We start from the raw sequence: 68994 nt of genomic DNA on the forward strand, positions 1-68994 counted from the left end.
GCTATATGAAAGCTAGGTATTATTATTAAGCAGATGCCATGTTCTATTTAACAGACTGTTGTGAGTGATTTGAAAAGTGCTTTGGCATCCTTCTGGTTGAGAGGCGGGGTATAAAAATACATACACACAACACCTTTCATCCCAAACCCTTTACAAGGTATCCCTATGGGTCCTGCCTTCCACCCCATGGAAATGCAGCTGCCTCTAGGATGGAACGTGGCAGCTGTTTAACAGCACTCTGCAACATTACTCATCGGTTTAGGACAGGAAGTGAAGAAAGATCCCAAATCCACTTGGAACTGCAAGGAGAATGGCAGGAGGTAGGCTATAACGATTCAATTTGGCCAGGACATTGGGGTCAACGCCCTCTGCTGCTGGGAAAAGTGCCCTGGGATCCTTAATGGCAACATGGGGTCAAGAGCTTGGTTTTACATCTCAGCCAGAACCCAAACCTAATGAAAGAGTTACCCAAAGCACCACTACGTCTTCCAGTAGTGCTACTGTAGGAGTGCAGTGGTTTGGGCAGAATACTGGAGTATTATTTTTAGCAGGACTGCTGGGGCATTGGAATCAATATGGATTCAAGAGGGTACAGCGCCCCCTAGTGACTCATCATCATGCCCTATAACACCATGGCTTTTCCATGAGGGTCTCCCATACAAGTACTGGTCTGGCCCACCCCTGGTAAGTGTGGGAGAGATGGAAACATCCCAGCTTAAAGCAGCATTGCTGTAGGCTGCCTAGATTGCTAGTAGGACTCCTCTGAGAGACTGAAAAAAGCAGCGTTCTCACTGGTAACCACTGGGCGTGGTATGGAACAGCTGTTCCCTGCAGCCGTGGGTGTGTCTGAGAACTGGATGCAATGCTGGGGTAACAGCTTAGAGTCAGGTTAGCACGTCGCATAGCCCCAGCCAGTGCCGAATCATACCAGTCCCTCACCAATGTATAAGGAAATCATCATTAAAAAAGCCATGTGAGAGAAATGCCAGCTTCAATTCCCGGGAGACTGTTCAGTTCATGGCTCAGAGCCCACGAGACAGCCTGTTAGAGGAGCCAGGCCATTTGGTTCGAGCCTCGTGTTGAATAAAATGCCCTGGGTACAGTTTAACTTTCTTTGCTCAATTTCTTTCTTCTTATTGTTTGCCTGTCTTAAATGGGGAACTGCAGGCGTTTTGATAAATGGACTGATAGGTTCCTGAGGTTTCAAGGTAGCTTCTATAAATACCTCTGTAACCTCCACTGGAACACGGCAGAAGTGCCATTTCGACGGCTTGATTGAAGATCTGCAGGTAGAATGAGGATGGATTGAGATTTCATATCACAGTGGGCCCTCTCTCTCCCCTCCGACTCCTTATTTCAGCACATTATAAGCCACGTGAGTAGAGCTGGTTGGAAAAACGCAGAACCATTTTCCACCGGCCAGTGCAGTTGGGATTAAATCAAAATGTTTAGGATTAAAATTTCATCTAGGAGGAAAACTGGGGGGGTGGAGAATGTTCCGACAATGTTGAAATGTCCCGTTTTGAAGTGTTGGAATGAAACCTTTAGATTTTTCATTTTGAAACGACTTTTCATTTTGATCGTTTTTCATTCTGTGTTCTAGTATGTAGGATAGTAGAACACTGACCAAAATCAAAATCACCATGAAATGTTTCAATTGATCCAAAACACATTTTAAAAAAACCACAATTTATTTTGTGGAGACCTTTGAAATGTTTGGGGTTTGTTCTGATTGGGAGTGAAGCCAGATTTTGAAATCTCAAAATCCAGTCAGACCTACTCCATCTAGCCCAGGGTCCTGTCTTCCAGTGCTTCAGTGGGAATGAACAGAACAGGACAATTTATCGAGTGATCTATCTCGCTGTTGTCCCGTCCCAGCTTCTAGCAGTCAGAGGCTTAGGGACACCCAGGGTTGTGTCTCTGACTATCTTGACTTATCCTCTGTAAATTTACCTAATTCTTCTTTGAACCCAGTTAGACTTTTGGCCTCCACAACATAACCTGTGGAACTCCTTGCAAGGTGGACTGTGCGTTGTGTGAAGAAATACTTTCTTTTATTTGTTTGAAACCTGCTGCCTGTTAATTTCATTGGGTGACCCCTGGTTCTTGTGTTACGGGAAGGGGTAAATAACTCTTTTTCTCCACACCATTCCTGATTTTATAGACCTCTCTCATGTCCCCTTCGGTCATCTCTTTTCCAAGCTGAGCTGTCCCAGTCTTTTTAATCTCTCCTCATATGGAAGCTGTTCTATCCCCCTAATCATTCTGGTTGCCCTTCTCTGCACCTTTTCCAATTCTAATATATCTTTTCTGTGTGAAATGGAACGTCCGTCCTGTGTTGGCTTTGCACGTGAGCATGACTTTGGGCGGGGCTCACAGACCTGCCTTACATGGGGTTCCCTTTTCAGCACCCATAATTTCGCCGTCCTTTCAGACTTGATTGGCAGGCACAGTCGGGTTTTTAGACGCGGAGGGCCAGATCTTTGGCTGGTGTAGATGGTCAGAGGAGCCGTGCTGATTTGCACCAGCTGACGAGCAGGCTCATACAGTCTGCTCTCATAGAAAGGTGGGTACAGAGCCGCCACCGACCGTTCTCTGCATGGGCAGGTTGAAGGTGCAAAGAGAGGCAGGGCTCGGAAACCTGCCCAGGCGCCAGTGGGATGGGAGATGGCTAATGTGTCTGTCCTGTCTCCGCAGGGGACCCCGCAGGGATCATCCGGCACAATGAGGAAGTTCCGGGCAAGGTTCTGACACCATGAAGGGCTATCATGGGGAGCGCAGCCAATCACAGAGCTCCACAGGGCACCCGTGTCACTGCATCCCAGAGGACTGTGACCAGCCCCTGGACTACATCCGCCACAGCCAGGAATCCAGGCAGTCGTACCTCCTCAGCCCCAGTGAGCCTTGTTCTTTGGATCACCGCTACTGCCCCTCTCGGAGCCCCGGGATCCCCGCTGAGTGCCCAGGCGGGCCAATGAGCCTGACCGAACCGCTCTCCGCCAGCAGCAGCAGCACCTTCCCCAGGATGCACCATACGCAGCAGCAGTACGACTCCTGCGACGAGTGCATGGCGGCCACCCACCCCTCCAGCAAGATCAACCGCCTGCCCCCCACCCTGCTGGACCAGTTTGAGAAGCAGCTGCCACTGCACCATGATGGCTTCCACACGCTGCAGTACCAGCGGGCCAGCACCACGGAGCAGCGCAGCGAAAGCCCCAGCCGCATCCGCCACCTGGTCCACTCCGTCCAGAAGCTCTTCGCCAAGTCCCACTCCCTGGAGGCCCCGGCCAAGCGGGAGTACAACGGCACCAAGATGGAGGGCCGGGGGGATGGGTACCACCATCACCACCAGCACCACCAGTCCCGGCACAGCAAGCGGAGCAAGAGCAAAGACCGCAAGCTGGACTCCCGGCACCGGCCCAAGATGATGGGCTGGTGGAGCTCTGACGACAACCTGGACAGCGACAGCAGCTACCTGGTGTCCGGCCGGCACGCCGTGGACCAGGGCACCCAGTACTGTGTGGATGCTCCTGAAAGTGCCTTCAGAGACTTGACCTTGAAGAGTCTAAAAAGCGGGGGGGAGGGCAAGTGCCTGGCCTGCGCTGGCATGTCCATGTCGCTGGACGGCCAGACGCTGAAGAGGAGTGCCTGGCACACCATGACGGTCAGCCAAGCCCGGGAGGCATATCCCAGCTCGGGAGGCAGCCAGGAGAAAGCCTTGGTACTGCAGGAGGCAAAAGCCAAAGACAGAGGCTACCATTACCTTCAGGTGAGGTGTGCACTGGGGGGGCGGGCTGGCTTGGCTGGGGGGCGGGGGGGACACGCCTGCAGGTGTCAATCGTTGGTTCCCGTCCTGCCTGGTTGCAGTGTCTGGAAGTCACTCCGCCCCAGCGCAGAGGGCGGTCATCATCAGCGCTGCGTCTCCCAGCCCTGCAGAGAGCTAGCCAGACGCAGCACCAAGAGCAGGTGCCCCTTCTACACTAGGGCTTGCAGCAATGGGAAGGCCTGGTAAAAATACCCCAGCGCAGACAAGTCTCTGGATACTCCTTGACCTTTGTCAGGGGCCTTCCCCCTCTGCTGAGCCAACCCACGGGCTCTTCTTTATGGGCTGGAGATCTGGGGATGAACTTCTTACAAATCCAGTTCCTTTGGCCTGGACGCCCCACCGCACACGTCTCTCCGCGCACACAACCCCCGTGCACTCTGGCAGCTTTCGGCAATGGTGAATTGCAACCTCCGCTGCAGCCATGGCCTTAACCCAGGCGTTGTCTCTGAAGCGCCGTGCACAGAAGCACGATGCCCCCGGGCCATGGTCAGTGGCTGCTCTGATGGGATTCCCAGGGGCGGTGGGGCAGCCGGGGAGCTGTGCGGCGGGGCGTGCGGACAGGGCTGGACTCACTGCGCTGGGCTGCGGGCGCCGTAGGGAAGGCAAGTGAACCGTGGAAAGCCAGAGAATGTCCCTGTGTGGCTGAGACCGGGACTCGGGGATCCTGGAGCCGCAGGGCCAGTGGGCTGCTGCCACCTATGGGCACGAGTCGGTCGTAGCACATAGAGCCCGGGAGCGAATGGGGCGGGAGGCGGGGATGGGATGCAGAGAAGCTTGGGGTTGTCGGTCCAAAGGGGATGGTCCTGGCCTCCAGCTCCCTCCTGGGCTGGAACAAGGAAGCCCCAGCTGAGGGTCACCGGCTTCCCAACGACATAACCAGTGAGACTGGAGCCAGGTCCTGAGCCAAACGCTGAACAATGGCCTGAACTATCCGCCCCCCATCCCTATGCCGGGCTGGACCCAACCCCACCCAACCCCACTCCCACTGTGCTCCACACCCCCATATTCCACCCTTGCCAACCCCCTGCCCTGCACACACCCAGTGCCCCCCCCCCACTTTGGAAGACTTTGCTCTGGGTGCCAATCCTGCCGCTCAGTCTTGGTTTCGTTGTGGCCCCACCAACAGCCATGTGGGCAGTGGGCAGTCTCTTTCCTGCCCGCTCTCCAGAATCCAGACCGCCCATGCCCTGCTGTGACCCGCTTGGCTGGGGCTTTGGTTTGCCAAGGGGGGTGTGTGGCTTTGTCAGGGAAAGGCCCACACCCAGCCAGCGCCAGCTTTCTCTGCTTCTCCTCACTCAGCCTCCTGGGCCTGCAGGGCTCTCAGTGGTGGGGTGATGCAAAGGGCAAACATTCCTGACCTGGCACTGACTTAGGGGCATCAGTCCTGGCTCCTCCCAGTTTCAGTAGGGGGATCTCCCTGTTCTAGACCGTAGGGTATTCAAGGGGCCTGAGATGACTGGGTCCCTCCAGGTATCATGTGGTGATGAGATGAGTGCGAGGTCACTGCAAGGTGATGCCATGTGCAAATCCTGGCATTGTTTCATCCCAGGATGCCAGAGGACCATGCGAATCCTCACACCTGGTGTGCTTTGGTAGGTGCTGCTGGACCCTGGGAAACTGAGGCACAGAGCGGGACAGGGACTTGTCCAAGGTCACTCAGAGAGACCTGAGGAAGAGCTGTGTGTAGCTCAAAAGCTTCTCTCTCTCACCCACAGAAGCTGGTCCAAGGAAAGACATTACCTCACCCACCTTGTCTCTCTCATATCTGGGACCAGCTCGGCTACAACAATGCGGCATACAGAGAGCCAGCGGCAGGAACAGAACCCAGGAGTCCTGACTCCTGTTCTCCTGGTCTGAAGACCAGGCTTCTCTGCTTCCGCTGCAAAGCATGCGCTTGTCCAACGCCGTTCCCCGGTGAAATGGGTCTGACTTTGGGAAGGTCACTGCCAAGCAGGCATGTGCCACCAGCACTCCCGTGGCTTGTCACACCAGGCCCTGCGGGGGGACACTTCCAGATGTGTCTTGCCTGCCTTTCCCGCTAACTGCAAGCACAGCTCGCTTCTGCCCTCCCCCCCGGCTGAATTATTATTATTGATTGATCTGGACTGGGCCTGTGGTGAGCTCCAGAGCACTTAGCAGATTCCCAGCCTCTTGTCTGTGTCCCCGGCTCCTTCCCGGGCTGTCCCTGCAGCTGCAGCTCTCGGGGTAGCAGGTGGCTGGGGGAGGTGGGGGATGGGCGTGTGCTTCAGGTCTTGAGCTGGGGTCAGAAAATGGGAGTTCAACTCCCTCCTCTGCCCTAGGCCTCCAATGTGACCGTGGTCATGTTGCTTAGCCGCTCTCTGCCTCAGTTCCCCTGGTGTGAAAGGGGGGTGATATTGCCTCCACTCTCCCACTCGTGGTCTATTCAGATTGTAGGGCAGGGGCTGTCTCTCACTATGGGTCTGTACAGCACCTGGCACGCTGAGGCCCTGAGCTTGGTTGCAGCCTCTAAGTAGGGTTGCCAACTTTCTAGTCGCACAAAACTGAACACCCTACCCCTGCCCCTTCCCTGAGGCCCCGCCCCTTCCCTAAGGCCCCGCCCCCCCACTCAATACATTCCCCCTCCCTCGGTAGCTCACTCTACCCCACCCTCACTCACTTTCACAGGGCTGGGGTAGGGGGTTGGGGTGCGGGAAGGGGTGAGGGCTCTAACTGGGTGTGCAGGCTCCGGTGTGGGGCCAGAAATGAGGGGTTCAGGGTGCGGGAGAGGGCTCTGGCTGGGGGTGCGGACACTGGGGTGGGGCTCGGGATGAGGGATTTGGGGTGCAGGAAGGTGCTCTGGGTTGGGGGGGGCTCAGGGTTGGGGCAGGGGGTTGGGGCTTGGGGTTGAGGAGCGGGCTTACCTCGGATGCTCCTGGTCAGCGGCACAGTGGGGCGGGCTAAGGCAGGCTGCTTGCCTGTCCTTGCACTGTGCTGCGCAGGTCCGGGTCCTAGGCAGGGATGGTGGGGGCAGGAGGCTCCACACGCCGCTCTCACGTGCAGGCATCGCACCCCAGCTCCCATTGGCCGGTTCCTGGCCAATGGGAGTGTGAAGCGGGTGCTCGGGGCAGGGGCAGCGCACAGAGCCCCGTGGCACCCCCGCCTAGGAGCTGGACCTGCCGGCCGCTTCTGGGGTACAGCGCGGAGCCAGCCAGGACAGATAGGGACTAGCCTGCCTTCGCACCACAGCACCATCAACCAGACTTTTAACAGCCTGATCAGCAGTGCTGACCGGAGCTGCCAGGGTCCCTTTTAACAGCCTGATCAGCAGTGCTGACCGGAGCTGCCAGGGTCCCTTTTCGACCAGGTGTTCCGGTCAAAAACCAGACACCTGGTCACCCTTCCTCGAAGTAGTACTGCGTACCGATAGCACCTAGCAATGTCACTGCCGTTGGAGTGTAGGGCAGGAAGCGAGGAATATGGTATCCCACTGAAGCCAGCAGGGATGATTTTAGGAAGTGAAAGGGGATTGCATGGGACGGCCCCGCACTAGGGGGAAAAGGGTGATGGGGCCGACCCTCAGTGACCACAAGTGGCCAGCGGCACAGCGCCCCTTAGTGCCGGGGGGGCTCCCAGAGACCAGGTGGGAGGCAGAGAGGGCAGGGGCAGGGGGCGATTGAATGAGCTGGCCGAGAAGGGCACAGAGGTTCTCCGCCCTTATTCTGAGCGGTGGGATCAACGCTCAGCTTCACCCACGCACTCTGACAGCTGGCCGGCGTTGGCTGCTTTTAATGAGCGCTCGCCTTTCCAAGGAAAGCTCCCCTCCTCCTAACGTGTCCTCCCGAGAGCTTGTCTCTGCCAAACCACCTCTCCCTTCGGCTTTGGCAGCTGGAGCGGGAGGTCCGGATTGGGTCCTGCTGCTTTGAAAGGACTCCTTTGCTACGGCTGCTTCAGAGAGTCACCCCGCCCGGCTTCCTTTAAATGTGAGCCTAGACCCAGGGCAGAGCCGTGGCAGATACAGCATGTGGATAGGCATGTGTCTGCCCACAGAAGGGCGGTTGGTCTGTCTCTCTAGCTAGCTAGAGCTCTACAGGGGGCAGGGGGGTAGATGGCTTGGTGATGAGCCAGGGCTGGCCCTCACCCCGCCTGTGTGATGGGCATGTAGCTCCATGGCTGTCTACCGTGCCCTGGGACTGAGCTCCACCCCTCTGGGTTTGGGGTGCGTGAGATGGGATCCAGGACCTGGCCTGGTTCCCAGCTTCCTGCTCCTCCTAGCCTGCCCCCCGTTTCCCTCTCCCTGGTGGCCGAATCGGGTCCAGTGTGCGACAGATGTGTCTAGGCTCCTGTCCCAGCTCCGCTCTTCGGTGCTTCTGCCTCGTGCTCCTCTGAGTGATCCCCCGGCCCGACCCAGTTCCTGAGAGCTGCTCAGCGGCGAGGCACAGAGGGGCAGAGCTGGAGCTGCTTGCTCTGTTCTGTGCTATGGGAGCCCCAAGACCAGGGTGATGGGCTGGGACCTTTCAGCGGCTACGCGGAGTTACTAGTGACAGCTGGGGGACAGGGCCACGCCTGGCGCCATGTGTTTGAAAGGCCCAGATGGCTGGTCTGGTAGGGCCCTGGGAGGATTACAGGTTCAGTCCCTGCACACGGCCTTGTGCTCCCATGGGTCTCCCCGGAGCAGGGTCTGGGCGTGCCCCTTTCAGCCCCTGCTGGGGGAAGGAGATGCTCAGCATTGTGTCCCCTCCCCTAGTCGATTGGAGGAGGAGGGCATAGAGAAGGGGACTTGAGGGCATCGCCAGACGATGCCCTTGGGGATGGGTGTTAAATACCGAGGACAGAAGTTCAAGCCCTGGGTTTCCTATGACCTGCTGATGGCGCTATGGCGGGTGGCATAACGCCTCCGAGTGCCGCGCTGGGGAGCTGGCTCCGTGCTGCGGCAGAGGGAAGCCCCCGCTCTTGCTGAACCATCGGCAACTCTTCCTGCATCTGCCTGTGTCTTCCCTGCAGCAGGGGCTCAGAGATGAGCTATCAGTCGCTGGCTGGGTGCTGTGGGGAGTAGCTGTCTGCTTCCCTGCTCACCTGAATCACCCAGCCTGCTCTCCTGCTTCAGCAGGGTTCTAGCTGGCACCATCCACCCATGGATTAACTAACGGGAGGGGTGGTGCTGGGGGTCGCTGTGCTTCTGGGAACAGGACTGGCTCTTTGATGGCAGCTCCCCTGTGGCCGTGGAAGGGCGAGCACTGAGCTTTGTAGGCCCTTGAGGGTATGTCTACCCTGCACACTGAGTCCCAGCTCTGACTCAGGTTTGAGCCGCAGCCCCCCTTCCGTCCACACACAAATCAGTCTGACTCGGGTCAGCCAGCACTCGGGACCCGGGTCCGAGGATCCTGCTGGGGGGTGAGTCTGAGTCCGAGGCCCACTGAGACTTGGTCCAACTGTCATTTTGCAGTGTGGACACAGCTCAAGCCGCAGCCTAGTCAGAAGATCTGGGCAGTGCAGTATGGGTGCGTTAGCAGGTCTGTGAGACCCGGGTCTTGCAATTGTAAAACCAGGTTCACAATGCAGTGTGGATGCTCCGAGTCCCCAGGCCGGGCCCCACAGACCCCGGTTCGCAACGCAGTGTGGACGCTCCGAGTCCCCAGGCCGGGCCCCACAGACCCCAGTTCACAATACAGCAGGTATGCACCAAATCCCCAGGCCGGGCCCCACAGACCCCGGTTTGCAATGCAGTGTGGACGCTCCGAGTCCCCAGGCCGGGCTCCACAGACCCCAGTTCACAATACAGCAGGTATGCATCAAGTCCCCAGGCCGGCCCCCACAGACCCCGGTTCGCAATGCAGTGTGGACGCTCCGAGTCCCCAGGCCGGGCCCCACAGACCCCGGTTCGCAATGCAGTGTGGACGCTCCGAGTCCCCAGGCCGGGCCCCACAGACCCCGGTTCCCAATGCAGTGTGGACGCTCCGAGTCCCCAGGCCGGGCCCCACAGACCCCGGTTCGCAATGCAGTGTGGACGCTCCGAGTCCCCAGGCCGGGCCCCACAGACCCCGGTTCCCAATGCAGTGTGGACGCTCCGAGTCCCCAGGCCGGGCCCCACAGACCCCGGTTCCCAATGCAGTGTGGACGCTCCGAGTCCCCAGGCCGGGCCCCACAGACCCCGGTTCCCAATGCAGTGTGGACGCTCCGAGTCCCCAGGCCGGGCCCCACAGACCCCGGTTCCCAATGCAGTGTGGACGCACTCTGAGGGGGCCCTTGTCGGGCACGAGGACTCAGCCGAGAGCGAGCCCAGCTGGAGGCTGCATGTTACTCGTCTCTGGACCAGCGTGAGGCTGAAGTGGCTCTTTCCTGCAGCTTTGTTCCCCGTTGGCTTTGCTCTCCCCAGTCTTCCCACAATGCCTGGCGGTCCAGCGCCTTGATGTTTGCGATTAGAGGAGAGTCGGGCTATAATAGCCTTGTCCTCCAAAGGCACAAAGCAAAAAGGCTTTTATTTAAAAAAGGGAAGAGATTCTGCCAGCGGCTACAGCCGGCTCCCGAGGCGCCGGGGCCCCCAGCTCTGCACATCCCAGCCCTGGTGCTCCTGCTAATCACAGGCTAACAAACAATGAGAAGGAGCTGTGGTCCTTGGCTCTCAGAGGTAGACCAAGCCCCAAAGGCCCGATCAATGAGCTCCCAGCTCTAACGAGGAGAAAACAGAGCAACGGGGGCGGCCAGGAGAGAGGCGGTTTGTGAAAATGCATCTTAATCCTTCTTCACAGCGTCCTTTGCTGGATCGCTCTGTCTCCATATAGGGCCCGGCACCTCACCCACGTTCATGGGCCCCGTGGCGGGAGGGGAGGGTCCCCATTCTCCCCCTATGGAACTGGGGTGCAGAGAGACTCACCCAAGGGCATACACAAAGCTTGTGGTGTCCCAATCTCCTGCTTCCCAGTTTGGAGCTTTAGCCACAAAGCCATGCTTCTTCCGAGAGCCCCGGAGAATGTGCTCACGCACAGAGGGACCTATACATCTAAGGCCTAGGTAGCAGCAGCTCAAGATTTCCACCTGACATCCCACCTCTCCCTGTTAATGTCCTGCAGCCCCTGACTAGAGAGTGCCCAAACTGGGGACAGATTCTGCTCTCCTACTGGTGTAAATCTGGAGTAACTACAATGGAGTGGCACCAGGGCAAGGGGAGGATCGGGCCCCCATGGACCATTGAAACCCTGCTGCTGTTGGTACCAGGAGCTGGGCTCAGACCCATCTAACCTGCTTTGCAGATACACAGTTTCTGAAGAGGCTCCAGACCTGGTTCCCCGCTCTGTCCCAACCACGCCAGCCTATGTGGGACTCAGTGGCGTTGCCTGGCATGAGACCAGGATGACTCTGTACAGAATCAGGCCCTGGGTTTCTTTATTTAGAAATAGGTGTTTACCGCATGTATGTACAGCGCCCAGCACAATGGAGCTCTAATCTCCACTGGGCTCCTGGGCTCTACGACAGTGGTTCTCAAACTTATTTGATCAGGCTCCTCTTCTTTGTGTCTGTAGTCGTTTAGGCCCCCACCTATAAGTACATATACCGCCACCCAGCTCTGAGGGCAGAGGGGAGAACGGCGGCCGCTGGCCATGGCGCCCGGCTCTGAGGGAAGAGGGGAGGGCGGCCACTGGCCAGGGCGCCCGGCTCTGAGGGAAGAGGGGAGGGTGGCGGCGGCGGCCGCTGGCCGGGGCACCGGCTCTGAGGCAGAGGGGAGGGTGGCGGCGGCGGCCGCTGGCCGGGGCACCGGCTCTGAGGCAGAGGGGAGGGTGGCGGCCGCTGGCCGGGGCACCCAGCTCTGAGGGAAGAGGGGAGGGTGGCGGCGGCCGCCGCTGGCCGGGGTGCCGGCTCTGAGGGCAGAGGGGAGGGCGGCGGTGGCTGCTGGCCGGGGCGCCCGGCTCTGAGGGCAGAGGGGAGGGCGGCGGCGGCGGCTGCTGGCTGGGGCGCCCGGCTCTGAGGGAAGAGGGGAGGGTGGCGGCGGCAGCCGCTGGCCGGGGTGCCGGCTCTGAGGGCAGAGGGGAGAGCGGCGGCGGCTGCTGGCCGGGGTGCCCGGCTCTGAGGGCAGAGGGGAGAGCGGCGGCGGCTGCTGGCCGGGGCGCCCGGCTCTGAGGGCAGAGGGGAGGGCGGCGGCGGCTGCTGGCCGGGGCGCCCGGCTCTGAGGACAGAGGGGAGGGCGGCTGCGGCTGCACAGAAGTAAGGGATGCAATATTAAAAGGGATATTTGTCAATATCACTTTTCACAGCAGACAGCACCCCATTGCCGTCCTTCTGTGCTACTGCTGCCACCCTGGGGCTGACGGCTGGAGCCCCGCCCCATCCAGGTGAGGGGTTGAGGGAGGGGGAAGGAGAGCCTGACCCTGGTGGGCGGGGCTCTGGCTGTGAGCCCCGGCACAGTGGGGCTCCGGCTGTCCCCTTAATCCCCGCTTCCCAGGTGTGCACGGCCCTTCAGCGCGAGCCCAGCCACCCGGGGCTGAAAGCCAGAGCTCTTCAGAAAAACCACATGCTTGGGCCTCCCTTGACACATTCCCCCGCCTCCCTGGGGCGGCCCGCCCCCTAGTTTGAGAACTGCTGCTCTACGGTAATACCAGTAATAATCAGGGCCACTGAAAACCATCCTCTCAGTAACTAAACGTTGTTCCCATCTGAGGGCAGCTGGGCAAAGGGAGGTTGTGGTCTCACTCCAGTGACCCTGTTCTGTGGGTGACTAGGTGGACCCCAGGCTGCCTGGCAGCGGAGAAATAGCAGGGAGAGCGCAGAGCGGAGTGGAGATAGTCTCCACCACTGAAACCCCACTGCTGTAGCTGCAGGGCCATGAAGGAGGCAGCCGGCCTGTGGGAGCATTTACACTGGTAACAGCTTCCTCCCCAGGTAGGGTGACCAGATGTCCCAATTTTATAGGGATAGTCCCGATTTTGGGGTCTTTTTCTTATTAGGCTTCTATTACCCCCTAACCCCTGTCCTGCTTTTTCACATTTGCTGTCTGGTCACCCTATCCCCAGGATCTCGGAGTGGCTGGGCATGGAGGGGATTTGCCAGTCGGGGTTCTCCATGGAATGGGCTGGATTTCACTGGGTGGTTTTCCCATGTTGGGATCCATGGGGAGCTGGCAGGGCAGGCAGACCCCCTCCCTTCCGCTCCATGTGGGCTCAGCCTGTTTTCTTCCTCACCGTGCTGATGTTTCTGGGTGGGTTGGGCGGGTGGCAGATGGAACTGGCTAGTAACCTAGCATGCCATGGGCAGGGATTGAGTGTTGGCTTCCTGCAGGCAGCCGTGCCAGCCTTCCCCATAATACTGGCCTGCCGTGTGTCCTGCCACTCCAGCGCCAGGGCCCCACATTGTCCATTGTCCAGCTGTGCCGAGGACCGGGCTAGAGAGGAGGTGGCGGATAAGAACTGAGGGGCATCGGCAGAGCTGTGTGGAAGCCTGGGGCTGTGGGTCAGGATTGAGATGCAGCGGCAGAGCTGAAGGGAAACCTGCCTCGTGCTGGCCCATGCTCTCCCTGGCTCTATCAATCGCTCGCTGTCAGGCTTCCAGGCTGCTCTGAGGCTGTGGCTCCTGTCCCATCCCGTGTGCAGAGAGCACATGGGGAGTGAGCTGGCTCTGCTCCCAGGCCCCAGCGGTGTGCTGCAGGAGTGCAGCTTAACAGGGCAGGGGCTCTCCGAACCCCAAAGCACCCACCTCACCTGTGCACCCCACCTTGCCAGGGCCTGCAGCTGGTGACATGACCTATCCAGCGCTTACAGCTCCGTCCAGGCCCTGGGCTAGCCCACCAGGAGTCCTCCCCAGCCTGCTCTGTAGCGTGCACCTCACAGGCCCTCGCAGAGCTCCCTGGCTCCCGAAGGGCAACCCCCAGGGCCTGCGTGCCCCAGCTCCAACCCTGCCACCGCACCCCCTCCGCCGGCCCCCTCCCCTGCACACACGTGCCTCTTGGACAGCCAGCGTTGCTGTCCCAGAGGCAGCGCAGAAGCCACCCCCGGCTGAGGCCTTCCAGGCTGAAGGGGAAACCGAGACTCTGCCCTCTGGCTCTTGGGCCAGATCCAGGAGTCTTCACCTGAGCTGCTGTCTGAGGAGCATGATTGAAAAATCAGGCCTGCGGGGGGCCAGGCTTCCCGGCTCTTCGCTGAGCAATGCTGCTGTTTGTTTCGCACCACTTAGCACAGATTGGAAAAATGTAAATGATCTGCCTGCCTAACGAGCCCATCAGCGCCGGGCCTTCCCCTCCTGCCGTTGGCCCAGCTCCAGCCTCTCCATGGTAGAGGTGCCTGGCCCGCGCTGCGAACGGGGGCGGGGGGGAGTGGGCCTGTGTGTGTTGGCACCTGCGTGTGAGATCTCTGGGGCCAGATCCTGTCCGCGTGCTGGTCCCTTTCTGCTGCCCTGGGTCTGAGAGAGGCCTGGCAGGAGCCAGCCCAGCGCTCTGGGGGATCCCAGCAGGGTTGCCCCAACCTGGTGTCATTCCAAGGGACAGGAGATACTTTGGGCCAAATCTTGCCCCCAGTTACGCTGGCGTAAATCCACAGCAATGCCACTGGCTTTAGCAGAGCTACTCTGGATTTACACCTGTGAGTCAGTCTTTGCGCATCACTCCATGCTGCGGTGTGGGAAACGGACGCCCTGGCTGATCTGTGGGGCCAGGAAGGGCCACATTCGGCGCTCGTGCTGCTGTAAATCTGGGGCGTCGCCACTCAGCTTCAGGGGGGTCACTCCAGGTTTGCGTAGGAGGGAGCAGAACTGCTGTCCCAAGATGCAATGGGGCAGTGGGTCTCACTCTTCTAGGCCCCAGCCCCAGTGGCTCCCCTGCCACTTAGACATCTGGGCAGAGCAGGAGGTTGTTTGCTGTTTGGCAGCGCCTGGCAGCCTTGGGGATGAGAGGTACCAAGCAACCCCAGAGGTTGTGCTCAGCTCGGGTTCATTGACGGTGTGTTTTGCCCGCGGGCACATATGTGACTGGGGTGGTCAGGGCACGAAAGTTTCCACCTTCTCGTTGGGGCATGGCTCTGTCACAACCAGTATCGATGGCTTCTGGCAGCTGGAGCTGCCCCCTCTTCCCGTGGTGGTGGCTAGCTGGGTTTCAGGCAGGGGAGATAGCAGAGAGGTTTGTGGGAAAACGAAATTCCCATGAGCCTCCTTGGCCCTGCCTCAGGTTCGATCTCATTGGGCTGAGCCGCTCCAGGTGAGAAGGCTCCGGCCGGGGATTCCCCTCGCTCTGCTGCGGCCCCCAGGAACGGGGAGTCGAATGGCCAGCGCTGGAGCCTACGCAGGGCTGCTGGCCAGATTCCAGGCTGGTTAGCTCAGCTGTCACTCCCTATCTCCGGCCCATCTGCCCGACGCCGGGCCCAAATCACCGCAGCTCACTCGTTGGCTGGAACGAGAGGAATGAAGGGATTCTCCAACATTGGCTCATCAGCTCTCCCCTGGCACAGCCTTGAGCTACTGATTGCTGCCTGTCTCAACTGGCGGATGCACCCCTTGTGCTGTCTGCTCCCAAAACCCTGTCTGGGCACCTGACCGGAGCAGCCCTCTCCTGAACTGCTCTGCCCTGCGGAAGAAGCCCCCTCCCCAGGAGCACTGGAGGCTCCGAGGTTTTGGCTAAGAAGCCCCAGCAGCATGAGGCAGAATTATGCTTCTTGGAAACAAACAAAGCCAACAGCAGGGCCAGTCGCCCCAGGACAGCCCCAGAGCCGTCCTCTGCTCGTCTCCTCCCAGAAGGTCTCTGTGGATGCACTGACACCCCTCCCCCCCCGAAATGTCCATATTCCCATGTATCCCCAGAGCCCAGACCGTCCCAACACAAAGAAATCTCCAGCGCCGGAAACAGCCCCACAATGAAACGGCTCCTGTGCAGTCGGACATCCCAAACAGCGCCAGGCTTCCCCACTGCTCCACACTCAGCACGTGTACACACACACTTGTGCTCAGGCAAACACACACACACACACACACACGTGCAGATACACTCACGCTCAGATACACACGCTCAGGTACACCCAGGTTCACACTCAGATACACACATACACACACACTTGGGTACATTCACACTCACCCATACTTGCCTATGCACGGTCTCACCCACCCACAGAAGAATTAACTAAGCAGAGATGGGCCAAACCGAGCCCCATTTATCCAAAGTCCCCCCACCCCCAGTTGTCGGGCTCTGGTCACTACGGCACCAGGCTCCAGGCCAGCCCAGTCTGGAGGTTTGCACCACTCCCAGCCTCACCCGTCTCCCATCGTCCCCCCTGGATTTTAGGTCAAACCACCTGCCAGCCCCGATTCCAGCTCCTCGGCCTGTGTGCAATACGAGATGGGGCCGGGCTCCCACCCCGCCTGGCTGGGAGGGTGCAAACACCCCTCTCCTCCCGCACCCATAGGCTTTTGCCAGCTCCCTTCCCAAGTGGTGGCCATGGGTGTTTAACCCTTTAATGCCTGCATTAGCGCTGCCGGCCGGCCCCTCTGCCTGGGTTCCATGATAGGTCACCCTTTACCAATTAAAAACTAATTAGCCCTTCTCCCTCTTTCCCGGGTGGGGGAGGGGATGGCCAGGTTCTCCTGGCCCCTTCCCCACCCGCTCGCCTTCCCAGCCCAGGCTACCCGAGTGGGGACGTGGCAGGGGAGCGAGAGACGTGGGAAATGGACCCACTCTCATTCCCGTGTTCCCTCTGAGTGGCCGGAAAGGCGCCTCTGTCTGTCTGGGTCTCTGGTTCCCTTCCAGCTGCTTTGCTCTTGTGCTCATAGCCCAGGGCATGCTGTCCCATCACCGGAACCTGGTCAGGATCCCGGGGCGCTGGCGCCATCGGAACGGTGCCTTGGCAGAGGGCCTGGCCATGGCTGCATGGGCCATGGGTGGGATTTGGCCCAGCCTCGCCTGCTGGGGGTGCTGTGAGGTGGGAGTTCTGAGTATCGCATGGGGGGAGTTCCTCAGCTGAGACACCTGTGCCAGCTGTGTCCAGAGAGCCCGTGCAAAGGGATGAGGGTTGGGGGGGGGGTTGGCGGGTGCTGGGGGCAGTGAACAGACTGGGGTGGGCCACGCCACGGGGCTGTGGGGCACTGAGCGCGGAGGCTGTCAGGGGTAAGGAGAGAACCGAGGCTCTCTCTTTGAGGGCACTCAGCTTGCAGCTGGCCTTTGTTTGGGAGTTGGGGGCAGGTTCTGACCCCCCAGCTGTGCAGTGCTGGGAAGCCAGCTCCAGCCGTTGTGAGCCGCGCCTGGCAGCTCAGCAAAAGGAACCCCACCCTGGGAGACACGGGGCCCCCGAATCCACTTCCCCTTTGCAAAGGGGAAGGCAGGGTGGTGGGAGCTGAGCCGCAGAAGGCTCACAGGGGCCCCCAGAAGATCCGATGCTTCTGCCAGCTCCAGGAACCCCTGAGCAGAGCCCAAGCCAGGCTGGAGCAGCCGTCAGAACAGGAAGTTTCTGGTTCTAGCAGAGCCGGCATCAGCAGGAGAACGGCCCATTTCACACAATCTCCTCCCTGTTGGAGTGCGGCCTCACTGGGAAGCAGAGGAAGCGGGGAGGGGAGTGAACCAAACTCTGCTGACATGCTTTGGGGCAGAGACGGGCTGAATCCCGGAGCCCTGGACTTTGGAGGTCAGATCCAGTGCCCTGGACTTTGGGGCTCGGGTCTGAGCTGCAGGCTGTGGGGAGGGATGGGGGAAGGGCTGTTCCTCTTGTGGACAGTATGGTTTGCCCCTGCCTGGTGTGGTGCTCCCAGTGGCTAATGGGGAGTGGGTCCTGCAGCCAGCAGGGGAAAGAGGCCCTGTCCATAATGGCTATAAAGAGGATTCTTGTCAAACCGCTGGACACAGACAGACCCTGCGGTTCCTTCGGGCTCTCGAGCTTCTCTGTCCTAGCGTAGCGTCTCCCCGGTGTCCTCCCCTGGACTGTGCAGCCATGGGCTGGATGGCTAAGTCTGCTCCACCGCCATGCAGAGGTGACGCGTGTGGGGGGGGTCACGTGGGGTCACAGCCCCCCCAGATTTCTACCAGGGACCCCTGCTGCACACCAACAGAACCTTTACATTGTGCCCCCCCTCCCCCGCCACTATTCATAGATTCATAGATTCTAGGACTGGAAGGGACCTCGAGAGGTCATCGAGTCCAGTCCCCTGCCCGCATGGCAGGACCAAATACTGTCTAGACCATCCCTGATAGACATTTATCTAACCTACTCTTAAATATCTCCAGAGATGGAGATTCCACAACCTCCCTAGGCAATTTATTCCAGTGTTTAACCACCCTGACAGTTAGGAACTTTTTCCTAATGTCCAACCTAGACCTCCCTTGCTGCAGTTTAAGCCCATTGCTTCTTGTTCTATCCTCAGAGGCTAAGGTGAACAAGTTTTCTCCCTCCTCCTTATGACACCCTTTTAGATACCTGAAAACTGCTATCATGTCCCCTCTCAGTCTTCTCTTTTCCAAACTAAACAAACCCAATTCTTTCAGCCTTCCTTCATAGGTCATGTTCTCAAGACCTTTAATCATTCTTGTTGCTCTTCTCTGGACCCTTTCCAATTTCTCCACATCTTTCTTGAAATGCGGTGCCCAGAACTGGACACAATACTCCAGCTGAGGCCTAACCAGAGCAGAGTAGAGCGGAAGAATGACTTCTCGTGTCTTGCTCACAACACACCTGTTAATACATCCCAGAATCATGTTTGCTTTTTTTGCAACAGCATCACACTGTTGACTCATATTTAGCTTGTGGTCCACTATAACTCCTAGATCCCTTTCTGCCGTACTCCTTCCTAGACAGTCTCTTCCCATTCTGTATGTGTGAAACTGATTTTTTCTTCCTAAGTGGAGCACTTTGCATTTGTCTTTGTTAAACTTCATCCTGTTTACCTCAGACCATTTCTCCAATTTGTCCAGATCATTTTGAATTATGACCCTGTCCTCCAAAGCAGTTGCAATCCCTCCCAGTTTGGTATCATCCGCAAACTTAATAAGCGTACTTTCTATGCCAATATCTAAGTTGTTAATGAAGATATTGAACAGAGCCGGTCCCAAAACAGACCCCTGCGGAACCCCACTCGTTATGCCTTTCCAGCAGGATTGGGAACCATTAATAACAACTCTCTGAGTACGGTTATCCAGCCAGTTATGCACCCACCTTATAGTAGCCCCATCTAAATTGTATTTGCCTAGTTTATCGATAAGAATATCATGCGAGACCGTATCAAATGCCTTACTAAAGTCTAGGTATACCACATCCACAGCTTCTCCCTTATCCACAAGACTCGTTATCCTATCAAAGAAAGCTATCAGATTGGTTTGACATGATTTGTTCTTTACAAATCCATGCTGGCTGTTCCCTATCACCGTACCACCTTCCAAGTGTTTGCAGATGATTTCCTTAATTACTTGCTCCATTATCTTCCCTGGCACAGAAGTTAAACTAACTGGTCTGTAGTTTCCTGGGTTGTTTTTATTTCCCTTTTTATAGATGGGCACTATATTTGCCCTTTTCCAGTCTTCTGGAATCTCTCCCGTCTCCCATGATTTTCCAAAGATAATAGCTAGAGGCTCAGATACCTCCTCTATCAACCTAAACTATCAACCGTTCCGCGTTGCCTCTGTCCCCACGCGTGCTCCACTGCCCCGGGCTCCCTGACCCAACCCCTCTCCATGGGGCTCTCCTTGCTGCAGGTGCCGCAGGACGAGTGGAGCAGCTACCCAACGGTGGGGAAGGACGGCGAGATCCCCTGCCGGCGGATGCGGAGCGGCAGCTACATCAAGGCCATGGGGGACGACGACAGCGGCGACTCGGAGGCCAGCGCCAAGGTGTCTCCCAAGGGCTTGTCCCGGCGAGATGGCTACCGCCGCTCCTCCAGCGTAGACCAGGCCAGGACCAAGTAAGAGAGGGCCTGAGGGGCCAGGCTGGCTCTGAACCGCCTCTGGGGATGCAGGCTTGGAGAGGGGCAGGGAGGTGGGGTTTGGGGAGAGGATTTTGGAGGATGTGGGTTTAGGGTGGGAGAGGAGTGGTCTGGGGAGGATGTTGGGGCGGTGGGTGCAGGGACTTGGGGGTTGCTTTACTTAGGCTTTAGTGAGAGGTGGATTCCAAGGGTTCTCTGGCAGGGAATTAAGGCGAAAATACACAGTTAATTTTTTTAAAAGTGAAACTCCATAAATCCAGGGATTTCAGCAACCTTCCCACGCATCCCACCCCCCTGCAGATTTGCAACTTAAACATCCTAGGCTCAGGTTAGTGCAGGGACATTTGAGTATGAAACTGACCAGCCTTACAAGATTGCACCCCATTGTGCTAGGTGCTGCACATACACATCAAAGGAGGAAGTCCCTGCCCCGTAGATCTTTCAATCTGGGAGAGCTGGGGTGTGGGGGAGAATTTCCAGGCAATTAAAATCTTTCAGTTTTCTTTGTCCTCCATGAATGCTAGTAAGTAGATTTTGCACTAGGAAATGGTCAGTTTCGCAGGGCTGCCATAAACAAGAAATGCAAGTGTTTGGTCTACTTTCAAGGACCCAGATTTTCAGAAACGCTTGTTCAAAACGCCCGTGGGTTTGATTGCGTGGCTCTGCTCAATGATATCCAGCTTACGTGGACATTTGCATGTGCAATTATTGCAGCTGTATTTGCATATAAGGGCCTGATCCTGTGCTTGGATCAGTGGGCCCAGACCTAGTTCAGGAAGGCTCTGTGTGGGTGCACGGTGCACATGAGGGGATCTGATTGCAGGATCGGGCCTTAGGTGCACAAGTGTCTGGGCATTTTTGTGCATGCAGATCTGTGAAACCAGGACAGTGAGTGAAACCCCAAAGTTAAAATAAACTGTATTGGGGTTCAGAGAAAGTTTGAACTGTTTGTCTCTCTAAGGGTTGGGTCTTGTCTATGCTGGGATTTTAGCCACTGCTGCAAACCCCTGGCTAAGAGGGATGCAAACACAGTTTGCACGAGCACAGGGGGATTTCACATGGGTGCAGTTTATCTCTGTTGCAGGAGTGGGGCAGGGAAAAGAGGAGGGTTACTGGGGTAAACTGCAATAGTGCAAATCATGCTGCAGTTTTTAGACTAGGGGTTTGCACTGGCGTAAATTGTAGTGCACTGGTGAAAACAGTGTTTGTATTAAGAGTTTGTACTAGTGTCAATTATGCTGGACTGGGGCAAACTGTGTTTAAACTCGAGGTTTGCACCATTGCACATTGCACTAGAGTGGTGTAAATCAGGCCTGCAGTAGGAGTTTGCACGGTTGCAGATTGCACTGGGCTGGTGTACATTGTGCTGTGTTAGGGGGTCACATCAGTCCCTGTGTCGACATGGCTGTAGTGCTCTCAGGTGTTGGTGGCCCAGGTAAGGACACACCTGCTGGTTAACCTGCTCTGTTTCTCTCAGTGGCCTTGCCCCTTTGCCAGCCCCGCACTGCCACCATGGGTCTGCTGCCTGCCCTGCTTATCGGCACCTCCCTCTGCTGTGGGGGTGCGTGATGATCTGTGAGCCCAGCCTAACCCAGCGAGGGCTCTGGGAATCCCCTCCTTGCTCCGGGGCTGTCTGGGGGGACTGTAGAGGTGGTGGTGAGCTCGCGTTGGGATGGCGGGCGGGGACGATGATCTGCCAGGTTCAGGGGGCAGCAGCAGCAGCTGCAGACAGGAGCCCAGTCACTGGGCTGTTTCCAAATGCTCTGCTTAAACGTGTTGCTTCTGGTCCGAATCCTTTTTCCCCCACTGTCTCTCATTAGGTTTGCAAGTAGGCACTATTCTGATTCATATATCTGTAACTGTCCCAGCTGCTGCACCCCGCCCAGACTGCACCCTCGGGGACAGGCCTACGGACGCTCCTTCACCACCGGCCAGGTAAGGTGGGCAGTGCCCGTGGCGGCGCCTGGCTCTCATGCCCTGACTGCCCTGTGCCCTCAGTCGCTGGAGCTCATACGCTCGGGCTGCTGAAGGAGTGGCTGGAGCTGAGGAGAGCTCTGCACGCTAGGTGCTGAGTGGAGCCCACTGGAGCTGGGCATCGGACTCGAGGTTCCCAAGTGGCAGCAGCGTCTGAGACGCGGGACGGGCCTGGCTGCTCTCCACTGACCCTTCTGTGGCACATGGACACCTGACCCCTCACGTCCCACCCACCCCTGCGTTGCATGTGCTAATCTGCAGCATGGCGATGCTGATTCTTGGGGAGGCGGCAGGCTTCCCTGCATGCATCAGCGAGGCTCTGCCCCTTCCCCGCAATGGCTCTGCTTCTGCTCCCCGTCTGGCCAGCGCTGTCCTTTCTCTGCTCATACGGTAATGCAGAGCGCTGTCTGCACGCTACCGGCCTTTCCTCCGCAGCCCTGCCTGGCCCTCCCATTGGTGGCCATGCAGAGCGCTCTCATGTCTTCCCCGGGGCTTGACTAGCCGCAAGAGGCGGCTCTCGTTCTTGGCCCCTCCTCTCTGCTCCCAGCATAGGCTGTTTATCTGCCCCTCCTTCTGCGTGCATGTTAGCCCCAGGGAATGGTACCCAACTGATGCGTCTGTAGGATGGGGGCAGCCCTAGGCTGCCCTTCCAAAGTGCTACAATCTTGAGTCCCTCCAGAATTGGTGAGGGGATTTCAGCGTCTGGGGCCCTTTCACTTGCTGGCCTCTCTGCCAAGCTGAGCTCCACATTTTTCACCAGCTGAGGTTTTCTCTCCCACTGATACATCTCATAGAGGGCATCAAACGAGCACTAGATGCTAATGACTTTGGAGGACACTAGTGACTTGAGCTGGATTCAAACCAGCGACCTCGTAGTGCAGGGCTCCCCGAGCCATCCAGCACCAACAAGGAACCTTAGTGTAGTGTTGTGATAATTCAGAGTTGGTTTGGATCAGCTTCCCCAAAAGTCTGGACGCTACTCTGAGGTCTGAACCTCTTGGTTGTGCCAGGCCTGGCTGGTAACATCTAGGGAAGAGCTTGTCTCTCCCATAATCCCAGTGCTGCTTCTCCCAGTGCTGCCCGGACAGACTTCGCCTCCCCTCAGAAATGGGTTTGAATTTTGGGTGACTGTCTCAGTGCCGCGTTTCCCCAGCAAACACCAGGGCCCTCTGCAGTCACTGTGCTAACTCCTGGGCCCAGCACCAGGATGTGGGCAATGATGTCTGCCTGCTCTCTGTCAAGAGCAGAGGTAGAGAGACCTTCTAGGTGCTCCAGGGACATGCTGCAATGGATGGAAACCTTGACTGGGAGTCACCCCCCCTCAGTGGGTCACAGCTGGGCTCCAGGCAGCACCTGCACTGAAATAAAGCCTGGCACAATCAGTCGGACCTTTCCCTCATGGCAGATTCTCATGCCCCAGAGGAGGTAGCTGCCTGGTACCAGGGCTCAAGAGCTGCAGCAGAGGGCAGAGGCCCTGGCAGTGGGCGGGAGCTTGGCAATGGGACTGGCAGACTTTCCTCTCTAGGTCGCTGGGTCAAATCCAGCCAGGGGGACGGGAACAATTGGCATCTTGGCAGCCTGTGTGCAATGAGTTTGGTGGGTCTCGGTCGACTTCCCAGTGGACAGGCATCCGCCTCAGCAAAGCCAGCGTGTGCCACGCTGACTGGCAGGCTCAGCAGAGGCCAGGGATTGCTGGGGGTGTGGAGAGCGAGTGCCCATCTTGCCCCTCAGGGGGAGCTCCGTAGGGGGCAGGGTGAGGGCGGCTGGCTCTGCATTGCTCTGCCTGGTGAAGCCCCAGGGTCCCCCGCTGGCTGGAGACAAAGGGTCTGGGTGACTAGGGAGGGGTGGATGCAGGGCCCTCACTGTGCTGGCCATATCAGTATCACCTCTAGCCCTGGAGCCGCCAGCGGGGGCCAGAGCGAGTCGTTCCCTGTAGTCCCTCTGGTATCTCCATGGAGGATGGCGCTGGGGGCGGGGGCGCTGGACCCCGTCAGAGCTGCCAAGGCCCCTCATCTGCCCCACTCTTCCCTCAGATCAACGAGGAGCTGAACCACCAGTTTGAGGCGGTCTGCGAGTCCGTCTTTGGCGAGGTGGAGTCCCAGGCCGTGGAGGCCCTGGACCTGCCTGGCTGCTTCCGCATGCGGAGCCACAGCTACCTGCGGGCCATCCAGGCGGGCTGCTCCCAGGACGACGACTGCCTCTCGCTCTTCTCCATGTCCGTCCCCCCCAGGCCAGCCATCACCAGCAGCATCCTGAAGCCCAGCACCTGTGAGTCTCTGCCCCTGCCCCACAGCGCTGCTCCCAGGGGCCCTTCACTCGTACAGGGACGGCGGGTTGGGCAATCCTGCCGGGACCCAGAGGGACCTCACACCCACCCCAGCCCCTTCCCACAGAGGGACCCCCCCGGACCAGCTTCTCCCCCTTCCCACAGAGGGACCTCCTGCCAGCCCCTCCCTCTTCCCACAGAGGGACGCCCACACCAACCCCCCCTTCCCATGAGGAATCCCCTTCAACCCCTTCCCACAGGGGGACCCCTCACACCAAACCCCTCCCATTCCCACATAGGCACCCCCCTGCCAACCCCTCCCCATAGAGGGACCTGCCCACCTACCTTCCCCTTCCCATAGATGGCACGCAGTGGGCTCACCACTCCAGCGTCCCACTGCCGCACTTTGCCGCCATCTTGAACGGCTTTCTGGGATGCCCTCCAAGGGCCGGGCTAAGTTGCCCGTGGGCTCACCCGCCGTGAGGCTGCGGGTACTGCCAGCCCCCAGGCAGCTCTCTGGCCGGCTGGAAACATCAGCTTCACTGAGGTGGCATCTCATGTGGCTGGCACATGTCGCTCCAGCCAGCCAACACCCCTATCTGTCTGTCTGTCCGTCAATCCTCCTGCCTGGTCTCCACCTTCCTCTCTGCATTTATTTCGGGTTTCTCCTCCTCTCTTCCTGTCTTTCTGTTTTTCTCCTTCTCTCGTTTCTCTCTCCCTTTTTCCGTCTGCCTGCCTGCCTCATGACGTGTGCAGCACAAGAGTGCACTGATCTTCCCTCTCATTGGAGGGTCGTCTGGTCCCTTTGGCTTTAGTGGACGAATTGGCCAAGCAGCCAGTCCAAAAGCAAACGAAACTTTTATGCCCCTCGCCACAAGCTCACGGTTAACTGGCAGGGCGTGTGGGGTGTGCAACCTTTGGTGGTGCGGCAACGTAGGGCCAATTCCTCGGCTGGTGTAAACGGGCCTGACTCCAGTAGCTGAGGATCTGACTGCTAGGCCTGGCACACCATGGGGAAGCCGGAGGAAGAGGCGGGATTGGCCGGTGTTCGCGTCCGGAAATGAGAACGTGTCTCTTTCTCACGTGACTTTTTTTCGTGTGCCTCTCCCACAACAGCCTTCAGTTACAGAAAAGCGCCGCCTCCCCTCCCTCCAGGAATCAAAGCCAAGCCCTTGATCTCAGTCACGGCACAGAGCAGCACTGAATCCACCCATGAGAGCTACCTCCCCAGCGAGGTCGCCCGGAGCCCCTCGTGGTCCAAAGACGCCGCGGCTCGCTGCAACTCCACGGAGAGCTTGGAGAACTCCAAGGTGACAGCCATCTCCTTGGATCTGCCTCCCGTCCAGCCCCGGGGCTCTCCCAAGCCGTCCACACTCATCATCAAGGCCATCCCGGGCCGGGAAGAGCTGAGGAGCCTGGCACGGCAGAGGAAATGGCGCCCGTCCATCGGAGTTCAGGTAAGTGTCGCTCGCCCCTGGCTCCCCGGAGCCTCCCACTGTTGAACCTGGGCCTAAGCCCATCTGGATCCAGCTGCCAATGCTGAACGGTAGCCCTATGACTCAGGGCTTCCTGGGGACCCCAGCACTGGCACTTCCAGGCTTGGCAAGTGGGGCTCTGTGCAGGGTTCCAATGCATGGTGGCTTGCCTTCCATTCAGCCATCCCGTCTCTTACCCTCAGTGAATCTTGGGCTGCTCCAGACCAAGGTCTCACCACCACGACCTGGCTTTGCAGCCATTGCCAAGACCTGTTGCAAGCGGCATCATGTCTGCATGAAATGGTCTGGCCAACAGGCAGTGGCAGCACAAGGTTCCTTCCTGCCACGGCCCCCCGCCGTACCTCATCTTTGACCAACAGGGTGAGAGGAGACTCCAGTCTCCATGGCCCTTCATCTCCGTGCTGGAAGCTCCTGGAGCTGCCTGGCCATTGCTTTCGTCAGCGCTTTTGTTTCTCTGGCTTTCCCACTGCTGCGGCACTGCATCCGCTGACGGAAATTAAAACGCATGAGTCTATTGCGCCCGAGGCTGAGCAGCGATTCTTCCCCGACATGCTCTCCCTCTGATCACCACCGCAGGTTGAGACTATATCTGATTCTGACACAGAAAGCAGGAGCCAGAGGGAATTCCACTCCATCGGGGTGCAAGTGGAGGAAGACAAAAGGTACGGCTGGTTAAATGCAGCTTTTATCGCTCCATCCCTCCAGGAGCAGGGCTTAGCGCAGCCGCCGTGCCGGCTGGATTGTTTTCACACAATGCCTCCCCCAAACTAAACATTGCTAACGTGCGCCTCTTCTCCGGAGCGTCCCAAGAGCTCGGCAGTTTCTTGTGCTGACTGCTAAGTACAGCTGTGTTTCCTCGCTAGCTCATAAATCAATGGGCAATGCAGGCAGCAGCCGGGCAAGCTTCCCTGAGCAATATGCCTCATCCCTGACCTGATGTCATTCTAGGGATGGGTAGGTAGGTAGGTCAGTCTCTGGACCATTAAGCTGCTTGGTCGGTCAGCTGTCAAAGAAGGTGCTGATTGTGATGAGCAGGGAGGTTGTGCTGTGGGCACTTGTCCGCTGCAAATTGGATGGAGGCCCAGCAAACTCACGTCACACAGGTCAGCAAGTCATCACAACTTTTGCTCACTCCTAATAGATTCACATCTGCACCCAAGAGGCCAGAGGCTCTGGTACCCTGTTACGGCCCCCTCCTGAGCGGCTCGCTTTCTTATCAGCACGTTTGTTACCCTGGGGCCCTGATTGGTATGCCAGAACACCAGCCGCAAAGCATGTGTTAACCTACACGCTGGGCTGGGACTGAGGGATTTGCAGCTGTCTGGATTCCCTCTTGCTGCAGGTGTGAGCAGTGACTCTGGGATTGATCCCTATGAGATGTGTTGTGCCTGCAGATCAGCAGCTGCTGATCTGCCCGTGGTTCTGATCCAGATCTGAGGTTCAGTTCTGGGGTTTTGGATCTGCCTGTCATAGAGGACCCCGGTTCTGATCCATCAGAGGCCATCAGTACCTGGACCTGGGGCTGAGCAAGGCTGAGTATGAGGCATGGCTGTGATGTGAAAGTAGCTGTGACTCAGCTGAAGAAGCTGAGATGCCAAGTGGAATCCAGTTGAGACCCCCAGAGATGGCCGCCAAAGGGGCCCTTCACGTGGCCCACGGGGGCTTGTCCAGCTCTGACCCAAGCCCCTCCTCTCAGAGAGACAGCGCCTCAGAGGCTGGGCTATTCTGGACCTGCTTGTTCACCCTCCCTGCCTCCCCACTCCTTCCCGCCCACGGCCGAGTCACTGAGGACGAGGCATCTGAGGGGAACTTGACAATGTTCCTGCTCTTTGCTTAACAAGGGGCCTGAGCGCGTGTTCCTCTCCCCGTCCTTCAGCATCCATCCAGGGCCTGTTACCATAGAAACAGACTAGCGCGCGCAAGCAGGAGAGAAGGCATTGAAATGAGGGAACAGGAGGAAGCGGCTGTTAGCGGGCTGTCCCCACGGACAGCCAGGAGCTCAACAGCTTGTGAGCCTCCCAGCACAGCTTCCCCAGAATGGGAACCAGCATGGCCCCTCGCTCTGCTCTTGCAAGGGGAGCGGTGTCCCGGCTGGGCAGGGTGGGGAGGTGTAGGGTCACACTGCAGAGGGGCAGCGCAGTCCCAATGCATGGGGTTTACAGTCAGTGAGCTCCGAACTAGGGCCCTTAGACCCTCCCCCCCCACTACTCCAGCTCCAGGCTCCCACACACAGCTCTGCCGATGCCCTTCGATCCTGACCCACAGCTCCCCGTTATCCCAGTCCTGGAGCCCCTGCAGCTCTGCCGATGCCCTTCGATCCTGACCCGCAGCCCCCTGTTATCCCAGTCCTGGAGCCCCTGCAGCTCTGCCGATGCCCTTCGATCCTGACCCACAGCTCCCCATTATTCCAGCCCCCCAGCTTTGCTGCTGCTGCTCCTCAATCCCGACCCACAGCTCCGCATTATCCCAGTCCTGGAGCCCCTGCAGCTGTGCCGATGCCCCCCTGCTGTGGTTTGAATGCTTTGCAATGCTCCTGCTCCCCCTGCTGTGGGAAGATGAGTCCGTCCCCATAACCCCTTTATCTCCCTGTCCCCAGGAGGGCCCGGTTCAAGCGCTCAAACAGCGTGACGGCCGGCGTGCAGGCAGACCTGGAGCTGGAAGGCTTCACGGGCCTGTCGGTGGCCACAGAGGACAAGGCCTTGCAGTTCGGGCGGCCCTTCCACCGGCACTCCTCAGAGCCAGATGCGTCCAGCCGGCAGTACTCGGTGTTCAAGACGGTGCACACGCAGGGCCAGTGGGCCTACCGGGAGGACTACCAGATGCAGTATGACACCGTGGAGGTGCCCCGGCGGGACTCCTGGATCGACAGGGGCTCCCGCAGCCTCCCCGACTCTGGCAGGGCCTCTCCCTGCCACCGGGACGGGGAGTGGTTCATTAAGCTACTGCAGGCTGAGGTGGAGAAGATGGAAGGCTGGTGCCAGCAGATGGAGCGGGAGGCTGAGGACTATGACCTGCCGGAGGAGAGTGAGTCCAGATGGGGCTGTGAGACTGGAAGGGGGGTGCAGGGCACCCCAGGATTCCCCTAGGGCTGCGGGAGCTGGAGTCTTGCTCAGCATCCCCCAGCCTGGGCTATCCCCCAAATAGCACAGTGTCCCAGACGTGTGTTGAGTAATGGGTGTATCCCTTTGGAACCTGAGCCAGTGGTTGCCCTGCACATGCTGCCATCTGGCTCACAAAAGGTTAAGGAGGCTGGGCTTAGTGGCAAGAAATACTCTCCAGGGCTCGTAATGGTGCATCCCTGAAGCTGGGAGGGGATTGGGGGGAGGTAATCAAGCCGCATGTCATTAGCAAATTCCTCACCCATTCTCTGTGTGCCTTACCAGTTTTGGAGAAGATCCGGAGCGCCGTGGGCAGCACCCAGCTCTTGATGTCCCAGAAGGTGCAACAGTTTTTCCGACTCTGCCAGCAGAACATGGTGAGCGCCTTCTCCTTCCTTATGGGTTTCCCAGGGATGTGTTCTGTCCGACGGGCAACTGGGCTGAGGCGGCAGCAGGTCCCCGGGGGTCTGAAGCGGGTACATGACACTCTGCACAGCTGGCGATGGTTCCATTTGGAGGTGCTACCCGAAGGGTTGGAGGCTCACCCCGACCCTCTTAAGGCTGCGTCCAAGGTGCTATAGGGAATAAATGGCCCTTTTAATCCATTAAGGCCCAGACAGCCCAACTCTGCTCCTCATCAGCTTGAGCAGGGAAGTGATGGAAGACCTGGAGTCCTCTGCACCCCATGGTATGTAAGGAGCTAACCCGCCTTGTCTTCTCCCCCTTCGGAAGGACCCTAATGCGTTCCCCATGCCCACCTTCCAAGACCTGGCTGGATTCTGGGACCTCCTGCAGCTGTCCATCGAGGACGTCAGCTTGAAGTTCGCGGAGCTTCAGCAGCTCAAGGCCAACGGATGGAAACTCATCGAGCCCAAGGTAGGGGGATCAGACCGTGAGTGCCAATTGGCTGAGAAGGGGGAGAGGGGGGCTGCAGCTAGGGTGCAGGGGTGGGGTAGCTCCCACTTCACAATGCACAAAGTCAGCTTTTATTGGCCTCCTGCAGGAGAACAAAGACAGCATATGCCATAATGTTACTATGTGAATCCATGGTGCACTCAGCCCTTGAATATGGTGTCCAGTTCTGGTCGCCCCATTGCAAAAAGCAGATAGTGGAACCGGAAAAGGTTCAGAGAAGGGCAACAAAGATGATCAAGGATGTGAAATGGCTTCCTTACGAGGAACAGAGGGGTAGCCATGTTAGTCTGAATCTGTAAAAAGCAACAGAGGGTCCTGTGGCACGAAAGCTTATGCTCCAATACTTCTGTTAGTCTTAAAGGTGCCACAGGACCCTCTGTTGTTCCTTACGAGGAGAGACCAAAAAGATTAGGGTCCTTCAGCTTAGAAAAGAGATGACTAAGGTGGGATATGCTAGAGGTCTATAAAATCATGAACGGAGTGTAAAAAGTGAGTAGAGAAGTGTTTAACCCTTTCACACAATACAAAAATCTGGGATTACTCGATGAAATTAAGAGGCAGCAGGTTTAAAACAAACGTAAGGAAGTACTTTTTCACACAACGCACAACTAACCTGTGGAACTCATTGCCAGGGGATGTTGTGAAGGCCAAAAATATAAGTAGATTAAAAAAAGAACTGGGTAAGTTCATGGAGGACCAGTCCATCAGTGGCTCTTAGCCAAGATGGTCAGGGATACAACCCCATACTTTGGATGAACCTACACCTCTGACTGCCAGAAGCCAGGGGTGGATCACTCCATAATTGCCATGTTTTGTACACTCCTCCTGAAGCTCTGGTGTGGGCCACTGTTGGGGACTGGCTACTGGGCAAGGTGGACCATAGTCTGACTCAGTATGACAGCTCTTAGGTTGTTACATGTGGGGCATTGTTAGCGGGTGTATTCGTGGCTTGGCAGAAGAGCAGAGGATTTGTTGGGGGAGAGGGGGAGGGGACATAATCGTATCTATTGTGTCTATCGAGTATGTTCCCCATAGCATTCGAGCACCATCACGCAAAAAGAATGGAGAGAAAGAGGAGTAGAAATGGGTCTGGCTGGAACCAGTGAAGCGCTGAAAGGGAGCACTCTGTCTTGAGGCACTCCAGCTGTTCCCAGCTCCAGGAGAAAGCTATGGTCCTTGGCATCTCCAGTGTGTGTGTGGATTACGGAGTGTAGATCCTTCTCTCCTTGCATTGCATCCCTGATGCTGTCCTCAGCCCCCTCTTGTGGGGAGAAGGGGCAGGCCAGGAAACAGATGAACCTTGGGCCCCATTGCACATCTCAGTAGAGATTAACTTCTTCTTCCCCTTTCATTGGTTCGTGGGGCTGGGGTGGGGGGTGACCAGGACCGGGCTACTGCAGCAGAGGGACAGAGAGGGGCGAGCTGGTGGGAGCGCGGCCAGGACCAGTTAGCAAAGCCCTGGCCCTTCTGTCCTGACCCCTGCCTGCAGATGGGAGCCTTTTGTGACCCAGGGGGAGCGACTCCGCTCAGGGTAGGTGGAGAGCGCAGATACTGCGCGCCCAGCTAGCAGGGGTGTAAACAGCAGTGTAGACAGTGAGGCACAGCTTAGGTGAGCAGAGCAGAGTGCCCCACACACCCGAACCCCCAGGGTCTATACCCTGTCCGGCTCGCTACATGCCCAAGCAGTGCCTCGCACGTCTACACTGCTAATTTTAGCACTTAGTGTTCCGCTGCCTCCCTGCTGCCGGTGCCTTTCCCTGCGGTGTGCAGTGACACATGTAGTGCCTGTACTCTGCACACCGCTGTAAGTGTAGACATAGTGTAAGTGAGCTAAAAGTAGTCTCCCCCTGGGCAGAGCCACTGGGAGCTCAGCTGAGCTCAGCTAGAAGTCGCTGCTATGCATGTGCCGTCCTGGCTTGTGTCTCAGGGACTTCCTGAGGAAAAAGTCGGGGAGATGAGAGATCTATGATCACAGCTACCTTCTTCTTTTTCCATGCACACTTCTGCTCCTGAGTTGGTGCTGCTGATCTGTGCCAGGCAAAATCAACAGGCATCTTTAGTTACCACTTAAAAAAAAACAACCCAAACAAATAGAGCCTTTTTCTCTCCTGTGTTTTTCACGTACAGCTACGGCGTGTCCTCTGTTTGATGTTATCTTCAAAGGTACAGATATACTCTGTGCACACACGCACAGCATAGGACAAACCAAAGCAATTCCAGTCCAATCACCTCCTGGCAGCCCTGCCATCCATCACACTGATTCAAACCCTGGTGGAATGTTCCCAAGGTCAAGCACAATCACCAACCTGTGTCACAGGCAGAAGATGCAGCCCTTGTTTGCCTTGTGTGAACGCAGCGCACAAGAAGCATGTGTGCAGGCCCTGGGCTAGATCCTGTGCTGACTTTCAACCCCAGGGACTGCATTCAGCCCCAGGGACTGGTGGAATTGAACGGAGCGTCAGTCAGCACTGAATTTGACCCATTTCTTCTGTATAGAGATAGGTACACAGCTGGGGGTATACACTCACCGACACATGCACTCTGATATGGATGCAGAAGTATGCACAAACACTGGGATGCACGCACGAACGCAGATGTGCACAGCTGCATACGGATGTGCAAGCACACATCTGTTTATAGCTGCACATACACGTACGGATTCTTGCGGGTATGAGAGTGCATAGACAGGCACCCACTCAAATGTGTCTTCTCTTGCATGGTCTCACACACAGACAGATGTACACACATAGGAATATGTGCACACAGATGCACAAACACATACACATTTGGATGTGCCTACACAGACACGTGCACACACATGAATGTGCACGCCCACTGTGCGCACCCTTGCATGGTCTCACACACAATCATACAGCTGTGCATACATCCACCCCCCCGATGAACACACACACACATGTGCGCACCCGTCACATGCAGCCACAGCCACACGCTGTCTAACACGGCACGACCAGCGCCTCCTGGAACCCCCTCTAAGCCCTGCTCTGTCTGTCTGTCTGTCTGTCTGCGCAGGAAGAGAAGAAGGTCCCTCCCCCGATACCAAAGAAGCCGCCGCGCTCCAAGGTGCACCCGGTGAAGGAGCGCTCCCTGGACTCCGTTGACCGGCAGAGGCAGGAAGCCAGGAAAAGGCTCCTGGCGGCCAAGAGAGCTGCCTCCTTCCGCCAGAACTCAGCCACCGAGAGCGCAGACAGTATCGAGATCTACATCCCCGAGGCCCAGACCAGGCTGTGAACGGAGCCCTGGCTTTTCTACCGCACTGTACAGAGAGAGTACATAGCTCACTGTGATGGCCAGGGCCCGAGCCGCAGGGACCCCCCGGGGCAGCTCTCGGCCCACTCACAGCTTCTCGACTTTTTATCGTCTACGATTCATGGATCCGACGGTGAATGAACACGAGCCTGGTTCTGTCCTGCCCTCATGCCCCTCCCCGTGGGGCAGGGCTCTTCCCAGCCCTGCCTGCCCACGAGCCCCTTCCTGGCCTTTCCCCACTGCCCTGGCCTCTCCCCAAGCCCCCTGTCTGCCCTGAAGCCTTTTCTGCCCCCCATCTCCCCTCCTTCTTGCAGCTCCTTCCTGTCCCCTTCCCTGCACACTCCCTGGTGGCCTCCTGTACCCTCCTTTCAGAGCTCTTTGTACCTTGCTCCTTGCAGCCCCCCTCCCCTTTGTGTCCCCCTCTCCTATCCTCACGCCCCCCCTTCTCCCGCTTTCCCCCTTATACTGGAGAGGGAGGAGCCCCCCCAGCTCAGCTGATGGGGGGGGGCAGGCAGGCCCTCCCCTGCACCTCTATGTGTCCTCCCCCCATGGTCGTGCCACCTTTAACTTCTCCCATTTCCTCAATTCAATGCAAACAAAGCATCTTGCGGGGGGAAGCGCCACTGAGCTCCTGCCAAAGTCACCATTCCCAGCCGCCCGGCGGGCCAGCTTCCCTTGCTGGCATGAGGCTTCGGGCCATGGCAGGCACCAGGGGCAGTCCCTCCAAGCACCCCGACCACAGTTCGGTCCCATCCCTGCCTCTCGCTTGGGCACCTCGGGGAATCCATGGTCATAGACCTATATACATATATACATATAATCGAAGGAATAAAACAAAAACTACACATGACCACAGCTGTGTTCCTGCTGGTGAGACTGGGATCAGATCATCAGGAAATCCATGACAGCAGCAAAACCAGCCCCTGCTTTCCCTACACGTACATCGTCAGTAAGAATATGCTATGATTTCTCTTCTTTCTTTCTCTCTTTCTTTCCCTTCCTGCAAGCGAGAATCCTGGGCCTGCGCTGGGGTGCGTCCGCTCGTCACGGGAGGCCAGGAGAAGGTCAAAACTTGACTGGTCACTTTATTTTCCATCCCTCTTTGATTTCCCCACCAGCTGCTGGTCTGACTAGATGATCCAGGGAGTGGAATTCGAGGGGGAGGTTGGGGGGTGGGGGAGCAAGCGTTTGGATTCTGTCTGGCAATGGCAAGGGCTGGCAGAAGCTAAGGTCTTTGGGGTTGGTTTTTGGGTTGGGTTTCCCTGGCTGCTTTCCCCCCTCCCGTTAGACGGGGCATAGAAATAAGCCTGGCCTTTCAAGTGACCAATCCACCATGCAGGGTATTGGCCCCGAGCCAAGTGCAGGGCACTGGTTCTGACCCATCTGCATCTGGTTTAAAGACACAGCTGTCCCCAGGGGCCAGGCCAGCGGAGACGGCAGGGAATGGCGAACATGCCATTGACAAGCCATCTTGCCTTAGGAGGAAGAAGAATCTGCTGTTGTGTCTCCGGGGTGTTGCTGTGCCGGCTCCTTGTGTTGTATTTACTATTGTTAAGGAAGGTGAGAAAACCCTTGGAGCTGTCAACCGCACAGATGGGGCTCCAGCAGGTGAGGGTACTTGGGGTCGACGTTTCTGTGGACAGAGCTGGCCTGTCTGAATGTCGGGGGGGGGGCCTCGGGGGCTGCCTGTGGGGTGAAATGCGGGTTCGTTGTTATGTGCCACGTCTGTTCTGTATGATGATCCCAGAGCCTCTGTTTCGGGGCTTCTCAACCCAAGGGTCACAAACCCCTGGTGCTGAATGGGGTGGGGGTCTCAGCCAGGTGGGAGTGGGTTCTGGTACGGAAAAGCTGGAGAACGCCTGTGCAATAGCAGCCAGGGCAAAAGTGACACTGCGCTTGCTGTGCGGCCCCTTGAGCATTGGACTGGGAGGATTTATTCCGGCCGGGGTGCAATGGGGCTGGCCGGGCTGCGATGGGGCTGGCCATGCCGGCCCTGGCTGCCCAGCCCCGTAAAGAAGCCCTTCCCCGACAATGCAAACCAACCGGCGCGGTAGGCACTCAGGAGCGAGCCACGCCCATGCCAGCCAGGCCCACCGCTTTTTCGTCCTTCTCCCTCCATCACAAACGCTCCTCAGCCCCTCTCCCTGCCCCGCAGCTGCCCTGGGGGGGCTACCCAAGCCCTCTGGCTTTGCCAAAGCCTCCATTTGGCTCCTGCCACCCAGTGGTGCAGCCCACGCTGTCCTCTGCTGAGGAGCAGCTTTTGGTGTCACCTGCTGCTCCCATCCCGGGGACCCATCTGGGCTCACAGATGCCAAGACAGGGCCCCTCCTTCGCAGCATGGTGCCCTAGCGAGCAGGGCAGCGGCCCTTGCTGCTGGCAGCCGGGCTAGGCCACAAAGAGAGTCCAGCAGGGCCAAGGCCTGGAGGCCTCACTAGGTTCAGCCTGAGTAAGGACTGGGGCAGGCCAGCAGGCATTAGCCTTCAGTCTCTATCTGGCCAATAGCACCCAGGGACAGCAGCTCCCTCCCCGGTCAGTCACTGTCACTAACGCCAGCTGGGAAAGTGACTTGGAAAAGCAAAGCCAAGGGCAAGTGGAACTGGAGGTTGCCATGGTGGCGGGGCTCTGGCTTGTGGCCTGTTGGTTGTCACCCTGTGCCTCATGCAGTCCTTTACCTCGCAGCAAAGCGAGCGTGAAACGCGGCCGTTCTGTTCGGTGGCGCCTACCCCCGCTTTGCACTGGTGTAAAAGATGGGCCCTGGGGCAATGGAGGATTGGGACCCTGCTCTGTTCAGACCACCTCAGTGAGGATAACCTCCAGCAGGTGCACCGGCTCCCTAACCGCCGCCCCCCTTAGCGGATGGGGAAATGGAGGCACAGGGAGCTCAGGGGCACGACTCCTAAGCTCCCATCTGTCACTGGAGACAGACCGAAGACATGAATGTGGGTCTGCCCTTCCCCAGGCTGAGTTCCTGCTCGTGAGAGTGGGAGGGGCAGATGGGATTCGCATTACAAGAGCCCCCTCCTCCATGGGCATCCCATCCTCCATGGTACGGCATTAGCAGTGCCCTGTCCTCCCGGGTATCATGAGGGATGTCCTCACACTCATGCTACATTAGAGGAGGTGCCCTCTCTTTCCTGGAGCTGTAAAGGAGATGCCCTCCTTCTTCCTGGCCTGGCTGCCAGGGTAGCTTTCTTCAGAACCCACTTTAGCGCGTAGCCATCACCCCTGACAGCATGTAGCTGAATAGTGCCTGGGGAGCCTGCTATCCATGGCCCCCTCCGCGCATCGTTACCTGCACACAAGCCAAAGGTAGTGCTGCACACTCCTCATATTACCCACCATGCTCACCTTCTCCGCCAGGCTGAGCGTGCAGAATGGGGGGGGGGTGGGGGGGTGATTTCAGATGAGACGGTAGGAGGATGGGGCATGAACAGAGGGGCCCTGGAGGGTGGGTACTCGCCAGGGATGTGGAGATCAGATGGTCCAAGTGTTACCATGAGCCCCCTGCTGGTTCTCATGGGCCGTCTTTCCTCTCCTTTTCACTCATTCTGCTCCCAGCCGTGCAGACCCCTCCTTCCACCCAAAGCACAGTCTGTTCCACCTGCCCTGACGTCCGTAAGGCTGGGGAGCAGAGAGTTCACCCACTGAGCCTGGTGTCCTGCCCTGGGAAAACGGGGTTGTCAAGTCAACCACTCTGAAAGTTCAAGGTTAAAAACTCAGTGCTGCCTTCTCACATTGTCCCTCCTTCCAACTGGGGAGCCCCCTGCACTGTGAAACCCTTCAAGGGGACCCCCCTCTTCTCGCCACCCCATGATTGTACCAGCTCCTGCTCCCTGCCCACTCAGCTGTCTTGGAGACGCCCTGATTCAGACATGAAGAGGGGAGGAAAGAGCCCAAGAAGAGTGGCTAAAGGGGCAGCAAGGGAAGGAGCAGAGACACCAGCCACAGCCTAGACAGCCAGATCTCTAGGGCAGGGACTGTCTTTTTCATGAGCGTACAGCTCCTAGCACTGTGGAGGCCCCGATCCCTGACTGGGTCCCTCAGGCGCCACTGTAATAATCGCCAATAGTAAATTTCAGCCCAAGGGGACATCCTGCCTGGCGCATGCTGGGATACCTCCCTGTAGCACCTGGGACAGGTAGGAGGTACTGAGAGATGGGAGATTCCACAAGCATACTGGCTTGGGCAGGCGGAGGGAGGAAAGCTTAATTCTACCAAGAGCAATGCACCACTCACCCTGGGGCCTTTACTTCCCCCCCTTGGATGGGATCCATACCATGACGTGGTGCTAAAACCTCCCCCGGCCTCTGTTATGTGCCTGTCCAGTTGGGAGGGTCTCGGGTTACTACATTAAAATAGATGTTTAAAGGGAAGGAGGGGGGAATCCAACCAGCATATTCTGGAACAGAGAATCATGAAAAAAATACCCAACAGCGTGAGCCCTGGCCCAGCTGGGGGAGGGGAAAGCCAGGAGACTCCTTGCTCAGCATCCAATACTCTCTGAACGCTGCTGTTACCATCCTGGCCAGGAAAGCAACCATCAGCTCGGTTCACCTGTTCTCTGCCTCCGTCCACACTTTAGTTCTTAGCAATGTGCCTGGAAGAGGAAGCCCTTCCACTTGTAAGTTCTGTAAGACAAACAATACTGTACAGTGACTGTGACATGTGGTTTCATTTTTATTGTAACAAACTTAGCCGTACTGTAATAAAGACGACTCTTTGATTACTCTGGGCCTGGCACCATTCTCCCAGCCGGTGCTAGTCTCACCTTTGACCCTTCGTGTCCCATGTCTCACTTTCTTGTCTGGTTTAAGGGAAGGGGAGGGCTGAGTCTGGAGTCAGCTCATGACGGTGGGAACTTGCTGCTCTGCTCTGGGGGCAGGAGCGAGGTGGCTTGTCAGGATGCTGGGGAAGATGCAGAGCTGAGTGCATCTCTCCTACACAACTCACTATGCTGCGAGGTGGCTTGCCGTGTCTGCTGCAAGGGGTCACTGGAACAGACTTTATTAGCAGAGGGCTCGGCCCTGAATGGTACCGCGGCTGAGACTAGAAGGGGGCTCCTGACAGCGTCTGCAGGGAGCAGTTTTACCAGTTGAGCTCCAGCGAGTGCCTCCTGCCTGAGCCCCCAGGAGCTGTGCGGAGCTCTGTATTGAGAGGGAGCAGCAGGACTGTGAATTGGGGAACGCAGGGCTGGAACCGCTGGGGGTGGGGGGGCTGTGGGTTGGGACGGAGAGGCTTGGCCCAGCCTGCTCTTCACTCCCAAGCTGTTCGGGTGGTTTCAACCAGAGAGCTACATCCTTGGGCAAACCGGCTGTTTGAGTAGCCCCGAGGTTCACCCCTTGTCAGCAAACACAGCTCCCGGGCGGGTGTCGGAGTGGCTCGATGATTAGACCACGAGGAGCCATCCGAAGTGACAGGGAGCGAGGTGAAAGGGCGGGGTGCCAGCGCTGGAGACGGCCTTGGCTGTAGTCTAAGAACCGGCCCTCGCAATGAGGAGGAGAATCCTCAAGCCAGCTGGCCAGGGTGTCTCACCGCATCCCAGCTCCCTGCAGGAACAATCCCCTTCTGCCATCCCCCCGGTGCCTGGCCTGGATAGACAGATACCCACCTTCCCTCCCTCCCTGTTCCCAAGCGGTGTGGCTGGTTTGGACCCAAGGCAGAGCCTGGATGAAATGTCCACAGGCAGAACCTGGCACTGGTGCCTGGCGGGTGGGGCCAGGGAGAGATGCCCCACCCAGGCTCCAGCAGCATCAAGATGCCTGGCAACCCGGTCAGGGGCTCGGAGCAATAGGTCTCTGTTTGCAATCTGGCTCCCAGCCCACGGCCTGGTGTTGAATCCCAGCCCAGGTTGGGCCAGGGCTTCCCCAGGTTTTGAGAGGGCTCGGAGGGAAGGGGGGGGGGGCGTGATTTTGACTGAGTGGAGTTCTTTGCACCTAAGCCCCAAAGTCCAGCCGGGTCGGAACTAACAGACACCGCAGCATCGGACGAAGTGGACATTCACCCACGAAAGCTCATGCTCCAATACATCTGTTAGTCATAAGGTGCCACAGGACTTTTTGCTGCTTTTACAGACACCGCAGAGTTTCCTGCAGCGCAAACAGGGATCCCGGGGGGCTGCCCTAGGGCAGTGACATGGGGGGCATGGGGTGTCCCGGGGGAGCCCTGCTGGAAATCAAGCCCCAGCCAGGCCGGATCCTGCGGGGAGGGAGGTTTGGGGGCCGGTCCCAGCCCGGCCCTTCCCCGCGCTCTCCAGCAGGGGCCGGTCTCGCCTGGCCCCGGCCCCTGGCGGACCCGCGCCCGGCCCTGCCTCCGCGGCGCTGCAGCCGCCAATCGGGCCGCGAGGCTGCGGCGCGGCCTGGCCCGGAAGCCAGCGGCGGGGAAGAGGGGCGGCCGCTGCCGGGGGAGAGGGGCGCCCGCCTGGAGAGGTGAGAGGGGCCGGGCCGGGCCGGGCTGGGGCCGCCCCGTCCGCCCCGCGCCTGGGGCGGCAGCGGGGTCCGACCTTCCTTGGAGCCCGGGGTCTCGGGGGGCTGCCTTGGGGCTCTCCCTGGCGGGCCTGGCCCCTCTCCCCGGCCCGGGCGGCGCAGCCGGTTTAGTGCGGGCAGAGCCGGGCTCGGTTGGGTATCGAGGGGCGCAGCTGTCCTCTGGCCTGGCTGTCCGGGGCGCAGAGCCCCGCTGCCTTTGCTCGCCTGCCGGGGGGGGGGGCTGCCTGGACCCCGGCTTGGACCCGGCCTGGACCCCCCTGTCTGCGGCGGGGGGGCAGCAGGCCGAGGCTTCCGCCTTTCCCCTCCCGGTCACTGCCTCCGCCCTCGTGTTCATGCCCCGGGGATTCAGGGTGACTCGTGGGCCCTGCTCAGCAAAGGCTGAGTGCGTGGGAGAGGGACCCTGCCCGGGTGGGGGGGCTGAGCCGTGTGCGTGGGGAGCCCGGGGCTGGAATAGCGGGTGGGGGGGCGTGGATCAGGGTTGGGGGGCAGGGGCTGAGCCGTGTGCGTGGGGAGCCTGGGGCTGGAATAGCGGGTGGGGGTGGGGGGGCGTGGATCAGGGTTGGGGGGCAGGGGCTGAGCCGTGTGCGTGGGGAGCCTGGGGCTGGAATAGCGGGTGGGGGTGGGGGGACGTGGATCAGGGTCGGGGGGCAGGGGCTGAGCCGTGTGCGTGGGGAGCCTGGGGCTGGAATAGCGGGTGGGGGTGGGGGGACGTGGATCAGGGTTGGGGGGCAGGGGCTGAGCCGTGTGCGTGGGGAGCCTGGGGCTGGAATAGCGCTTGGGGGTGGGGGGACGTGGATCAGGTTCGGGGGGCAGGGGCTGAGGTGTGTGCGTGGGGAGCCCGGGGCTGGAATAGCGGGGGGAGGGATAGCTCAGTGGTTTGAGCATTGGCCTGCTAAACCCAGGGTTGTGAGTTCAATCCTTGAGGGGGCCACTTAGGGATCTGGGGCAAAAATCAGTACTTGGTCCTGCTAGTGAAGGCAGGGGGCTGGACTCGATGACCTTTCAAGGTCCCTTCCAGTTCTAGGAGATGGGATATCTCCATTAATAAGCGGGTGGGGGATGTGGATCAGGGTCGGGGGGCAGGGGCTGAGCCGTGTGCGTGGGGAGCCCGGGGCTGGAATAGCAGGTGGGGGATGTGGATCAGGGTCGGGGGGCAGGGGCTGAGTTGTGTGCGTGGGGAGCCTGGGGCTGGAATAGCGGGTGGGGGGATGTGGATCAGGATGGGGGGGCATCCCCCATCGGCAGAGCTGTGTATGCACTGTACAGCCCCTATTACTGTCCAGAGGCCGCCAGAACTAAATTCCTTTCCTCTCCCTGCCCCAGACTAACCAGCCGCTGCCTTGGTTATCCCCTTGGGTGGAGGGATCAGGATTGGAGTTCGTGTTTATACCTTGATTTCCAAGCATAACACACAGCCCAGGGCAGGCTCCCAGCAGCGGTTTCCTGGGGGCTGTGAGATGAATGGGGGGTATGCTGTTCTGCCCTTTCTCTTAGGGAGCAGGAGACTCGGGAGAGGCTCATTGCCCCTTGCCTTCCCCTAGGCACCCTAGAAGCTGTCAGGATTGGGGGGGAGGTTGCTGGCGTGGAGGTTTCAGCCCCCTAACTGCCCTGGAACCCTGCAGCCCAGTTGCCGAGCTACCCCAGGTGGAAGTTTGACCAGTGCCACCCAGGTGGGTGTTTGGGGGGGACACGTGTAGCTGAGATATCTAGCCACCTGGGGGGTACCAGGGTGGAGGTGACTTGCCTGGAGTTCTGGGTTGGGGCTTTGGAGCTGGGTGTATCTGGGCCAAGGGGCAGAGTCAAGTGTGTGTGGTGATTTTTGGGCTCCCCTGGGGTGAAGGGAGGTGCAGGGTGGGTCATGTGGGGGATGACGATGGTTTGGGATCTTGGAGGTTTGTCTGGGGAGCGGGGAAGGAAGGGGGCGACTCTCCCTTGGGTGGGGGGCTAGGAGGGAGGTGGGTCTATGCAGCTGTGACACTGACTCTGCCCCCCTCTCCAGAACACATCTGGCGCTCTCTCCTGGCGACGCCATGTGGCCCTTGCTGTGGATGACTGTGCGGACCTACGCCCCTTACGTCACCTTCCCTGTGGCCTTTGTGGTGGGGGCGGTGGGCTACCACCTGGAGTGGTTCATCCGTGGTGACTCCCCGCAGCCGGCCGAGGAGGAGAAGAGCATCTCGGAGCGGCGGGAGGACAGGAAGCTGCAGGAGATTGCGGGCAAGGACCTGACCGAGGTGGTGAGCCTCAAGGAGAAGCTGGAGTTCACCCCCAGGGCCGTGCTGAACAGGAACCGTCCAGAGAAGAGTTAACCAGGCTGCCTAGGCACCTCCAGGGCCCTCGGGGGTGTGAGCCCTGCCAGTCTGGCGTGACTGCTTCCCCCTTTCCTTTGGGTTGGAGCTGAGCACTCAGTCCATCTGGCTGCAGGTCAGGACCCTAGGTCCCTTCGCTTGGCTCCTGGAGACTGTCCCATCTCACCCATGTGTTTTCAACCCCAATCCACCAATATCTGGCTCGTGCTGGGCGTGTCCCCCCTCCCCCGGCGCTCAAGGGGGCTGCTTGTTGGAGTTTCCCACCCAGGGATGGAGGAGGAGGCATGGCCAAGGGGGCAGAGCTGGGCAGTCTTGGCCATTGCTGCCCGAGTTCCTGGCGCACCCAGTCGCACAGCTAGGGAGAGGGATGACGCTCCAGAGGCTGCGCAGGTCCTGGAGGAGACGGCTCCACTCCCAGGGTGAACAGGCCCTCGATGCTCGGCCCGCCCTGTCTCGGATCCCTCTGGATCTCCCTGGATTCTGCAGGTTTCCCTTGCATGGAAACAGCCAAGACTTGCGTCCTATCCAGGTGGCGGAGGGTGGCTGCCTCCAGCCAGAGACCGGGGGTGCTGGAGGGTGTCCCCCCTGGGAACTGAATCGCATGGGGTCAGGAGTAGGGCAAGGAGGCTTGCACACTGCTCGCTTCCCTGTTCCTGGCTGGGATTCCCCCTCGCTTCTCAGGACCCCCAGATTCACCCTCCCCAGCCTGAGGGCTCCAGCCCCCTTCGCTGTGGTGGGTGCCCCTGGCGTCGGACTGGCAGCTGGGGTGGAGCATGAGGGAAGCTGTAATTTCCTGGCAGGCCAGAGACTGGTGGGGGTAGCTGGAAGTCATTTCACCCTCCTGCCCTTGGCAGGGAGCTTTGGGCGCGTTGCTGTGGGGCCGAGGTTTGGGGAATGAAATGACCTCGCAGCTGTGTAGAACGAAGCCAGATTAAACCAGCCTGAGAACTCGGGGCCTCCGTTTTCTTCTTTCCCTCTGAGTGTTTCGGCTCCCGGTTGGTACCGTTCTGTCCCCCTGCCTGACGCCCAGCAGCCGAGCGGGACGTTCTAGGGAAAGATCTTGCCCCAGCAGCGTGAAGCTCCTGGGTCCTGCTTGGCTCTGACGCAGTGGGAGGGGTGGCTGCGTCTCTTCCCCAGCAGCCCAGGTGGGGTGGGGAATGCTGCCAGCAAGGCTGTCTGTGCACAAGCCGTGGCTGGGTTTCCTCGGGGAGGCAGCCTGCCTGGAGCTGAGGGGAGACTCCCCTCTTCTAGAGGGGCTTGGAAATGCAGAGCTGGCTCCTCCCGTCCCCCAGTCTCCACCCTGTCCTGCTGGGTCCCAGCCACGCCTCTCCTACACGGGAGCTGGGCCTGACGCTCCCCGCTAATCCAGAGCAAAGCCCCCGTTACAAATTCTCTGGTAAACCTCCCCCGACCCCTGAATATTCCAAACACCACAGTGACAAGCCTTTGTGTTTGCTAGCGGCCGCTGGGGGGAGGGGACGACTAGTGACCCCCTTAAAGGGGCCCAGTTCTCAGGGGCTGCAAAGGCACAATGCAGGAGGTGCTGTGGGTGCTTGGTACTTTCTGACAAAGTTTAAGAGGTCTCGAGGAAGGCTTGTCCATTGGTCGGAGCACTAGCCTGGGCTGTGGGGGAAGACCTGGGTTCAGCTCCTGCTCGGCCACCGACATCGTGGTGGCCCTGGGAAGCCACGTAGTCCTCTTGTGCCTCGGTTCCCCATCTGTAAAATGGGGCTAAGAGCACTGTGTTGTGAGAGTAAACACGAAAGGGGCTCAGATCCCCTGGGCCGGATCAGTGTGAGAGAGAGAAACTGGGCACCCGCAATCAGCTATCACTTGGAGGCTGAACGCCCACAAAGCTTTGTCCGGGTCCAAATCTGCCCCACTTTTAAAGGGAGAGAAACCTATTTCAAGCAGTGGGCTGCTTTTCCTTCATTGTAACCAGGGGAGCTGGGAAGAGCCGGGCTGGGCCAAGGGCTGAAATGTGCATTAGCAGGAGAAGGCATTAGATCTTCACGGCTGATCGCTGCCCGCCCACCCCTTTCCTGGGGGGTGGCAAGGGTCGGGTTTGTTTTGTTTTAAAGGGGCTTTTGCAAGATGAGTGCAAACGCTTTCACAAGAGCCTGACCTTTCCTGCAAGCTGCACAGCCCTGGCCTGTCAGCCTGGGTGCATAGCCGTCTGCGTGGCTGTCTTTGGGAGACAGCCAGAAACTGCCCTGCGCAGAGCTCTGCCTGTCAATCATTGCTACTAAATGATGGGGGGTGGGGATGGAAAGTCGCCTCCCCTTCACCCGCCCACCAATCTGGACTAATATTTTCTTGACCCCTCAGGCCCTGACCCTGCTGCCCGCTTGCTGCTGGGACCGCTGCCATTGACTTCAGTGTGTAGCCACTGGCAGGGGGTGGGCTCAGCACCTCCCCGGGGGAGTAGGGAGGGAAGCTGGCCGGAGGGCTGGTGCCCCTGGAGAGTAGCCATGTTAGTCCAGAGGAGACAGGAGGAGGGGGTTGGACTGGAGGCCAGGGGCTGGCGTGTGCAGCTTGGGGAGGAGTGGGGGTCTGGCGCAGGAGCTGGCTGCTGCAGTGAGGCCTCCCCCGGCAGTGGCTGCAGTTGCTCTGTCAAAGCCACCGGACCGACAGTTTGAATTGAATCCAGGTAGGGCGCTGGCCCCTCGGGCATGCTCTGCTGCGGGGGCTGGGCCTGTGCCCTGGACGGGGCGAGTTCAGACCGCCCTCTCCTGGGGCCTTTCGCTTCCCTGCGGGTGGAGATGAATTAGCTGCTGTGATCCAAGCAGCCCCCTGGGGTTCGACAGGGCGATCCTGGCTCTTGGCTGTCAGGGCTGAGCAGGGAGCTGCATGAGGCCAAGAGGAGCATTTGGCATTTCCATCGTCCCGGGCACCTCGGCCTGGAAAAAACCTCTGGTGGTCTCCAGCTGGTGCAGCCCCTGCAGTGCTGGGAGCAGAGCAGCTCTCCGGGCCGGTAGAGCCGACTCTCCACGGCAGTGGGAGAGCCTGGCCCAAACAAACCCAAATCTGAGCAGCGCAAATGCCTGAAATCTACCGACGAGCCCCTTAGGGTGTTCCCTGCTCTCTGTGGGCCTGGCTGTACCGCGAGGCAGTGCGCCCCCAAGTGGCAGTGAGGTGCATTGGCGCCCGTGGTAGAAAAAGCACAAAACGGGGGGTTCGGGAGGAGCGAGTGGGGTGCTGCCCTCCTTCAGTGTGACCCTGGAACTGCAAACAGACCCCTCTCACCCAGCTCCTTCTGTTGCCCCTACTGAGCCACTCAGTCCTCCCCAAACTCGTTAGGCAGCTGAGTGGAGGGCGCCGGCCCCTGCTGTGGCATGTGCACAATAGCAGAGAGGTGGCACTTTTCAGCCAAGGACAGTGCAGTGAACCTCCCGGTCTTACGTGGGCTCTGCAACGTCTGCGCAGAATAGATACAACTTTCTTAAGGTCTCAGCTAAGAGGACCCTGCACCAGCCCAAGGCACAGAGCTCAGCTAATGTCACCTGGGAAGGGACCTGACCTCATTTCAAAGGTGCTGAGGGCCTGCAGCTCCCTCTTAAGTCAGTGGGGGGCGGGGTGAGGGCCGAGCCTCTCTGGACATTGGGTGGGTGAGTGCTGAGTGTTTGCTTGTGGCTCAGGTGTGCGTGTGTGTGTGTGTGTACGTGTCCACACACACGTGTATGCAGTCTGGCCCTTTGCTGCGTGTGTGTATAGGTGCAGTTTGCGGCGTGATAGACGGGAGCTTGGACAGTGTTTCTTTGGAGCCTTGTCAATTTCAGTGACTGAGGAATTTGACCTTGCTGGATGGTGCAAAGGGAAACAATGTTGGCAGCTCACAGGGCTGCACACCATGGCCAGGGAAGCTGCCTGGAATTGAAGCGCAGTGGGATTTGGAGCAAGCGCCCAGGATGGGGGACTCCCTCCTCTGCTTGCCAGACGGTGACCAAGGGCCCCGATGCTCAGACGTAGATAGGTGCCTAACTCCAGGGATTGCAAGGGGAGTCAGGCACCTAACGCCTTTGAGGATCTGGGCCGAAGAGCCCAGAGTGCCACCCCTGAAGGGGGCTTGGGGCTGCAGCAATCTCTGCTCTGCCGGGAGAGAGGAAGCAGAGTGAAGCTGACCCTTTGGGAGAGCACCCAGCAAAGGATTCTAGGGAACACTGTCAATCATAATGAGCCTCCTCCCGTCCCACTGTAACCCCCTTGATGTCAGCGGCTTTCACCAGGTGTGAGTTTGGCCCAAATACCCCAGGAGGAACACAATGGACCTCAGAGAGGGAATAGCCTCGACACTGGGCTCTAGTCTGACTCTGCCACAGACTCGCCATGGCTCTTGCCCTGTCTGTGCCTCGGTTTCCCCATCTACAAAATGAGAGCAGCGGTATAATATTTCCATCTCTGCCAGGCACGTGCCGGCCCATAGCTAGTTCATGTTGCTTGAGGCCTTGAAATGCCAGGGGTTAGGTAAACTACAACGATTCATTAATTCCACTGTCACTAACCATGCCAGGGCTTGAAATGCCTGAACCATCCCGACTTATTCTGGTGCCCTCAGTCGAATCTGACTCTGCGGTGTTGAGTCTCCAGTTGGCATGCTCAGCACTTGGGGGCAGGATCTGGCTGGGATGGGGCTGCTAACACATTCCTGATTCTTGGGGGTCCCCCCCCCTTTCTTTCCCGGAGCCTTCGCTTTCTGCACCAGCCTGTCCTTCCACTGCGGATGACGACCAATCCCTGATGTCAGCAGCCTGTTCAGCACTTTGTATCGCTACAGCCCTGTTTCCTCGAGTGCTCTGGGGTTAAAGGTCACCCTATTTCCCACACATGTTATGGATGGTAATAGCTGAATTAGCAGCCAGCTTCGCGCTGGCTCCTTGATCCCCCGGCTGACAACTTTATGAGCAGCACTTGCCGTCTGTGTTTATCGCCTGCACTTGCTCCCAAGTCGGGCTGTAATAATAACCCTCTGCCCTCCTGTCCTTCCAGCCAGGAATCCCTGACTCCTCACCAGCAGGCCCCGAGGAGCCCTCCGGAGTGTATTATCCCCATCGGAACCGAGGGGGAAGGTGAGGGGCTGGGAGTTGGCCCAGATCACCCAGCAGGCCAGCGACAGGTCAGAAGCCTGCACGTTTTCCTTGCCTGGCCCTGCCAGCTTTCTGTGGAGCGGGGAAGGTTCTCCCGGAGCTGGCCAAGCCGCCTCTACCACCCCGTTGGGGCCCTGCTCTGCTAACGGCCTGTCCTTGTGCCACCTGGAATCCAGCACCTCAGCAAGGGAGCCTCACCCCCTCGCTGCCGGCCTCGGCTCACCCAGGGGCCATCTGCTGCCACCCAGTGGTCACTGCCCACTAATGCAGAGCATTTGCAGGGAAACCTGTTTTGGCATTTTCAAAGGTGAGCCTTTTGCATCAGGAACCTCAGTGACGCAAGCAGGGAGCAGAAGCCACGTGGCGAGCCCAGCACAGCTCGTGGCCAGCTCCTCAGCTGGTGTAAATCAGTGTAACTCCGGCACAGTGGATGAAGCGATGCTGATTTACACCAGTTGAGGATCAGGTTCCCATATTCAGATTAAGTAGCTAATTTACCTGGCCCTTTGCAGCATTATGTCTGAGCATCCTCTTGTAGTTCCCGGCCATAGTTTACCAGGCATCTAACCATCTTCAATAGCAGGATCCTGGTAGGTCTGTGATTCCTACAGCCCCCCTGAAACCACTGGGGAGGGGCGTGGGTGGCATAATCCATTTCCCTAACTCCCAAGCCACACCTGTCCCCCTGCTGTAGGGAATGACGTCTTTAAAAGCTGCACAGTCCTTCTGATCATGCTGCTACCCAGAGACCAAGTCACTTCTTTAGCTGTGTGGCGCCCTATGAGTTCTCATTTCCCAGCATAGGCAACTTGATGGCGAAAGGATATAGGCGCCTAGAAGCTAATAGTTTCCTCCATTGTCTTTTAATTGTTTGGAAGTTGCTTAGCTGGTTCCATTGTGTTGCTTCCAGTAGCCTCCTATTAAACTAGAACAATGCATTCATCCAGGAAAGTCTTCAAACCCAATATTCAATAACTTCGCCTCACTGCCCGGGTCCCACCAGTGTTCATTAAGTTCTCACATCTCAGGATTCTTAGATTATTCCACGTTCAGCACACACCCAACACCCATCAATTGTGTTATTCTCTTCCCCCTCACCGGCAGCTAGGGACTGTTAGCCTCATGGGGAAACCGAGACACAGAGCTATGAAGTGACTTTCCCAAGGTCACACAGGGAGTCTGTGGCAGAGCTGGGCATTGACCTCGAGAGCTCCCAAGTCCCGGTTCAAAGAGTCCCAATCAATCCCAGCAATGCGCTGCTTGTGAACAAGCCACCAGGCAAGGATTATTCCCTGAAATATGCAGCAACTAAAGTAACTGGGGGCAGGACTATTCATGGTAACTTGTGTTGAATAATCAGGCTTGCGACACACTAATTGCCAGCTCTTACACGGGACCATTCAAGGAACAAATCAGCTCCCAGGCTGTTATCATGCAGCTGCATCATCCAGCTGGGATGTAGCTACCACCTGCAAGAGCCTTTTGGAAGGGGGTCAGAAAACATTTCCAGTAGCAACAGCTTAGACGTCTCAGGCCGAAAGCATCGTCTGTGCAAAAGGGCAGCAGAGTAAAGGCAGGACGTTCCATCTCTCTGGGTGGCTGAAGGAGCACACGCTGTCTGAGTGATTCCCTTCCAGATTCTGGGGGCAGGAATTCCCAAGGGGGTGAGGAGGAGAGAGGGCTCCCCTGCAGCCGATGCAGAATCTCCAGCTTGGTCCATTCTGCACGTAGGTGCACCAGGGAAGCCTATGATTAGGAAGGCCAGAAGGATAAGTGCCTGGCGTTCCGTGGGCAGAGATGACTTTGTTCCTGCTCAAAGCTGCTGGGCTGGATCAAAACCCCGTAGCTGCAGCAGGGGGATATGCCATGGGGACCTATGAACCGAGCCCCGGTTACCAAGCAATGCATGGTGCAGTCCCCAAGGTGTGCACATGAGGGGCCTGCACTAAGGCCTTATCTACAAGAGGGATTTGACCTGGTTACAAAACCCAGCTCTGTGCAGGCAACAGCGCCGTTAGCTGCTGTTCACAATTGTGCAGCTAACCCCATGTGTGTAAGGGAGTTACGTGCCCCCAGTGCAAGCCAGCTCTTAGAAAGGCTTTGCCCGTCTACCCGTGGGATTTGCACCAGTGCGGACAAAGCCTAAGCACTCATCCCCCGGAGCGCTGGGCACGTTGCCATGGTGCATGTGGATCGTAAGGGAGGGTGTGTGTAATGGGGGTGTAATTCACTACCCCCCTGTGGCACTAGCAGTGCTGTGGAAGTGCGGTCTGTCGGATGCGCTGAGATCTTTACCATTAAAGTAGGGTTACCATATTTTGAGTGTCCAAAAAGAGGACACTCCACGGGGCCCCGGCCCCGCCCCCAGCCCCGCCCACGCCCATGCCCCAACTCCACCCCTTCCCCAAAGTCCCCGCCCCAACTCCGCCCCCTCCCCTGCTTCCCGCGAACATTTGATTTGCGGGAAGCCTGAAGCAGGCAGCAGGTAAGCTGGGGGGGGGTGGGGGGAGGAGGCGCGGCCCAGTCTGACCCCCTCCGGCGGCCGGCCCCGGCCCCAGCGTCTCCAGCCTGGCTCGGCTCGGGCCCTGGGGTGCCGGCCCCGGGCCAGCCCCCGGCCGAGCACCCCCGGCCGAGCACCCCCAGGCCAGCACCGCCGGCCCCTGGCCCAGCACTGCCGGCCCCCGGCCCGGCCCCAGCCCGCGGCCCAGCGCGGCCCCGGCCCCCGGTCCAGCACCGCCGGGCCCCAGCCCGGCCCCCGGCCCCGGGCCAGCCCCCGGCCCAGCACCGCCGGCCCCGGCCCGGCCCCCAGCCCAGCACCCAGCGGCGCCGGATTTTCCCGGACATGTTCGGCTTTTTGGGATTTCCTCCCGGACGGGGATTTGAGTCCCAAAAAGCCGGACATGTCCGGGAAAATCCGGACGTATGGTAACCCTAATTAAAGCCCCCATAGGCGTGTGTCCCAAGGCGAGGGGTGTCAGTCATAGAATCATAGAATCATAGAATATCAGGGTTGGAAGGGACTTCAGGAGGTCATCTAGTCCAACCCCCTGCTCAAAGCAGGACCAATCCCCAACTAAATCATCCCAGCCAGGGCTTTGTCAAGCCTGACCGTAAAAACCTCTAAGGAAGGAGATTCCACCACCTCCCTAGGTAACCGATTCCAGTCCCGTTGGAGCCTGGCTGACATCCATCCCAGGTAGTGATCCCTAATCTGCCCCCCGCAGCGTCAATACCACCGGGGGCTCTTCGTCACTGCCTGCCCTGCTGTGTTGTTCTGAGCTGGTTAAACAGTTGCCGCGGTCCAGCCCAGAGGTGGCCCATATCGAAGGCCCCTTAGCAACTGCCCCATGCCCTGTACCTCTGCCAGGGCAAGCTGGGCTGCTAGGAGGGGCTTAAACAGGCTGCAGGGTTGTTTAATAGGCAGCCTGCTTGCTTTCTGCTATGCCCCGCTCCTGCCTGCCCCTGTCACCGCCAGCGGCCGGCCCTGGGTGTGCAGCGCCTGCGTGCGCCCGTGTTTGCCGACCTGAATTTGGTGCCGGCTGGGCTGGGACGTGGGCGGCTAGTCCGCTGGGGCATTACCGACACCAGCTCATTGAAGGAGCTGGGGGAGGGGAAGGGGGCTCCTTCTGGGGGCAGGACGGAGGGGCGCAAAAGGCAGAGCTGATGGGCACTAGTGTTGGGGGAGCATCCAGCAGGCGTCAGTGGCTCAGGGCTGCGGACTCAGGCCACCTCCCTTCTATTACTGGGGAGGCCAGCGTCCATGAGGCCCCTTTGCTGCCCACTCTGCGCAGCCTGGGACTTCCAGCTCCTCATCATGCCCCCCCCCCCCCGTCCTCCGTTCCTAGCACACCCGCTTCATCACTGCCAGAGGCCCATGAAAAGCCAGCCACTCTCCCCACCCCGAGGCACCACCAGCAGCAGCTCGGGCTGGCTAACGCACGCATGGCTGGTCTAGGGTCACAGCACGCAGCTTGGGGGCAGCCCTATGAGCTCATTGCAAGGCTATTGGCCTCCTGCAAGACTTGCGCGCCCCACCCCCCGCCGCCCCGCCTGCCAGCCAGGATGCCGCTGAGCTTAACCTGACCTTGCACGAAGGCTGTGTAGACCAGTGGTCGGCTTGGTAGTGATGCAGCATCGCGCATGCAAACAGCTCTTTGCAGAGTGAAAGTGCAAATAACAGCTGGGCTGACAGGGAAGTAACTCAGCAAGGAAAGGGGGAAAGATGCCGTGTGAAATGAAAAGGCGGGTGGAAGCGGTACAGCGATATGGGGAGGGGCCATATGACCCTTCCCTTCCATCCAGGCCCAGATAGAGCCCCCATCAGGGTTGGGGGTGTCTTGGTGGGGCTTTGCTGTGCGTATGTTGTATGGGCCTAGAACTCCAGGGTTCTATTCTCAGGCCTCATTACTGCCCATTGGCAGCATGAAGAGCCCTGAAAGGGGGGGAAGGGCCCCCTGAGAGTCCCCCCTGCACAGGGCGCTGCCCCCCCCCCCCCAGTGTGGTGCTGGTGTAAGAGCTCTGCACTAGCCTCTGGCATATGGGGAGGGGCAGGGGTGTGTTTGGAGTGCATCATACTATGGTTAGGCTCTGCTTCCCCGGGCCAATGGGACGCTGCATTAGAGCAGCCCTGAGACTGCTCTAACTTACACTGGGAGCTAGACAGGGCCCTGCATGACCCAGGCTACCAGGAACGCAGAGGCGTGGTAAAGCCATCTTCATGCCCTTTGCATCCCTGCTGCAAGCATGGGATTGGCATAACTGCACCAGCTCACCCTGCCACTGAAGCCACACCCAGCGAGCTGCTGGTGTCGGGTTGGGCGGTGGCTGGGCAATGCTGCATCTCCTGCTGTGGCCCAATGCATGGGAACCTAGGCTGGAATACTGACACACACCTAAGCCCTGGAGCCGAACCAGAGCCAGCCAATGAAAACAAAGCAGCCGAGCCCGTGGAAATCCCCAGGGGAACTGGCTGCTGCTTGCCCCAGCCCTTCACTGACTGCGCCGGTCTGTTTCTCAGGCTCCTTTTCTGCCCTTTTTCCATGAGCTTGTGGGAATCTTTTCTCAGCCTTCTCTCGGGGAGAGCCTCTTCCTGGCGTGGTCCCCACGGCCCTGGAGCTGCCGCCTCCAGCTGAGCCTTCGTCCCCAGCAACCAGGGACAGCAAAAGCGCTTGGTTGCTGAGAGGAGCCGGTCTGTGTTTACACTTTAATGTGGGCCTGGAGCTGGAGAGGCCGAGTGGGGTGATGCCCAGAGACACTCCCAAGGCCCTGCTCATTTTCTGGCCACTGAAAACCCAATGGCCAGAGCTCTTGCTGCAGCCCGGTGTAGTTAGCCCAAGGGGAGCCAGCAAAGGGGGCTGAAAAATCACCGGGTGAACCGGTGTTAGAGGCTGAACGAGGGGCTTTGCGTTTATGCTGGTTTAGCGTAAGGGAACTGGGGGGTCACTTGAACTGAAAACCCACCTGAGAGAGAGAGTGTGTGTGTGTGAGACAAGCCCAGGGACTCTGGATTGGGAGCAGGTATGGCAGTGGGGTTTGTGGAGCCCAGTAACTCACCAATCGTGTCACTTGGGGGGGGGGCATTTCCCATCGGGGGTCCACAGACTTTGTTGTCCTCTCTTTGGGTGGGTGTGTTATTTCCTGCCTGTTTATTTTGCCAGGTAAGGTGCCGATTCCCTCGCGTCTCAGGGGCACGGCTGCTAGTTCCGGATGGGTTTAGCTTGGCCATGGTGATGTGTTAGTAGCACACAGCCTACAACCCACGTACCAGGCTCCCTGCCTGGCTGAGTCAGGGGTAGGGCACCTAGGAGACCTGGCGGCCAGGCCCGTGCTCTACCCACTAGCCCACACACTTCCCTGAGCTAGGAACTGAACCCAGGTGTGTGCTTGCCCCTGGGCTAACCCACCTGCCTCCCCCGCCCCATGCTCAGCGCCAAGAACAGTATGTGTGAGGCCTACGTCACAGGCCCCACGGCCTTCCCAGTGCCAGGGAGCGAACCCAGGCATCCTGACTCCCAGTCACACACACCCCCTCAGCTGTACCCACCAGCCAAGCCTTCAATGCGCTGCCTTAGCGGCCCAGCATACTGTGGGTGCCATGGCATGCTGGGGTGGGGGATGGTTTCAAGGGTGCACTGGAGGCGGGGGCGGGCATGTGAGCTGCTGCCCCCCCAAGGAGAAGCCGGCACCCCCATGCGGGAAGAAGCCAGCGGAAGTGCGGTTGGAGGGGCCTGACAATGTCAGGATACAGGAAGTTGTGGACGCTATTGAGAGCACTTCCTCCAGCATCGTGGTTCTCACATATCTCTCAGGCGGGCCGGGCTCAGCATTGTCTGCCACAGCCCCCGTGAGAGGCGCACTCTATATAACCCCGCGCCCACAGCTGGGACGGGGTGGACGGGGGGGATTGTTTGGGGCTTGCGGTCCCTTATTGTGACTTGCTGGCACCAGGCTCGGGTGACGGGGGTTTGTTACTGCTTGCAGCACAATGGGAGGCCCAGGGACATGGGTGCAGGCGGCCGCAGGGGCAGGTGCTGGCGTCTTGACAGAGGCTGCCATTGTACGTGGGACGGGAAAAGGCAGGCCAAGACCCCGCCACCCTAAGGGTGTAACTGAGCCAGGAGTTCAGGCTCATGTCAATGGCACAATGCCCTGGCTGGTCACAGGCGCTCTGCAAGGACAATGTGGCCTGGTGGTTAGAGCAGGGGATTGGGGAGCCAGGCCGCCTGGATTTCATTCCTAGCTCTGAGGGGAGAGTGGGGTCTAGTGGGCAGAGCGGGGCTTGGGTACCAGGACACTTGGTGGCCGTAAGCAAGTCACTTAACCCCTCTTGTGCCGCGGGTTAGCTCCCTGTTAAAATGGGCGCTGACCCACTGGCTGGGAGGCTGCATTAAGTCGTGCGTGCGGCTGGGCTAGCCGGCGGTAGAGACGCAGGCTGGCTGCTGAATCTCCGGGCCATGCTGGCCAGGGCTCTGTAGTAAAGATGGGGCGGGCGGCGGGGGGGGTCACAAGGGTTTTAAAGGTTGTGTTTCCTGGCTGCAGTCGGTGCTCTGCCCCAGCCCGGGTACATGACATGCAGGCCTGGGTATGCCCAGCCTAGGGTGACCAGACAGCAAATGTGAAAAACCGGGCCAGGGGGTGTGGGTGGGGAGGTAATAGGAGCCTATATAAGAAAAAGACCCAAAAATCGGGACTGTCCCTATAAAATCGGGACACCTGGTCCCCCAGCTCTCCCGTGGGAACATACCACCTGCGCCAGCACAGCCCAGCACTGCAGCAATAGAGGAAGAGGAAATGAGCCACTCGGCTTGTTCCAAAACCCAGCGGAGCCGGAGGGAAAGGAAGCCTCCGCTGACCTGCTGCACCTCCCCTCGGGACAGCAGCGGCTGGTCTTGGCGGGGGCCCATTTGCAAGTGTCCCTCCCGGGGACACTGCCTGTATGGCGTGAGACCCCGGGTTGCTTTCCACCCAGTGCCCAGCAGCTCACCAAGCAGAGCTGGCCACCCGTTGGTCCAGCAGCACCCAGTCCCCAGCCTGCTCACGGTGCTTCCCAACCAATACACTATGTCCTGGGGCACTGGCCTGGCACAGCCCCCGGCACAGAACTGGCATGGGGTAGGGGCGTGTGTGTGCGATAGCTCCAGAGGGGCCTGTGGACGAGGCACCCATTCTCCTCCCAGCCAATGAGATTGTTTCAGTTCAAGCCCCCCCCGCAGCAGGTCTTGGCTTGCTGCGTCTGTCCCGGGTTTCCGGCGAGGGAATCCGCTTTGGGAACGTTTTCTTTTTCTTATACTGGGAAAGTGTAAAAATAGACACCCACACCCCCTCCCCGGCGCCACGCAGCACGGCCTTCCGCAGGGGGTGGGGCTCACCTGCCGCTCCACGAGGAGCCCTCTTGGGTGTGGTCAGCATCCCCTCCCCTGTGGGAGCAGGACAGGGAGATGAGCGCAGATGACACGGAGCAAAGCCGCCCTTCACTCACTGGGTCACAGGCCTCCCCTAGGGCCCCCCTGCTGGGACCTAGAGGGGCCAGGCGCCCCCCTGAGGTTCTGCTGGGGGCGGGGTTGGGGGGTGGTAATGGAGTGGGGCCTGCAATGGGTGGCACAGACCCAGACTCTTTGCCTGCCATGACTCCCCCTGGATGCCCCAAGGGGCGTTTATAGCCACTTTGCCCCGGTGGGCTGCTGGTCTCTAGGTGCCATTGGGCAGTTGGCCCTGTGGCCGCTCTTCCCAGCAGGGCACATACAGCCTAGGCAGGACCAGGGGGATGCCCCAAAGCAATCCCCCCCACCCTTCGCCGGAGCATCCTTCAGGGACCCCATGCCCCAAACACCAGTGCCCTGGCGCAGGCCCAGCATGCAGGGAAACCCAGTCTGGCCCAGACACAAGGAGTGCACGGCCCTTCCTCTGAGAAAGTGCAGGCTGGGGTGTCCCGAGGGCTGCGGAGGAAGCGCTGCGTCCGCTAGTGGCTCCAGCCGGCCAGGCCCGCGGGGGGATGGGGTTGATGACAGTTGCAATGAGAGTGCGCCCTCCCACCTCCCCTATAAAGACAGGGCATTAATCAAGCAAGAAATTCATCCCTGCTGCAACTTCATCGACTTCAACGGAACCGGACTGGGCGAAAAACACACACACACTCACACACACACACACACACACACTCTCTGTCTCTCTCTCTCTCTCTCTCTCTCTCTCTCTCTCTCCTTCTGACAACTCCCTCCTCCCTGTCAATGGAGCCCTGCACGTTCCCAGCAGCCTTTGCTAACCCCCGTCCCTTTAACTCTCTAGGAATAACAGCTGTTTGCTGTGTCTATCACCCCCCCACCGGGGTCTCTGCTGCCCCTTGCTTCCGGTCCCATGAGGCCAGCTCGCTCTCGATTAAGTGCTCCCACCCGCTAGGTACAAAATCTGCCTGGAGAACACGCCTGAGTTTCTTTCTGTGCAACTCAGCCCTTCTGAATCCCCTGGTGACCACTTGTCCCGGGGCCTAGGCTGGGACTCATTGTACCTTCCAGGAACTGCAGCCGCTGAAATAGCCCTTCTTAGCTGTTTATGTAGCTTCAGAAAATAGTCTCCCGCTAGCGCTGCTGGGAGCGATAGGGTGGGCACAGGAAATAGCGCGCGTCGAGTGGGTCACACCAGCCTTTATAGCAAAGGGGGTGGGGAGACCTGGCAGGAGAGGGGTGCGTGGTTCGGGGGGCACTTTTACACACTATAGTTAGACATGAGCCCAGGGGCTGGTTGCTGAGAAATGGAAGGTTTCCCTATGGAAACTACCTATAGACTTTGTGAGGGATGGAGCTGAGGGTCTTACAGAAATGTATCGGGGGGGGGGGGGCTAGAGCCATGCCGCTAGAACCGAACGAAGAGCGAGCCCCTGTCTAAAGCCTGAAGCAATTGTCTCTAGGCCGGGCGCCAGGAAAATGCTTGGTCAATGGGACTCTGCCATAAAGGCCTGGAGGGGGAGGAGATCATGACGTGGCGTTGGCTAGCGGCACTGCACAGCCACGTCGTAAGAGCCAGTCCTGCCCCGAAGACCAACACGGGCTGGGAGAAAGGCAGTACTGTATCCTTAGCTCCTTTTTGCAGCCCGGGCCCTGAGGAACAGCCAGAGTCAGCGCGGTGCCTGTGGCAGAGCGGGGCATTGCCCGTTCAGTGCTTTAACCGTGTGTGTGTGTGTGTTTCACATGTATTTACATACATGATGCATGTGGGTTTGGCATGGGAGCATTGAGTCCAAGGTGGCCTGTATTAGACTGTGGGGACAGCAGCCCTGTCCATCAGGAGAACCAATGCGATGGGGTGTGTTTCGAGACATAGAGCCGGGGGGGGGGGGGGGTGTTGTTTCCCGCTCTCACTAAAACCCTCCTGCTCGATGACTGTTCAGTAACTGGATTACGGTAGCGGCCACAGCCCCACTGTGCTAGGTGCGGTACAAACCAGACAAAGAGAGAGTCCCTGCCCAAAAAACTTACACGTGAAGATGGGAGACCACAGGAGGCTACAGCAGAAAGAACTCCCCTGTTCCAGCCCTTTTATGCTAGGTGAAAGGGCCGGCCTGGTGTAAAAGGGGCCCTCAAACCCCAGGTCCAGCCTGGTGAGGCGCCCCCTGGCACCAGCCCTGTGCCAGGCATCCATAAGGCGCCCTCCTAGGAGGCCCTTGTAATGACTGGCACAAGGTGTGTTCAGCTGCAGGCTAGTGGAGCTCCCAGGCTGCTCTGTAACCCAGGGAGGCTGCCGTAACCTAGACAGGCCCCAGGGCTGGCTGTGTTATCTGAGGGAATCACGCGAGGCTCCGGAGCAGCCGAGGCTGGGGATGGCGTAAAGCCACCTTAGCCCCCCACTTCCCATGGGCTGCAAGTTTGGGACAGCACAGACTGTTACCTTCAGTGCTTTACAGGCCTTGGGAGGTAGGTAGCTCAGGCTCATTTGTCTGACTTTGCAGGTGGGGAAACTGAGGCACAGAGAAGCGATGTTCCTTGCCCAAGGCCACACAAGAGGCTAGTGCAGCGCTAGAAATAGAGCCTAGCTCTCCTGAGTCCCAGCCACGCGATTGTAAACACTTAACCATGCTCCTGCCCAGTTCAGTGCCAGGTAGGGTGACCAGATGTCCCGATTTTATAGGGACAGTCCCGATATTCAGGGCTTTTTCTTATATAGGCGCCTATTACCCCCCAACCCCGTCCCGATTTTTCACATTTGCCAGCTGGTCACCCTAGTGCCAGGGCTTTTGCTTAGGTTACAGCATCTGAGCTGAAGTGTCTGCACATCCCCTGGTCCAGGCTGTGCTTTGTTTGGTGTTGTTCTGTGGGTGTTATCAAGAAGCTGTTTCCTGAGCTCTGAAAAGAACGGGAGGGACTGACTGGCTGGGCTTGCCCCACGCTATCACACAAAGGCAGCGGCAGCCCTGCCGCCAACTTTGTATTGCAGGAAAAGTGGGACAATCCAGTTTGCAAACTCCAAGGACAAAAACATAACACGACAATAGAATCTGTTACCAGGCGACAACATGAGTGTGTCAGCCAATCCTGGGCTGGACTTCTCAAACGAGCGCCACGTGCATCACCAAATCCTTACGGATGCACTGAGGATCCAATCACATTGCTCCTTTTCTGCACAGGACATTCTGATGATTAGTTGCCCTTTGACCCCGTCCTAGAAAGATTATTCAGTTAAGCTCCACCCTCAATATGACATTTATTGTGATTAATTAAAGCACCAGAGATGCTGATGATGAATAATAGAACCGGGCTGAGGGAGAAGCACAGAACTTTCTGAGCTGTCTTTTTCTTGACATCACTGTAGCAAGACTTAGCCACTGTCTCTCCGAGTGGCTCAAAGCACTTTAAGTATCACGGCGGCACAGCCTGGGGCAGACAGTCATTGAACTGTTCTATGGCCATTTGGAAGAGGCAAGAAAGGCCGCCTCAGAGCCAAGCTGGCTCCTTCGGGAATCCCTCCTAAAAAGCATCTCCTGCCCCTCGCTGGCAGACACTTGTGCACATCCTGGTGCAGTTGTGTGTGCCACACGGCCGTGGAAACCACCCTTTGGCTGACGTGCACCGGAACAGAATTCTAACGTCTCCCCAGCCAGGATGCTAGCACGGCAGAGATGGAGGCATAATGTGCCTTTCCAGCTACATGCAGTGGTGTGAACCGGTTGTTCCACTCATTGCATTGCCTATGGGTCTCAGCCTGAAAGCACTTACTACCAAGCAGCGTGCTTACATCCCACAGGAGGTGGCATGGGGCTGGGCTGGGGGTCAGGCTCTGTTACCGAACTGCTGTGTGATGTTCGGCATCCTCCCTCCTGTTTCCCCATTTCCATTGCAATCTCTTCAGGGCAGGGACTCTTTCTTACTATGTGTCCATACAGCACCCTGGGGCGCCGTGCTCCTCTGGGGTTTAAATCAGAACGTGGCATCAACCCAGCCCCAGTGCTGCCACGGTACCAACCAGCTCCGCTCCTGGCCCAGTTCACTGCCCTGCGGCCCCACTTTCCCCTTGGCTGCTGCACAGGGGGAGCAGAGGCCTCAGTACTGAAGCGTATTATCTCCCCGCCAGGCCTGTGCAGAGGGGAGAGCAAGTGGTTCCTTTCCATTCATCACCCTTATCAGCTGCAACCTTTTATTTGTACAAGGGCGGCCTGCCCTCCTTCTAGGGAAACAGGCCTGTTTGTGTCACTCCAGGCACACAGACAGAAGCAGGGCCCGGTTGTCTCCTCGGCTCCCAAGCCTGTCCTGGCTGCCCCCTGGAAATGGCTCGCTGTGAAAATTAACTCCTCTCTGTTGTTCTTGGAGCGCAATGAAGGCAGCTTCCCACAGCTGTGCAAGCCCCTGGCCGGCACTTCGGGTCACTGGGGCAGCCAGGGCCAGCCTCATCATAACATGAAACAATAACACGCTCGGCAGCTTTATTATTCCAGCTCACCTCACAGCCAGCGCTGGCACTGGGAGCTCAGAGGTTGGGCAGGGGTGGCGGCAGGTTCCAGACAAGGGGGCTTGCGGCTGTCTTGTTTTTCACCTTGCTGGAACAGTGGGAAAAGCCTGAAGCCCCGGCTGTGCCAATGAAAATATTCACTCCAGGCCAGGAGAGGGAGCAAAAACAGAGAGCAACACAAATAAATAGCAGACTAAGCACTCGGGCTGCTGTTGGCCAGGGGTGGCAGAGGCGTCTGCACAGTTACCTTTCACACAGGCATTTCCTCTCCCTTCAGCACGCTCAGTGCTCCTCTCTTTGGAGAGCCAAGTCTGTGTGTGTGTGGGGGGGGAGGTTATCATCAGTATTATGATAGCACTTAGGGGAAACCGAGGCACAGCATGGGGAAGTTTTCCACATGTTTACAACACAGTTCACTGACAGGATAGAAATTCTCTCCCCATCCAGGACTGGCTCCAGTGGGAATCCCTCCTGAAAAAGCATCTACTTCTCCTCCCTGACAGCCATTTCTGCATATCCGTGTGTGTCACGCATGATGGTACCTCACAGTAGCACCCTGCAAAGGATGCAGGGCCTAACTGGTGTCTCACTCGCACTTGTGTAACTGTAGGGACGCTTAGTGAAAGTGTAGTAGGCTGTTATCCATTTTACAGGTAGGGAACTGAGGCCTAGAGAGACTAAGCGACTCAGCCGAGGTCCAACAGGGAGTTTGTGGCAGAGCTGGGGATTGAACCCAGCTCTCTCAAGTCACAGACTAGCACCTGAAACACACGACTAGCCCACCTCTCTTCGGAAGGGCAAAAACACCAGCAGCTCCCCACACACTCTTCTTCCATCCCTACTAACAGCCAATATATTGCACTCCTGCTGTATGCAGCCTCGCGCCTGAAGCGCGCAAGGTAGAGAAGCATTAGCTCCATCTAGCAGATGGGGAAACCGAGGCACGGAGACTTGGTCCAGGTCACATGGCGCATCTGTGGCAGAACTAGAAAGAAAACCCAGAAAAACTAGGTCTTCTGCAGCCTGGCCCCAGGCCCTGATCATTATAGTCAGGGCCGGTGCAAGGAAGTTTCGCCTAGGGCGCAAAACTTCCACCTTGCACCCCCCCCCCCAGCACTGCGGCAGCTCCCCCCCCTCTGCCCTGAAGCACCCCCCCCGCGGCAGCTCCCCCCCCCCCCAGGGAGCCGTGCAGCAGCTCCCCACCCCAGCTCACCTCTGCTCTGCCTCCTCCCCGAGCATGCCGCCCCCGCTCTAATTCGCCTCCCCTCCCAGGCTTGCGGCGCCAAACACTTGTTTGGCGCCGCAAGCCTGGGAGGCGGGAGAAGTGGAGCAGTGACTGCGCACTTGGGGAGGGGGCGTAGGAACGCTGTAAAAAAAAAAAAATTGGGGGCACCGCTTTTTGGTGCCCCCAAATCTTGGCGCCCTAGGCAACCGCCTAGTTTGTCTTAATGGTAGCACCTGCCCTGACTAGAGTCACCCGCCACAACCCTTACAACAGCTGTGAGATTCATAGAGGAAAGAGTGTCACAGGCACTTGAACAAACTCGGAATCCTAGCAGCAGAGCGCTAGGGTGGGAATGAAAAAGGCAACCTGCCGAGTAGAGGAAGGGCTCTGCTGTACTTACTGCAGTGATACAAGGCTGTTCACGCAAGGGAAGGGGAGGAAACCTCATAACTCAGCAGCTGCTGTGCTGGTTCTGTCGGGCTAACAGGAGGGCAAGCTGGAGTCTATTTGTTCCCCCTGCATCAAGAGAGTTGTTTACTACAGTTTCCAAGTAAGCAACAAGGCCGCACCAGTGTCACTGAGGGCATCAGCATCTGTGTTAGTGGCAATAACGCACAACTCTCAGATCCCCCAGTGGAACAGGCAGGGCTGGCAGGCAGTGGGAGAGAAAAGACACTTCTGCCTGTATCCTAAGCACATTCAATGTGAAGCCAAGCGGATAATCACGGGAGACTAGTGCCATTTTTACAGGCATAGGGCATCTCTGGCCTCACTCTATTTCCTTCCACAGCTCACTGCAGTGCTACTGTTCCCATTTGCTCATCCAGCACACGAATTCAGTACACAGCTGGAAGGAGGGGAAAATGCGTGTGTCAGAGTTATTTTTGAAACCCTTTTTACACAGCAGTTTGCCAGAGAGAATGGCCTGTTCTGGTGTATTTTAAGCCCTGTGGTTATAGAAGCAGAAAACAATACAGGCGTTTCAGCTTATCTAGAGCCCATTTCCACCTATTATGTGAGAACGGGCGAGTACATGGCCCGAATTGCACTGCATCACTGTACCTTGGAGAGCACATGAACAATACAAGAGAGGCAAGGATGGTCAGGCTGGCCCACCCCCCAGGCCGGCCCACCCCGCAGGCCAATCCCCTGCGAAATAGCCCTAGGACAATCTCTACCCAAGAGTCTGAACTACTAGTCAGAGTTCCTCCCCAGCCAGGAATATAGTCACCCTCATAGACCCACAAGGCCAGAAGGGACCATTGTGATCATCTCATCTGACTCCTTGTATAGCACCAGCCCGAGAACATCCCCCAAATAACTCCCAGAGCAGCTCTCTTAGAAAAACATCCAGCCCTAAATGAAAACTGGTCAGGGACAGAGAATCCACCCTTGGTGAGTTGGTCCCGTGGTTAACTACTCTCAGCGTTAAACACGGACACCTTATCCGTCTGAAGTTGTCTAGCTTCAGTTTCAGACATTGAATAATGGGTTCTTCCATCTAGCAGAGAAAAGCACACCATGATCCAATTGTCTTCTCTCCTTGTAGGTACTGTAACCAAGTCACCCCTTAACCTTCTCTTGGGTAAGCGAAAGAGACTCAAAGAGCTCAGTCACCCAGGCTGGGTTTCTGATCCTTTAATCATTCCCATGGCACTTCTCTGAACCCTCTCCAATCCATCGACAGCCTTCTTGAATGGGGGGGTACCAGTTCTCCACCCAGCATGCCAGCAGGGGCCACACCCGGGCCAAAAATGGAGAGGAAATAACCTCGCTGTTGCTACTTGAGAGCCCCCTGCTTAGAGGTCCCAAGATTGCCTTAGGTCACCGAGTCACACTGGGAAGCTCATGTTCAGCTGATTGTCCACCACAACCCCCACGTCTCTCACGTCCCTGCTTCCCAGGCTAGAGGTCCCCATCCTGGGAGTAGGGCCTCCTCCTTTGCTCTTAGATGTATACATTTAGCCCTATCAACACACCGAGGGCTCAGTTTACCAAGCCATCCAGCTAGCTCTGAAGCAGTGATCGGTCCTCTTCATTAGTTACCCCTCCCTCAGTTTTTGGGGCACATGCAAACTTTACCAGTGATAAAGTTAAGGGGGGGGGAAGATTGATTTCAGTGACTAAGGGCTACATCATGAGATGGCTTGGGAGGAAGGGCTGAAGAAAGGCTGTTCAGCCATGCTCTTGGGGGGTTAAAGCAGTGAGGCCATTCCCCTTCTTTATACAACTGGTCAGCACCTGGAGCTGAACTTCAAACAAGCCCATTGCAGCCCAAGTCGTGAATGATGTCAGCAGTCTGACCAGATCGCCTCAGTTACTAGACCCCAGGTTAATTTATAGCATCAGGCTAAAACTTTATTCAAAGTTCACGGCCGCTAGCGCCAGAGGGCAAGCCCACTCAGCCAGCTTTTCACAGGAAGAAGCTGGGAGCATTAGACTGAGAACCATCGGACTAGACGTGTTACACGAGATGCTGTGAGAAAGCGCCACACACACACGGCAGGAGGTATTTTATGTCAAAGTTTTATTTGACAAAAGTGTAACATTAAGTCTGCCAGAAAGAGCTGAAGAGCGACTGCCATCTGCTACTCTCTCAGCCTGGAGCGTGTACACGTGGGGGAGATAAGAATACAGACTGAGCAGGCATCTGCGGTGGTTTGGCTTACATTAAAAATGGAACAAACAATCAGAAGGACAGAAGGCTAGACCCTTTTGGTTTCACAGCTTTGGGGTTTTTCCAGGCACAATTCACTGGAGCCTGCTCTCTTGAGAAGGGACGGCAGGTTTCCCTCAGCCCACCACTCTCCCAGCATTTCACACCCCAGCAGGAGGGGACATTTGTGCAAACAAACAAAGTCACGTGGTTTTTTTCCCCCCTACCCCTTTTTAAAATGAAGATTTTTTGAGTGACTTTGGTGCTCATTAAAGTGAAATAATCAACAGCCTAAACAGTGCACATGAGCACTCTGCCATGCAGCTCTATTCCTCAAACCCCACCCCCCCACCAGCTACTCCAGGATCAGATCTGTGCTGGGCAGGAGGTGCCAGCTCTATTGACTGGTGCAGTCAGTCCCTATCGGAGAGGCTAAGGAAAGGGAACCTAGGAAGAGTGTGATCAGCCTTAAGCTCCCATCAATGGTTCTAGGTCTCTGAATGGGGCAATTCACTTACCCACAACATCCCCGCTCCCCTCCAGCCTGGCCGAATCTGTGGGCAGCCCCATTCCCGCAGAGGCCCAGTGCTCACCCCCTCACAAGTGAAGGCCCCTCGTTCCCAGCAGATTTGAGCACACAGTGGGATCCCTGTCAAGTGGCTGGGAAGTGAATACTCACACTTAGCGCTAGCCAACCAACAGCTTAACAGAGCCAGTGGCAAATATTGGGCTTTGAAGCTGCAGTCGTTTTACAGTCAGACCAGCAGGTTAAAAAATAGTTAACCAATGGAAATCTGTGCCTCAGAAATGAGGCCATCTGGGGCAGAGGACCAGGGCTGTTACTACAGTTGCCAGTGGGGATCCCTTACACCTACAAACACATGGACAGCAAGTTACTCTGAACGTACATGAGGACAATGCTTATAACTTTGCTCTGGGGCAACTGAACACAGGGAAGTAGGCATTAAGTCCTGTGATACGGCCTTTCCTTAGCGCATCAGGGTTTCCTCACCCTGGGCTAGCACCTCTGCTTGGACGGATAAGCTACTGAGTCATGCAACTCGGTGTGGCAAGATCTAGATGTTGGGATTATTTTGGGAGGTGACCCAGAAGAAGGAGAGAGGTTTGGTTTAGGAGCAGGACCAGCTGCTTTGATTGGCACTCCAGTGCCCCCAACCCCACAGTAATTCTTACAGCAAGCTGCCCTATGGAACTTCTAGGCTGAAGGCAAACTCTTGCAGCTGCTAAGATCTCAGAGGCAAATAGACTTCCCCCACTCCCTCCTTTAGAAGGAGAATTGTTTACCTAGGCGGGGCCAGATTAACTCCACCAGTTAGGAATTAAAGATCTCGGCTAGAGAGATTTAGAGTTCAGGTTACAAAGCACAGCTCTGATCAGAGATGATGGAAACCATTGAGCAGGAAAGGGGACTCTCCCCTAGTTATAGTAAGGATATTTCCCCACATATTGCCCCAAAGACACAGTAGCTGGTCCACCCCAAGGCAAAGCACCTTGGATTTGAATGCAAGCCGCACAATATCCCAGGCAGCTTTCCACTGAAGACGCTTCTGTAGCGGAGGAAGGGATTTCGTTTGGTTTCCATGTCTACACAGTTTAAAAAAAAGAAAGCACCAGCTCTCCTGGGACTGCAGCTGGAGAAAGGCGAACTTATTGGTATCATGTGACACCGGTTACTTAGGGTCTTTTGTACAGACGAAGGCACCAGAGAATAACCCTTCCCAAGGGAGCCTGAGGTACATTTCATCAGCAGAATGTTAGGAAGGGTCCTCGCGCCCTGTAAACTTCAGCCAGCCGGCTACAATGCAACATACGATTGAGCCACATGCACGTCCTATGGCACGGCCAGTCTGCCGAGAGGTGCACTCACACTTTAAATACACAGACACACAATGGACAGTGGAGAGCAGGAGGTGCCTGCCAGTCAACCAAAGTGGGTCTCCAATAGGAGCTTTGGGGTTTGGTTTGGTTTTTAAAGCCTCTGTAGCAAACAGGTCCTATGGCCAAGATGCCCACGAACCAGAGTATCCCCTTGTTCAATGGCCAAGGGATACCCCCGAGACACAGCAGCCTGGTTTCAGGGCTCTCCTAGACGTACTGTTTCTTGGAAGCAGAGCTGCCGGGCCGGCTGGCCTGTCTCTCCTGCAGGGGCTGGGCTCCTGGGGCGTAGGACTCAGGGGAGGGCTTGTTGCCACTGCGCAGTGCCAGGTTCTCCTCGGTGTTGAAGTTGGCCCAGTTCTGCTCGCTCGACAGCTTGTTGTAGGCCAGGTAGGGAGGGGAGTGGCTCTCGCTCAGCGGGAGGTAGTGACACTGCTTGCTGTCTGGGAAGGAGTCTATGTCCCCAGCTGGGCTGGAAGAGGAAGAGGCCTCCCTCATGCTGCTGAGCAGGTTCTTGCAGCAGAGGTGGAAGAGCTCCAGGAGGTTGAGGCCCAGGGAGATCAGGCCCACCACCATCATGAAGATGATGAAGATGGTCTTCTCAGTGGGGCGGGAGACAAAGCAGTCCACCTTGTGGGGGCAGGGGGCCCTCTCGCACACAAAGATGGGCGGCATGAAGAAACCATACAGGTACCACTGGCCTAAGAGGAAGCCGGCCTCGAAGATGCTCTTGCAGATGACACTGATGACGTAGGTCCACATCAGGGATCCGCGGATCTTGATGCGGCCGTCCTCCGCCACGCAGATCTTGGAGATCTTCTTCTGCACCGCCGACAGAGCCTGCTCCACCTTCAAGTCTTTGATCTGTGCCGCCCGGAGCTCACTCTCCCGCTGCTTCAGCTTCTCCTCCCGCCCCGAGAGGTAGATGACATGGCCCAGGTAGACCAAGGTAGGGGTGCTGACGAAGAGGAACTGCAGCACCCAGTAGCGGATGTGGGAGATGGGGAAGGCCTTGTCGTAGCACACGTTGACACAGCCCGGCTGCTTGGTGTTGCACAGGAAATCTGACTGCTCGTCCCCCCACACTGATTCCCCGGCCAGGCCCAGGATAAGGATCCTGAAGATGAACAGCACCGTCAACCAGATCTTCCCAATCACTGTTGAGTGCTCCTGGACCTGGTCCAGCAGCTTCTCCAGGAAGCCCCAGTCCCCCATCTTCTAGGGGGTCTTGTGCTATTGATGGCAGAGAAAGAACAAGAGTTAAGTCAACCTGACCGTTTGACCTTTCAGCCCTTGTTTCCACGAAAGCCAGAGATAGGAGATGCACGGGGCTTCCCAGGTTGCCACATGGCCTGGCAGCACTCCCCACCACCCTGCTCCATGGCTAGTGTTTCATTCGACTAGGAACCCAGACAAGGGCCAGATGGACACCACAGCCTGCCCACCCCCATCCTGAGCCGGGACGCTGGGTTTTAGCCAGCTCAGCATGCGGTTCTTAGGTTCTACAGAGCTAAGCTGCGTGTGGTATCGCTTTGAGGACCAGGGAGCTCCGCAGGAGGGGAAGGACTCAGACGGGCAGCTCACGTTGGGTGCCAACTGGCTGGTGGGGTCCGGCTTAGGGTTGCCAGCTTTCTAATCGCACAAAACTGAACACCCCTTCGGAGGCCCCGCCCCTTTCCCAAGGCCCCGCCCCTTCTTGCGCCATCCCCCCTCCCTCTATTGCAGACTTTCACCAGGCTGGGGCAGGGAGTTGGGGTGCAGGAGTGGGGTGAGGGCTCCAGCTGGGGGTACAGGCTCTGGGGTGGGGCCAGGGATGAAGGGTTTGGGGTGCAGGAGGTGGCTCCAGGCTGGGGATTTGGGGGCATGCAGGCTCTGGGAGGGAGTTTGGATGCAGGAGGGGACTCTGGGCTGGGGCAGGAGTGCGGGATGGGGTTCGGGGTCCTGGCGGTGTTTACTGCAGCTCCCAGAAGCAGCAGCCACATCACTGCAGCCCCTAGGCATGTGGGCAGCCAGGGAAGCTCTGTACGCTGTCCTCATGCCCGCAGCTCCCATTGGTTGTGGTTCCTGCCTTAGCCCCACTCACTGGACTTTTAGCTGCCCGGTCGGCAGTGCTGACTGGAGCCACCAGACTGGGCGGCCCGGTCACAAACCGGACACCTGGCAACCCTAGGTGGGCTTCAGTGGAGCACAAGACATTTTGTCCCAGCTGAAGCCCAGGCAGGAGTTTGCGATGCCGGCCTAGTCATTCCCTCAGAGCGTAGGGAGAGCTGCTCCTTCCTGGGAGCCCTGGGCTAGCAGTCAGACCCTAAAGCGGATCACTGGGGATTTAAGCAGGCTACCATCTCTGCCAAAATACTAGGGCTGCAGCAAGAAGTCAGCCTTCCGGAGACCCAGGCCCCCACCCCTTCCCTTCCCCCCACACTGGGAGACCACAAATATCCAGCAGAGAAAGCTACACTAGCCAGACAGCATTAGCCACAGAAGCAAGGGGGGGGAGGGGAGGGAAATGGGACACCCCCTCTTGCCTTGTGATTGCAGGGTGCAGATAAGCCTGGTTAGGTGACTAGCAAGTGCAGCTGTACCAAGGGTCCATCAGAAAGCAGCACCTTACAGCTAGGGGCACGCTACTTCTAGTTAAAGGTGCAGGACCCAGTTAAGGGCAGCCCTCAGCTTCCTGGCCATCTACCAGCACTGTCCCCTTAGCGCTGCGAAGCATGGGTGCCCCTGGAACTTAGGGGCTTAGCACAGCCTCTCTCCCACCAGCCCTAGGCAACAGCTCCAGAGAAAGGGCGTCCAGCCAAGAAGCCACCGAGGCAGGACATAGACTGTAGCTGTCCCATGGCTTCTTGTAAGAGCTGGGTTAGTGCCACAGGGCAGGTTAGTGCCAAGGAATCCAGGTGCCCAATGGGCCATCTGTCCCTGAGACAGGGCATAGGGCAGCAGCCAGCACCTGGGTGCATGAGGTTAGAGATGGACCAGTCCTCCCTGTAGCGGAGCTGGAGGCTGAGCGCAGACAGCTATGCCACCACTGTGAGCCCCTCTTCCAACAGCCTTACGGAGGAGCTTGTTAGAGACACAAAAGCACTGGGGCTTAAGCAGCACTCTTGGACAAGAGCCCAGCCTCCCAGGCAGCACCCCTGCCCCCCCAGGGAGAAAGTGTGTGTGTGGGGGGGAAAAGAGCAGGATGAGAAAGCTCCAGGTGCTCCATCCTTCTCCCCAGGGTCACAGCAGCAAACAAAGCAGAGCCCCCCCACCCCCACCCCCCAAACACACTTTACCACTTTCTTACCCTTTGGGGAGCAGAGTTTAGTTACTCAGAGCCCCGCTCAGCAGAAACAGACCCTGATGTTAATCCCCCAGGAGAGACCAGGCATTTCAGCCCCAGTGCAGCAGCAATTAGCTGCCCAAAGGGGAGATTCACTCACTCAGTTCCTTCCCAGGGTCTCACTCAGTCACTTTCCAAGGGCACTTCAGAGCTAAGCACAGCGGCCACCCCCTCAGGCCAGGGGCTCCTGCAGCACTACGCCCCAGCCTAGAAAGCTCATTTGTAAGGAACACTTATCAATTAACCAATCAAGGGGTCTGTTGGCTCTGTAAAGCAAGGACTCACAGTGGGGGCGGGTTGATGGGGCCAGATGCAGTCATGAAGGGGTTAAACTGAGTCAGCCTGGTGCAAAGCCAAGGGCTAAGGCATGCACCACCTGGGCTCCCAGGTGCATGCAGTGGGCTAGGACACAGACCCCCTTTGCATTCCCCCATCCCCTTCCCTGCAGCAACCGTCTGGTTTGCAGCATCTGTGCTGAGCCCCTGTCCCCAGTCCCAGCCCCTTGGCCAGCCCAGCCATGCCCCAGAGCAGAGGGGCTGCCCAGCCATCCCTGACCACGCCAGCACCATTGGCTTGCTTGGGAGAGGGACCCAGCAGCCGGCTGGAGTCTGGTGTTTACTCACCGAAGCCAGGCACAGCTGTGCGACCTCAGCCCCAGCTCCCTGCTGGCCCAGGTGGGGCAAGGGGGTTACAACCTGTGGCTCTTTACACCAGAGGCTGCTGCTCCCACCAAATCCCTGAGACGGTTGGAGAGAAGGAGGAAACTGACCCTGGGTAGAGTTACACAGGGGGGCGGGGGGAGGAGCCGCAGGAAACTGGGGGTTGGTAAAATTGATAGTTCGGCTGCAGAGCCCTCCTTTAAAGGGGCAGCTGCTTTGGCAGGTGTGCGGCTGGGGGGGGGGTGACTTTATT

The 68994-nt window shown here is 58.0% G+C and overlaps 3 protein-coding genes across 4 annotated transcripts; 2 read left to right on the plus strand and 1 right to left on the minus strand.

Moving 5' to 3' along the window:
* Positions 1–2755: 2755 nt before the first annotated feature.
* DLGAP3 (DLG associated protein 3) lies at positions 2756–32652 on the plus strand. The gene is made up of 10 exons (XM_065421672.1): positions 2756–3769; positions 19428–19633; positions 21475–21589; positions 23662–23896; positions 25011–25351; positions 25967–26052; positions 27987–28414; positions 28774–28865; positions 29221–29364; positions 32434–32652. Exons 1-10 carry the CDS (start codon positions 2756–2758, stop codon positions 32650–32652), a joined length of 2880 nt encoding a protein of 959 aa, XP_065277744.1.
* Positions 32653–39059: 6407 nt separating this feature from the next.
* Positions 39060–42415, plus strand: SMIM12 (small integral membrane protein 12). 2 transcript variants are annotated; one of them, XM_065421700.1, is made up of 2 exons: positions 39060–39095; positions 41152–42415. In XM_065421700.1, exon 2 carries the CDS (start codon positions 41183–41185, stop codon positions 41459–41461), a length of 279 nt encoding a protein of 92 aa, XP_065277772.1. In that variant the 5' UTR covers positions 39060–39095; positions 41152–41182; the 3' UTR covers positions 41462–42415. The 2 variants fall into 2 exon arrangements, with proteins under 2 accessions (XP_065277772.1, XP_065277773.1); XM_065421701.1 differs by lacking the exon at positions 39060–39095 and adding an exon at positions 40743–40822.
* Positions 42416–64967: 22552 nt separating this feature from the next.
* GJA4 (gap junction protein alpha 4) lies at positions 64968–65972 on the minus strand. The gene has a single exon (XM_065421667.1). The coding sequence runs from the start codon at positions 65970–65972 to the stop codon at positions 64968–64970; it is 1005 nt and encodes a 334-aa protein (XP_065277739.1).
* Positions 65973–68994: the final 3022 nt, after the last annotated feature.

This window comes from Emys orbicularis, chromosome 23, assembly GCF_028017835.1.
Source record: "Emys orbicularis isolate rEmyOrb1 chromosome 23, rEmyOrb1.hap1, whole genome shotgun sequence".
Lineage (NCBI taxonomy): Eukaryota > Metazoa > Chordata > Testudines > Emydidae > Emys > Emys orbicularis.

Coding starts and splice junctions, on each gene's coding strand:
- GJA4 (XM_065421667.1), bottom strand. CDS start 65,972: ATGGGGGACTGGGGCTTCCTGGAGAAGCTGCTGGACCAGGTCCAGGAG.
- SMIM12 (XM_065421700.1), top strand. CDS start 41,183: ATGTGGCCCTTGCTGTGGATGACTGTGCGGACCTACGCCCCTTACGTC.
- DLGAP3 (XM_065421672.1), top strand. CDS start 2,756: ATGAAGGGCTATCATGGGGAGCGCAGCCAATCACAGAGCTCCACAGGG. Junction 3,770..19,427: donor GAGGCTACCATTACCTTCAG/GTGAGGTGTGCA, acceptor TCCTTGCTGCAG/GTGCCGCAGGACGAGTGGAG. Junction 21,590..23,661: donor GCTCCTTCACCACCGGCCAG/GTAAGGTGGGCA, acceptor CTCTTCCCTCAG/ATCAACGAGGAGCTGAACCA.